This window comes from Corvus kubaryi, unplaced genomic scaffold, assembly GCF_017639235.1.
Source record: "Corvus kubaryi isolate FWS band 111438036 unplaced genomic scaffold, C.kubaryi_AGA036_p1.0 37334, whole genome shotgun sequence".
In the NCBI taxonomy this organism is placed as follows: domain Eukaryota; kingdom Metazoa; phylum Chordata; class Aves; order Passeriformes; family Corvidae; genus Corvus; species Corvus kubaryi.
Genome location: NW_024581108.1, coordinates 23,075,012 through 23,147,100, shown reverse-complemented (window position 1 = coordinate 23,147,100; position 72,089 = coordinate 23,075,012). Strand labels below are relative to the sequence as shown.

Here is a 72,089-nt window from a genome sequence, read left to right as displayed (position 1 = left end):
TGTGCATGCATGGAAAGCCAGGAGCATTGGCTCCCGACTACTGAGACTCCCATTCATCTGGGACTTCCAAGTTCCTGTCTCTGTATTATGCAACCAAGTGGAATTTTAATTGGAGACTTATCCAAATTGTCTGATAATTTTTCAAACCTTCTAGATTTCCTTCTTTTCTTTCCAAACCAGAATGAAAACAAACTCCAAAATATTAAAATAATTCCCGTGCCAGAATTCCATATCTTCATCCAAGTCTGCTTCTAAATTTGTGTCACAATAGGGTTTGGGACTGAGCTGTGTCATATTGCATCATGCTGTGGGAATGACAGCCTGACATTATTCATGCTCATCACAGTGCCTTTTATATATAAAGATGATTATAGCTCACGTCCAGGTGCTCCTGGGGAATGCACTGACCATGTGCTGTGTGCCCTAGCCAGTGCTGTGTGTTGCTTCTCTCACATTTTCACCAGATCATGGCACTTGCACCATGACTGCTCCATTACCTTTCCAATGAAACTGGCTCTCACTTAGGGAACTCAAGAGCTAGAGAAGCCAAAATATGACAAAAAGCTACTGGACCCTGCAGAAGATAGGCTGGGGAATACTTTCTGCCATCCCTGAAGTTGGAGAGGGTGACCCTGCTAGCATTAAAGAAAATTTTATGCATCTTGGCTTCCTGTTAGTGAAGAAAACCACTCTACCTGTTTAGGAGCACATTCTGGAATTTCACTTAGTGGAAATGTCCACCTCTCACATCCAGGTGAGATTTCATAAGCAGCAGGGCAGTTCATGCATCAGGCAGGCTTCAGGACACCCTTTCATTAGGATTTGTCCTGATCTGTGGTGATGATTTAATAGTTAATTGGAGCACTCCGGTTTGAAGCCTGTGCTGCAAGCAGCAGTGGGATTCAGTCCTTGCTGAGGACTTTTGCTTCTTTTCCACTACGCAAAATAACAAAAAAGACTAATCTTAAAACTGCTCTTAATGAGTATAACCAAAATATTAACAGTAGTAAACAAGAATACATTTGCTCATAACTTGTCATATCAGTGTAATAAATTAAGCCAGAAACACATTAACATTTGACAGCTTAAACAATGCAGGAAAAAATACAAACCTCACAGGGACTATGTGAAGCATGTTGGCAGTTTAACAGACATTTTGAGATGTAGATACATATATCAACCTTTCTGAATTTAGTCTTGATAACTCCTTTTCCTCTGTGTGCCAAAACACTGCTGTGTGAAGACTAATGAGTTCCAGATTTGTTTATCTTTGGTGGCTTAGGCAGATTCATGAGCCCCCTGAACCTATTTTACAGCAGCCCTGTGATACCAGTGTGCAACACCAGAGGCAGAAACGTCTCTTTTATGCTGATGGATATATAACATCTTCTAAGAAAGATATGCTTGCCCATCTGACACAAGAGATCATGTCAGATGTGTTCTGGATGATCTATATGAGTGAATTGTCCTGCCTGTTATCTTTCGTACGTGTTCTATGTTTATGTTCAGAGGTGTAATAACAAATGCTCGGAATAAATCTTGCATATGAACTAGGGATTATTATGTCTAACAGCAAGGCTTCATGTGCTACACTCATCAGATTTTTGTATGGGTGATGGTGTTTCCCAAACTTTTTCATGTTTGTATTGTGAGAGCTCACAAGTAAACATCATAGGTCAGGAAAACCTTCAGCCACCTAAGTGATACTTCCTCCTTTTGCTTTTCCCCTATTTGAGTTCGACCGACTTGTTTGGCTCTTTAGTATTTTTGGGTTTTATTAGTCAGGGATTTTTGGTGTTTCAGTGTTTGCCTTTGTTAAGACGTGGCCATAACTGGTGAAAGGAAAGGTTGGGTTAATAATTGGACTTGGCAATCTGAGAGGTCTTTTCCAACTTTAATATTTCCAAGATTACACATCTTTAATGAAACTAACATACAACATTTTGAGTAGCCTTTTGTGAAAGCAGAGCAGAGCATTTGCCTGCTGAAAGCCCAAGCTGGTGATTTCTTTGTGGACTAATCTTTGCTCAGTTCTGAAGAAAGAGGATGATTTTCACCTATCGCTGCATCAAACCCATGACTGGTTTCTATCTTTGGACAGGCCAAAGGTGGTGCAAAGGCACCGGGAACAACTTGAAGCAAAGAATGTCCCTGTAGGACAATGGTCACTATGGTGGATCTGCCCCTCCTGCTGTGGGTCTGGCCAGGGACACAAGGGACAGCCAAGGCACATGCCCAGGGATAGCTGCGGGTATCGCACACCGAGTTAAAACAACTCTGATGAACACTTCACTTTCTGCCTCCAGATTTCTTATTCATTATTAGCAGTGTAGCAGAGGATCTAATGTACCCTTACCATAGTTACGGTCCAAAAATAACGTTTTTTCCTCGAATTTGAATGTGGTGTACATGTTTAAGTAACTTTGCTGTTGATTTTTTTTCCTGTTTTAACAGATGTATTTTGACTAACTACTTCTGCAGAGCAATTCCTTCTTTAGCAGAGACTGCTCTGTGTCCTCCTCTTTCTTGTAAGTAATATTTTTTCAGCATTTTTAACTGGTGGGGCCAGATCATATGTATTAAATAAGCAGCAAGAAAAGTCAATAATGAATCCTCCATCCCCTCAATTCTGATTTGAAAATGCTAAAATCCAAATGCAGCCAGCACCACGGCAGACTTTCTGCGCAAGTATAATGGTACATAGCTGTGTCCCACGGAGGTGCAGCGCATGCAGCTGCTTGTACTGTGTGATTTTGGAAACACAAGTGAAGAAAGAGTTGTTAGGAAAACTGCCTTCTGTATAGGGAATATTTTTGGGGTTATTTGTAAGAGAAGCTTACTTGCTACTTGAATATTTAATAAGTGATACACTGCCTGGACTCTGCTTTTCTGGGAACTGGCCTTAAGCTCTTTTCAATAGCAATACTAAACCAAGGTCAGAATTTATTGCAGAGTAAAATGAGGTAACAAATGCTTTTGGGGTTTCACTGTCTGTAGATCTCTGTGTTGTTTACTGTGTGCAGCACAATCCTGTGACAGCCTAACAGAGCCTGGAGCCCCCCCGTGCTGTGCAAGGGATGAACACACGGTGAGAGACAGTTCCTGGCCTCAAACATTTACAATCTAAATAGATGTGGCAGGTGAGAAGGGGATAGTGAGGAATTTTGTCATAAATGGACATCTGATTTGGTGAGAGGGGGAACCCATTCAGCCACGGGCAAGAATTTTGCCCACTCCAGGTGGTTGCTGAGCCTCCTCTCCCAGGTCATGCTGCTCTCTCCAGCTCTACTTCATGGCTGTAAAAGCAACCATTTAAGTTTGATTTTCTGAACAGAAGAAAAATGTAAAAAGAAAAAAAAATCCATCCCACATAAGAACAGTACTCCATTTCTGTACCAGAAGCCACGACTGTTCTTGCTCCAGTAAAAGCCAGACACACTCATAACATACCTTATAACCTGTTAATTATGATTTCCTTCTCTAACATTTGGATCACACTACTAAATATTTTTAAATATCTATATATGTGTTTTTTAAGCTGCTGGGTTTGGGTTACACCTTTTCCATATGCCCAACCCACACAATCCCATCAACGCTTTCACACACCAGTCAAACACTCTATATTTGTGTGAAACTCACTGAAGGAAAAAAATTCCTATTACTACTAGTACTAATACAAATTCATTTCTCACAACTATTAGTGTTTTCCTGAATGTGGCTGAATGAATTCCCTGCAATTGAATGCCTAACTTTTTATTGTGTTGATTCAGTGAAGATTTTTGATTTATATTCATAATTACTCCAGTCCCATCACCACTCACCTTATTTTTTTTAATTTTTTTTGTGCTTGACAAAGCCCCCTCTACAAAACTTAATCACTTTCTTTTGAGCAATCCCCGAATACATTCTTACATTCGGTTGTTACCGGGAATGATGTTCTGAAAGTTGATACACATTGCAACAGCAGGTGTTAAGGCAGGCAAGTAGGGAACAAAAGCTCTTAGAGCATGAAAGAGTCTAATAATAGACAATTTGTTCACCTGGCACTGGCTGCTTAAGCATTTGAGATGAGCTCATTGTTATTTGGCCATGAGCTTTCTTGGTCGTAGGGATGAAAATATGGAAAATCCAGGTTGTGGAAACAAAGGTCTGCTAATATTAGAACGGCACTAAATGGGGCATGATAGAGCTGGAGAGGTTGCAGCGTGAGCTGCGGGGTTTAGAGCAGTGAAACACTTCCATAACTAGGAAAGCCATCAATAAAGTCACAGTTGTGTCTGTTCTTGCAATAAAATTACATGTGAAAGTGTTTTCAATAACTCTACAACTGGGCAAGCTGTTCAGAGCAGCCTTGCACTCAGAAGTGCAGTTCAAGCTCTTTCCAGGCTCATTGGAAATGTGGCTGTTAGTTAGGGAAGCTCACCCTGGCCAGCAGAGATAGGCAATGTGGTCAGAATGGAACCATCCACCCTCAGAGGCAATTCCCAGCAGCGATCCTGCCGGAGCCATGGGGCAGTCCTGGGAGCATCAGGATGCCCCACTGGAGTCCCAAGCATGAGGAATGCAGGATGTGTGTCCAGATGCAGAGCAGTGGCTGTGAGGAAGGGGATGCTGATGCCTGGGAGCACACTGAATGCCTTCCTGCAGGTTGTTGGTGTTGGGAGCATTTGGGAAGCTTTCTCTTCAAAGAGGGGAGTGCACCCACTCTGGGGGAGCCTGGAGAAGTGCAGAGATGACTCTATGCTTGACTGTGGTTCCTGCCCACTTCCCAGAAGATAAAGGGGAATCTGTGCTTCAATTAAAGGGCAGCACTGTAGCTGAGTGTCCCTAAATCACCTTTCTTTGGCATGTACCCCGTCCCTAGAAAGAGGGCCATGCATGGTCCCCCAGTACAGACAGCAAAATAAGCATCCTTTACCCAGAGGTGCATTTTTACATTCTTCTTTTCACATTCTTTTCACATGCTTCTAAACTTTAGGAAATTCTGTTAATTATAGCATACTATTAATTGTTGGTTTTGCTTTCGGAGAGAAAAAAATCCCTCAGATTTTTAAATTTTCTTTGATTTCCATGGGAAATGCCACAGGACCCTGTTCCTATTTACCTCTCTAATCCATGCAGTCAGTTGTTTGCTTGGATCCCAAGGAGATTAAAGGATGAGGAGACTGTAAATGCCACTGGATTTCTTTCCTTAGGCAGCCTGTGGAAATGAATCCTGCGTCAGCAGTCTCAACTGGTGAGCTTCCTCTTGGCTTCAGTTCTACTAAAACTTCACTTTATCTTCATGAAGTCAGGTTGACCTTCTCGTTTGGTTGTTAATCAAAAGTCTCAATTCCTCAATATCATGGGTTCAGTTTCCAGGAAACACTAATCTTACAATCTTTACAATCACTGTAGGTCAATGAGTCCCCAACACCATGCAGCGCATTGGGCTCATTTTCCAAACCATCACAGTTAGGGCACGTTTTGGGCCAAAAGCCACCTTCCTAATAAGCTTAAACTGTAGTGGATTGACAGTTGTGTTGCTGTCAAGCAGGGCTTATTTCACACCAGTGGTATTCATCAGGTATTGCAAACATTTATGGCCAAGTTAAGCTCATGCAACAAGAGGTCAACATAATCCTACACCACCCCCCAAAAAAAAAATCATAATTAGAATACTTGGATACTGATGATGCTAACAGATATTTCACAAGTAGGCAATGGTTTATAAAAATATATAAGTGCCTAATACCTCATACTTTGAATAATGAATATGCTGGAGAAGTTTGTCAACATTTAGCAATCAGTTCATGCATCCCTTGACCAGTGCAGTTGTGCAGGCACAGCTTCAGTGCCAGTGTGCAGCTCTGCTTACCCCATACATGTATCATAGAAAACTCAAGGATCAAAGAGTTATTTACTTCACATCAGTTGTTTTTGTTCTCCATTCATTTTATTTTTCCTTTGGAAATGTGAGCTGGAATTTGGCATGTAAGTGTTTAGGTATCTGAAGGGAGGCCCCAGCACTGAGCACAGATCAGACTGCTTTTCCTTGCTAAACTCCCCCCTTTGCATTCCAGCCTGACAAAGCTTTGTTGCAGTTACTCAATACATAGATAACTAAGTGCTTTAAATACTAATTAAAATATATGATGTTTAACTGTTGGCCTATGCCATTTGTTTATGATGGAAGACAGCCGGGAAGCAGGATCATCTATTATAATCATCAGCAGAGTATTTATTTTCATCTCTTCTTATCCAAGCAATAAGTATGTCCAGGCACTGACTTGGTTCTTGTAAACAGCCCTGTTTCCAACAGAATTTCTTCCTCCACCTTTCCATTGTCTTATCTTTCAATTCACCCTGAATCTACCTTAAAACAATACATTCCAAGTTCCCTCTTTTTTTATACTTGAAGCTTTCTGTTGGAATTGTTTCAGGCCAGAAAGCTTGCTGCCCTGGTCTCAGTATGCAGAAGTGTGTTCCCATTAATCAAAGGAAAAGCTGAGTAAAGGGGTACAATCCACATTGTCATTTTGGAAAATTAAAAGGCAGTATCATTATTAAAAGGCAGTTCTGCTAAATGTTTTCTGATGGGGGGAGAATTGGGACACACTCCATTGTCCAATGACTTTGCCAAAGATATGACACCAAGAGACACAATAAATGAATGTATAAATAGTAATTGTTCTGAAAGGGGTAGTCATAAATCACAGAGTGAGTTGCAGGAGGTTTCTTTCTTGGTGATACTTGAAATGTGATCTATGTTGAATTAAAAAAAAATCAGATTTTCTCTTTTGGTTGTGTTGAAATGATATAGAAACCTGAAACCCAATTTCCCTGAAGCAGAATCCTATGCAAAATATGAAGCTTTGCAGTAAACATTAGACCAAACTTTGCAAAAGGAGGGGTTTGTTGAAGAGTACAAACTAGCCATTTGTTGGAGTAAGAGGTTATTAATCATACAACACTTAGGGTTAGCAAAACTCTGGCCTTCAATCAGCAACACACTACAACAAATTGAATCACTCCAGTAAGAACAAATAAGTTGCTCTGTGAAGTTCTGCAATGGATCTCAAAAGACCTTTTCCCTTGCAAAACAGACTCGGTTGTAGTGAAAAATGATCCTTTTATTTGTTGTGATCATTTATCAGCAGAATTTGACCCATCTCATGCTGTCCCAGGGTTCATCCACTGTGCTTGTGTGGCGAGATGACCTGCAGATCACCACTTTGCTTTCTTCCCTGAAGACTATCTGTGCTAATATGTGCACAGCCCAGGAAACAGAACTGCTGAAAACTTGGGACCGGAAGAGTTTGCAGGACAGCTGAGTGATGGACCTTATCAAAAGGTCTTTCTTCCTAACACCTGGAGTCCTGCAGATGTACCCCTGCAGAATGGATCCAACTCTGGTTTAATTATCAGACCAGATACAGGATTCATAGGGCACTTTGAAGCCTGGGTCCAGAAATCCTCTAGCCACCTCCCTATCCTCTTTCAGGGGCCTCTCCATGACCAGGTTTTGGCTGTGCCTATAGCTGTGGTGTGTAGGTTGGCATCACTGGCTGCAATTCCCTGTAATAACATTGGAAAGTAGACCCTTGATAAGATTTGGAAAGAGGGACTGGCTCAATTATGCAGCTATGTGACCTTATTTTATTTGCTTTGGTTTCACAGTCTGCCTCTTGTCCTGCTGCTTGTTTGTCACACTCCCTTGTGCTCTGGTTTAGATCAAATGAGTTCTTTTTCTGTTTGTATAGCTTAGGATATAGGGACAGCCCAGGAAAAAGAGCCTGGGGCCTTGAAAAACACAAATTTTCTTGGGGAAGGACAGTTTTGGAAAGGCAGGGGGAGAAGAGGGAACTTTGTCAACAGGATAAGGGCTGATGGTTTTAACCTAAAAGAGGGTTGATATAGATTAGGTATAAGTGAGACGTATTTCACGAGGGTGGTGAGGCACTGGAACAGGTTTTCCAGAGAAGCTGTGGTTGCCCCATCCCTGAAAGCTGGTCAGGTTGGATGGGGCTTGGAGCAACCTGGTCTAGTGGAAGATGTCCCTCCCCATGTCAGGGGATTAGACTAGATGAACTCAAAACATCCCTTCCAACCCAAACTATTCTCTGAATCTGTGAGAGAGTTGGCATACATGAGGGCACCAGGGTAAAAGTGGATGTAACCAGGACTTGATGCACCTCACCAGACCTTTCATCAGGTTGCAAGGAGAATTCCAAATGTTGCTGAGCAGGACACTGGACGTCAACTGCTGGCCCAAAGAGAGGCTTTTCCAAGACTACTGTATTTTTGGTATTCCCATAAATCTGTAGTTGTCAAGTGACAGTATCTTTGCTTGTTTTAAAGTATTCTAAAAGAGCAGTGTGCCTCTTTTGCTGGGTACCTGAACCCCAGTTATACAATGCAGGCACTCGAGATGTTCAGGCAGCCCTGACATTCCTGTTCTATGGATGCACTTTCTGGTTTCATAACTCATTGTCATCAGACACAGCGACTTCCTCAGCTGCAGCCAAGAAGCTAACCTGACTCCCAGGCTGGCTGGTGCCAGGCAGAGATTTCTGGAGCTCAGTGGCAGGAGTAGAAACCATTGGTAATTTAGGAGTTAGCTGAGGATGTTTCTTTAGTATAGCCTGCAGGTCAGACATTGTCTGCTAGTAAATAGGTAATAAATAACCACTAACAGCGTCAGCTTCCTCCTATTTATTCCCTTATTCTGTATTCTGAGTCTCTTTGTTCCACAGGACAAATGACCTGGCTGGAAAGGAACAAGCTACAGCCAGGTCCCCCTGCTGACTCCTGCTTCCTGTGCAGGTCTGTGGAACGGCTGCCTCGGGCTGTCCCGATACCTGCGGGACTGCAGGTAAATCACTGCTGCCATCAGGGAACTCCCAGCCAACCTCGCTGCGTCTCGTCTCATGCATATCTGTGTGCTTGACCTGGTCCCCAGCCAGGGATCATTCTCCAGCTGGGAATTTGGCTTTCTAGCAGCAGTCTGCTCTTTTTTTATGAGAGCAAGTAGTCAGGTATGTTTGCCTTCTTCTTCATTTTTTCTCCTGTATTTCATTTGGTTTATCCACCTTGCTAAACCTGGTTAAAAGGTAACTGTCAGAAGATTGATGAAATAAATTTCATGCTGTATCTAAAGTAAGCGAAGTTTTTTCTGCCCATTATTCATCCAGCTCCTGGATTTTGGACAGATAGTTTGTATTAATAAAATATACACTAATATCAAAACATTTTTCAAGCCAAACCTATTAATTACTTTTTACATTATCTGCCTGGCTCTGCACATGAATAAATGAAAAGCAGAGAAGACAGAGACAAGACAAGATCTGTTATGTAAATCACTCTGTACATCCCGAACTATCTTCTGGGGCAGTGATAACTAATTTATGACTGGTCACCCAATAGTTATTAATAAGTTATTAAATTGACATAAAATAAATCCAGTAATACTTCTTGAATTAACAATACCTGACTCACAGCTGGAATCAGCCTATTTGGCAAAAGGAGCCAAAAATCAAGGCCAGTTTCAAGCTCCATGTTCAGAAAATTGCATTTTTCCCTGTGTGTGGGCAGATGTTGAATCCCTCCTTAACAGCTGGGAAAGTTCCATCATTACATCGCATCACTGCACAGTCCATTTCCTCACCTGAAGGGATGGAGGAGTCACTTTGTGCCCTCCACTTGTGTACCCCACAAGATATTGCAGATCCCAGTTTGCTCTGGGACATCCCAGTGACATTTTCCAGCTTCAGGATTTGACTAACTGCTTGAGCCTGACTTTGCGTACACTGAGTTTTCCAGAGGCATGAGCACAGATCTGAAAATCTCACTATCATGGATCCTTGCTAAAGACGTATGTAATTATTGAAATTAAGCTGCCAGAGGGCAGGGTTAGATAAAAGACTAGGAAGAAGTTCTTGCATGTGAGAGTGGTGGAGCCCTGGCACAGGTTGCCTGGAGAAGCTGCGGATGACCCATCCCTGGAAAAATTCAAAGCCAGGTTGGGCGGGGCTTGGAGCAACCTGGGAGAGTGGGAGGTGTCTCTGTCCACGTCAGGGGGTTGGAGCAAGATGAGCTTGGTCCCTTCCCATACAAATCGTTCTGTAATTCTATGAAAATGCATTTCCCCTTCACCAGTGAAGAACAGCTGCATGGATGTGTGCCCTCAATGTATCTTAGGTCCAGATTATTTCTCTCCATATCCTCTGCAGCCTTCATGTTTCCCCTCATTATGTTAATGGTGTCCATGTGCTGTGGACTCTGCTTGCCTCCACTTGAATTTTGCATTGAGCTTTCAATTAGAGGGATTCAAACTGACTATTCTGGCAGCACTTCCCCCTCCAGAAATCCAACTCTTTTTGCACATCAATTTTTAAAAAGGTGTTACTGATACTCAAGGAGTTGTCAGGGATCCGCTCTGCTGTGCCTAAGGGCAGGGGAAGAAACTCACCTGGAATTAGGATAAAACTGCTTCCCATAACCATAGAGTCACACGTCTGTGGGATGGCAGGGGATGGCACACTCCTGCTGGAAGACCTGTCTTTACATCCCTTAACCTGAAAACTGGGAATTTGATGAGAGAGAAAGGTAGCATAAGACTCAGTTCAAGCACAGGGAATATTTTGGTGACTTTTTTTTTTTTATATGCATGAATATTGGGTGGGTTCTCCCATTCCCAATTATGAATCACTTGAAGTTTATTAGCCCTCATGTCCTTCATTAGTCAAGGATATTTGCTTCATTTTCCACCCATTTTTCTTCTTTTTGTCACCTCAGCTTTGCTGCCGTCAAGGAAACAATGGATAGCAGAGAGGCTGCCTTACCCTTAGAACATGTCCAGGATTATTTAGCTCTGGTGCTGTTCATCTCCTGGCAATGCAGCCTGAAACTCAGCCCCTACCTACCAGTAATCCAACCCATTTTTCCTAAGCAGCCTTAACTCTTTATTTGTCAAGGGAATTACTTCTTATCTGCTTCAGTATTAGTCACACAGAAATTTCCTCCTCTGAGCCCCAGCCTGCTGTCTCAGTGGTGCGGGAAAGACATGCTCTTAATTCAGCCCTGCTTTCTCCTCAAAGGAATTATAGGATCCTGGAATGGTTTGGGTTGGAAGGGACTGTAGAGATCATTTTTTCTGAACCCTGCCATGGGCAGAAGCACCTCCCACTAGACCAGGTTACTCAAAGCCCTGTCCAACCTGTCTAAGTTCAGCTTAGGCTTTCTAACCACAGCTGTCTAAAAATGTTTGGAGCCTTTTGTTTCACTAGATATCATTTTTATTAATGCCACTGTTATTCCAAGCTGTTACTGTACAGGTTTGTATTGGGTTTTGGTGTGGTTGAGCTATTAATGTTACTGATACAGCAATATTGTAAATGCTGGTGTTATTGATAGAAATGCAGTTGCTTTGTGTTGATGTTTTTGCAGATCAAACATCATCTGACAAAAATACCCTCAGGAAGGGAAGTGTTACTCGTTTTGACACACAGGGAACCATTTGTATGGAAGATTTTGAATTCTCCATTTCAAACATACCTGAGAAATAATTTGGTAAAATTAAACCAGCTTAGAGATGGCTAAAGAGGAGCTGAAGTTGGAGGATGGTGTGGGCTCATGTCTGTGTCCTTGTGACCCTCCAGCTTTCCTGGAACCACCCTCCACCGCTTTGAATGAGTTGCAAGTGCTGCATCACAGTGTGGCGATGCAGGGCTGGACTCACTCCACTTAAAAAATCCTGACCATGGATGGCAAAAGCTGCCAACAGCACATTTTGCAGATGTCTGCTGGCTCTGGAGCCTGTCCCCAGCCCTACTGGTGTTAAACAGCCCAAACATTACCAACCCTTCCAGCATGATGTAAAAAACCATCTGTATGCAACAGCTTTGGAGGAGGCCTGATGGTATGGGATTGGGAGCTGGGTGGAAGGGGCTTGATTCTGCCACTTGATTTATTGTCTGGTCATATTAATTTGCTTTGTTGTGAGGGAGGATCATTATGTTCCCGGGGGTTTATTCCAATTGGATGGTGAATCTAGCTAATTGCCAGGGCACCTAGAGCTTGGGAATAACCTTTCACGAAAACAAAATGAAAACTTAATCTCAATGTACAAAACAACATGAAGCATCTTGAAAAAGAAGCCTCTTCAGCTATTGAGCAGGGAGGAATGGGAAAGGAATTTAGGGCAGGCTGGGATTGTGGACCCAGCAGCACAACCTGGAGCAGAGCTTTGGCCCTCAAAGCACGGGTAGGATTTGTCTCAGGGCTGTGTCCAGAGAGGATGCTCATCTCTTCCTCTGCTTCCCAAAAGGGGAGTTCAGTAATTCCCTGGCGGGGGGGGGCAGTGTAGCAGAGACAGGAGGAGCTGGAGGGACGGGATGGGGTCACTACTCAGGTCCTGCTGCCCAGCCAGCACCAGCCCAAGCCCTGTGTAACCCAGGACTGGGATGCCAGGATCCCAGATTTTGTCGTCATCTCTTTCAACCCCACTTCTGCCTGGCCTTGTTTAGCATCTCCCTTTCAACTACGTGCTCCCTGCAGGTGAGCAGTGTGGGGTGGGGAGAACTTCTGATGGCCAGGACAAGAAGGCTTTTCATTACCTGGTGCATGACTCACCTGGGGATCTGCTCATTCCCTCATTTGAAGCCCTCAGTGGCAGGACTTAGAGTTCTATTTATTTTTACTGTCATTCTCACAGGTTATAGGCAGTGCCTTTTTTCCTTCCCACGTTGCTAATGCAGTTGTTAAAGTTTTGAAGGCTGCTGGGCACATTGGAGGGATATGTCCTCGGTCTCCTAAGAAAAGATAACTTTCCTCCAGCTTTTTAGCAACGATGCCATAAATTATTACCCCGACATAGAATTTAATTGCACAGTTAAATACATCATTTACAAGGCTTTTAGCATGTCCTGCTAAATTCTCCACTTTTTCATCTAATCTCTGTAGGCCCTCGTTACATTTGCAGAGACCTGTATGGGCTTCATTCCTGTTAAACATGTCGGTAAATCACGGCAGGAAAAATCCCTGACTTATTTCCCTAGGAATTTTCTCTGCAGCCTGAGCTCCCAACCCTGTGGCTTCCTGTTCAATAGGTCACCCCAGACTCCATTTGTCATTGCTCTTTAATTACTGTGGAACCTCTAATCCAGGCCACAAATTCCTCCCTGCTCATACTTCTTTTTACTTCAGAATGCGTATCTAATAGCAACCAAGGACTTTTCCTATTTTCTCACTTGGAATCTGTTTTGGGAGCTTGGAATTGCTATCTAACTGAATCAGTAACATCTGTGACTTCGGGGCAGTTTGAGTGGGAATGGTTAGAGGGTTAGACAGATTTCCTGCATTTTAGGGCTCCTTTCCTCTGAAGAGACTGCTTTGGGACAATGCAGTTGCATTTAATGCGACTTCTTCCCTTTTTCTTCCCCTTTTTTTTTTTTGTTGTTAACCCCATCTCCCCTTCCTTTTTCTTCCTCTCCCCCAACCCTCCAAGATGTTTAGGTTTCTCAGAAGTAAAAATTATATTAAGGAACCATGCCAGCGTTTTGAAAAGTTTCGGTTTCAAACACATGAAAAGGAAAAGTCAGAAGGGATTCCTAGAACTGTACTGCAGCTTGCAGGTATGGCTTTGATTCTCCTTTTGGCAGGCTTTTGCCATTCCCTCTTTCATTGCCCTTCCAAGAAACGCTGCTGGATGCCTAAAGACCTGTGCGCTTCTTACACTTGGCAGGAGCAGATAACAGGAATTCTACAGTTTGGGCTTTGAAAGATTAAAAGCAACATTTATTCCTTACAGTACTTTCAAACTTCCTCAAGTTAATTTAAAATACTTTTTTGAGAATGTTTAACTGCTAATACTGGATTTTTTAAACTTTTTTTTTTAAAGTCTGCATACACCATACCTGTTATTTAAACCAAATAAGAGGTGGATTAAAGTCAGTGCAATTCTTTAAAGTGCATTAACTACTTTGAGCAGTTTGGAAGGGGTACCCTGTGCCTCTGTGACTGGTCTCTTTATGATATCTTTGTAAAAGTTCTGGCAAGAAACGACCACACTTTGTGAGCGAATTTCCATTTCTCAGAAACTTCTTGCTTCTGGTAACCAACCTCATTGCTAGTTGAGTACACAACACGAGTGTCCCTTCCCTGCCTGGTGGAGCAGCTGATAAATTATTCATACAACTAATGAGGATTTTGAATTTCCAGGCAAATTGTGATGGCATTTTTAAAGGCTTGCATCACTTCGGCAACATCTTCCCCACACCTGAACCCTTCAGGCACTCAGGTGTTTTAATCACCAAGGAAGAGCTTTGCCCCCTCCTCCTCCTGCAAGTGCTTTGCTCCACACAGGAATCCTGTGGCTATTTTGTCTGTTTGTCTGCATGAGGATTTTCTGTGCTAATGAACATGAGGGGAAAGGGGAATCCGAGAGGGCTGAATTAATTACCAAAAGGGATCACATAACTTGCCTTATATTAATTTAGAAATGACAAGACACAGGTGCACTTTTAGTGATGTTTCAATGGATGTTAGCATTTAAGGTCCCTTCATATTTTTTTCCTTCCTATGGATCTCACTTTAGCTGGAGCATATCAGAAAAAAATTATATCAGAGTAAGGAATCTCCTGCTGAAGCAAAGAGTTCCATGATGTGAAAGGGCTGATTATGTTTATATTACATGTTCTCCTGTGAAAGAACCGAGCCCCCCAGCTAGCAGGGGAAGAAAGGTCACTGAAACTGAAGAAACAACTGACTCAGTGTCTTAATTCTGAAGGAAATGAGCCCTTTGGAGATGAGATGGGCTTTCTGATCTACTTCAGGGCAAGGCATGCAACTATGAAAATAAGCTTTTCCTGTTATGTTGAAGAATAAAGCAGCAAATCAGAAAGACTGGGGATTGGAAGTAAAAAAATATTTACACTGATTTTGTTTTTACCTTTAAAGGCTTCACATGTGATTGGCAAAGCTGTATCATTCTCCCAGATTATCGTCCATGGCGTCCTTAAGAAGAATTTGAGAAAGAAATGTTAACAATAAATTAAATCCTTCTTGCATGTGGCTTCCAGACTTTCATGACTGGGTTAGAAAGAGCCTTCCCATTGCTGGCCAGCCTGGTGGCATTGGGTCCTGAGATTCTCATAGCTCCTTCTACACCCACCACACATGAATATTTGAATGTGGAGGAGGTGATAGAAGGACCAGTGTCTGAAAAGCCCTTCACAGGGGTTTTGGTATGTGTGTATTGCACTTCAGATGGGGACCTGAGCCTGTATTTGAGCCCAAACTCACTTTCAGTCGCCACTTTGTGGAGCTGAGCTTGCAGGGGATTTTGCTGAATGTGAGAATTAGAAATTTGCATCACTGCTGGTCCCTGTCCCAGGGAATGCCCTGGATGGGATGGCCTAGGACACTTCTTCTGTCCTGCTTGCCCTGACAGGTATGTCTCAAGAGCACAAAATCCTTCCCGTATATGTCACCACAAGGGACAGTGTGACCTGTGGGCAGCAGGAAGGAGGGGTGCTTGCACAACTATCCTGATTTCTCCTGCGGAAGTACAGATGGCAAATTGAATTTGGCTCTAAACAGCTAAAAATGGTCCTAAACTTAGCTTGTTCCCTTCCTTGGCATCATAATGGACATATCCTTTGTGGTCATGGATAAGGACAAGGAGTGTATAGCCAGTCCTTATCACAGATTGTGTTGGTGAAGGCACTGATCGCTCTTGGGGGCTGCCAAGGGTTTAGAAATGGGCTGAGGAATTGAAATCCTCATTTAAACTGCAACAGCATTGTGAAGTATAAGCTCTATAAATCTTTACAGATTACTGGTCACCTAAACAGATAGACTTGAGAGCTTTAGTGCATATGCCAGTCATCCAGTCACTCTTGGGCAAGAGTTTTGCTCTGAAAGAAATTGAATGGAGCAACTACAGGTACTCCCACCACAGCAGCATACGCAGCGCACATTGACTGCAACTCTTACAGCAAAAGTGACCATTTTGGAAAAGCAAATCACCCTGGAAGTTGATCAGAAATGCAACAGAGGATTGTTTTTAATGGCTTTTGGGGGAATATTAAGATTTATTCCTGTAAAGACTTACTCAGCGTGTTGCACAAACTCCTCTTAGTGCACTAATAAGTCAATGTGATACCAAATGCTTTGCCATTATAATTACAGCCACATGTTGTCCTTTTTACAAATAGGTCTGGCTTAATTGCATCATTTTTCAGCAGGATTTATGTGATCCTGCTTAATCTAAAATTAGTACATGCACAAATGAAGTGCAAACTATTTTCCATCACTGAACTGTGAAATGTTCTCCAGAATAGAGATATACCAACATGTTCCTAAAAAGATGCAATAAACAGTCAGGCAAATTTTGATTTGTGTGTGAGTCTGCACCTATACAATTTTGTTAAAAGTAAGGAAGAATATACTAATATATACCTTAACTACAAAATAACAAAAAGTCAGCTAAATGGTCTAAATCAAGTAGTCTTTTTTGATTATCACTAGTAAAACAAGGGATGGGGAAATCATAAATCTATCCTGATATTGCTAGCTCTCAGCATTTATTAAATACAGTAAGAGCTAATGTGTTTTATATATTACATCAATCTATCACACATAAAGATATCACATTTATAAGATGCTCTATAGGCCAAGATTGTGTTGGCCTAAATTCTAAGTTACTTTCACTAATATTCCATATTGCCTACATAACTCTGAGGGCCTAAGGATATGTATAGGGCATAGTAGGGACAAGAGTTTGGAGCACCTGAACCTAGGCCAGATATAATAATTGCCATCCCTACACACTGATTGGAAGTTTGGAACATGCATGATTTCCAAGAGTATTAGATCTTAGACTTTAAAATATAAATTCACAGCCAAATCCCAATTGGGTGCAAAAGCCTAATGCTGGAAACAGATTAAATCCTCTTTCAGCTTGTATCTCATAGGGAAAAGTTACTTTGACTTCAGCAGAGTGGTGATGTTGCCATCCAGAATGGAGATTTACTTACTGCTGTGAGGAAGTCTGCTGAATTTTAGTGGGTAAATCAGAAAGCCAAGAGAGATTCTGATATTGCTTAAGCACTAATGTAGAAGTGCTAAGCTTTGTCCTTCCTCTAAACATGGCAGCTTCTCTCTCAATTTCTTGATAGATAAGTGCAGTTTGTGAGAGCTACTCAGTTTTGTATGAAACATGGTTTGGGTAGAAAGTAAGAGAAAGGCTCTATTACTAAAAATACTCGAATATTAAAAATAGGTCTTGGTTTAAATTTTATGTTGGTGGTTTTTACTCCTTTAGAGTATTTTCCCTTGTAGGTCTCAATGGGCCAAAATTCCAAAGAGTTACTTAAAGCAGGGCACCTAATGACCTGTACAAAGTGCTTTCAGCCATGAGAAATGCCCATGGCTGTGGGTTGGAATGGGTTAACACACAAACAGTAGCTTGCAGGTCAATGCCATTTCCCTCTGCCTCATCGTGTCACCACAGTAATTCACACTCTGAAACCTTAAGGCTATAGCTGCAAACATGCTGCAAAGAGAATCTTCTGAGCTGTCTCTGAAATAAGGCTAATCCTGAATGGGCAGAGTGATCCTTGGTGCTCCTTGCCATGCAGGAGACAACTGTCAGGTTCTGTGTTTGGCTTAAAGTGAGGATTCCAGTGTGCATTATCCCAAAGATAAGACATCTGATAAACTAATAGTGGATGGCTGGATTCATAATTCCTGGCAGCCCTTTAATCTGGATCCTTGGAGATAACAACAGAGATGTGCCCAAAATAGGGCCCCTGGTCTCTCCAATGGTTCATGATTGTACTGGTGTGTGGACCAGGGCACCAACCCTGACCCTCTCCCTGCTGCCTCCTGTGCACAGTCACAGCTTCTCCTTTTCCTAAGAACATTTATTTTGTAAATTAAATGCAAATGTTCAGGCTGAGGGATTTGCTACCCTTTGTAAATCAGGAGTTGAGCATTTGCCTGGTACTTCTCATGTAGGCTTTTCCAAAAGTACTTTTATGAAAGCATTTAAGCACTAATAGTTTCACTTGATGAGAGCAAAGTGTGAGGCAGGAGTAGGATGCAGGTGTTACAATCACACTTGGAAAAATCATACATGAAAAAGGAGACACTGAGGAATTTCAGAGAACAACTTTCCTAAGGAGATGTGACATCCTCCATGGATGTGGCACCACTCTCTGTGAACCAGGCTTGACATAAAGCCCTTTCTGATGCAAAGAAGATCTGAACACTTTGGCCTCTTGTGCAGGACACATGAGTCTTGCACAGAGCAGGAAACTGTCCTTGGAGCATGGAGCTGTGTCTTCCAAAATAATGGTCCACTAAACAAAAGCAATGGAAGGAGAGTGCTCTGTCATCTGCTATGTAAGTAAAGAATTTACAAGGATCTGTGATTTTTGGTTACTGCCACAACTGAATAAACATTTTTGGTGCTGAGTGCCTGGTTTTGAACACCTTCAGGTAAACAGCTTCTGCCTTCTCTGATGTTACTGTAGAGTATTTCTCTGGAGTGTGTTCCTCAGCCTGTCTGAGTGCCAGGGGAGCTGTCTCCATCTGCTGAACGCTCCTCAGGTGATCTACTGACCTACACCCATCCAACACCTGCAACACCTGTGAGCTGCTCAGCCGTGGCCACCGGGCTGCTGAGTGACACCAAGCAAGATGTGCCCACGACAGCTTGGAGGAAACTGGGTCGCTTTTTTATAGACTTTAAAATGAAACAGGAATCAAAACTCCTTCTGATAGTGGTAAAGCTGGAAGCAATTCCAAGCCTTTCTTGAGTAGAAAGGCTGCTCTTGACTGTTACTCCCAGAAACAAGCACTGAAACGTTAGCCTGTCATCCGCTCAAAACTTCAACCACACTAAAGGAGGCACCTGGACTCAGAAGATCGAAGCTCTGCTCAGTTTTCTCAAGTTGGATATTCTGGTATTTCTGGTGCATCTTGCATATGTAGAAGCAGCAAAATTTGTCTTGGGGAACAGAGGCATCAGCATGGAGTGGGGACAGATGGTGTTCGTTACGGAGACCAAACTACGGCTCGATCTTCCCAGAGAGAGTGGGTCCTGCAAGGTAGGAAAAGTTGTTTTAAATGAGACAGTGACACAGAAAGTTGGAAAATGAATGGTTCGGGCAGGGGATTGTTCTGATGCTGAGAGGAAAGAGGTGGTTTGAGGACAGTGCCTTGGGCATGGAAAATTGGTGTGGGGGGAGCTGCTGTCAGAGGAGCTGGTGCAGAGATCGTCACCTGCTCTGAAGGTTTAATAAGTCACTTTAAACAAAAGTGCGCCGTTGGTTTCCGTGAGTTCCACGTTTTTCACAAGGAAAGTTTATCCCAACCCACCCTGCTACAGATGTCATTCTCTGAACTGAGAGTTCATAAACCTTTCAGAAAACTTCTGTTTGATTTTCAGGCTTTATTATTGTACATCAAGATGGTTTTATTTGCCGTGTTATTGTTCCTAGTATAATTGCTCTTGCAATTAGAAAAGATAATAGATTAAATGATAGCTACCTTTTCAGTTTATTGTGTTTCAGAAGATTTCCACTTACATTTTTCCTTAAAATTTTGCAATTAAGTTTTTAAAAAACCCCATAATCCAGGGGCATGTTTCTTTACCACCAACTCCTGCAGGCTGTCTGTAGGATGTCTGGTCCGAGGATGAGCTTGAAAAGGATACTTATATGCTCCTGGAATATAAATTAATCCCTAACTTCTCCAAGTCAAATTCACGATACCCTTTTTTTATCTTTTCAGAACAAGGGAAGATATCAGTTAAATTGTCACAAATAAGCCCCAAACTGTTGTGAAAGAGCATCTGATTTCCTAAATTAATCTGAAAGGTATGTTTTCAGAATTCAGAAACCTCTCCTTAACCTCGGTTCCACAAATAGCTTTATGCTGAGATGAAGTGTAGACAAACACACAATAGAACTTTCTAACCAGAACTGCTGAGGGGTGTGTGCTATATCCTCTCATAGCAACCATAGGCCCCAGCTCAGCTTTGGAGGCTGAATAGATCCTATGCAATGGTTTCCATGGTTGCACAGGGTTTCATGTACCCAATAAAATTAATATTCCAGTCCTTAATAGAATAACTTGTGGTGCAAAGGCAATTTTTTCCTCTTTATTTCCTATCTTAAATTATTGCTGTCTTAATGATTGAATAAAGTTATTCTACTAAAGCTTAAAATGTTGTTGAGATTGCCCTAGCATGAGCTCAAGCCTGCAGTACTTATGTAAGTAAAATTTCAGGTGCCTCTTGAGTCAACACTGTTGGATTTGGCTGGTAAAATAATAATGGTTTTTCCCTTTACCAGCTTCTTAGTATTTATCTTAGCAAAAAGTTTGATTGCCACTAAGAAGTTAAGAATACTGACAATGGCTGACCAGTTTTTGGAAGAAAGTAGTGTGAGTCTGAGAACTTAGAGGTGGGAACTCAGTTGTGATAATGTGATTTAAATTTTAAGGGAGTGCCTTCTTTTTTGTTTTAATACTGAGTTGGAGGTGATTATTGTCCTTGCCTTTTTTGCCACCTAGGGTTTTCCAAAGCTCACCTCTGCTGGAAGTTGTCCACCACTTCAGTTTTTATGTCCTTCAGAAAAATCTCAGCTGTTAATCAAGAGCTGTGGTAACTCTTACAGAAGATCACTTTGAAACTACACCTCAGCCAAGTACCAAAGAAAACTTCTTGACAAATATTGATGCCTTTGGGTAGCTGACTGGGACTTCCCTACACCTTAAAACCCCAATTTCTTGGGCTGTGTGAATGATTCCTTTCAAGGTGACAGTAACTTGCAGGTGCTGCCCCAGTTCTGGAACAGGCCATGGCTGAATGAGGGGTTGGCCCGTGGGGAAAACTTACAGTGGGCACCATGAAGCTCTCTGATTTACAGGAGAAAGAAATATTCCAGCAGTCCTTTTTTTGATGTTTCAAGCCTCAGTGGGATATCCAGCCCTACTCAAGGATGGGGTGTAAGTATGTAAGTATCACAGAATAAAAGATGCAGAGGTCTGAAGAGAGCTCTTCAGAAACACAACAGAAAACTCCAAGAAATGTTCCAAATGAGCGTAACTTTGATATTTATAATGGTTAGTTGCTACTGAGGTGTAATCAGTGCTGACTCCTGGCGTCTTCTCTACAACTGAAAGTCTGAGACACCACACTCTCTAAACCTTCCAGTGATTTATCTGAAGTGTTTATTATCTGGCTCACAGATGTGTATCAAAGCACGTTTTACAAAGAAGAGCTCCATGTGCAAAAAGGTTACATTTTTAGCTTGTGTAAACTGTTGTTTCCCCACCAACGGCAACAAAGTTGCCGTATGATATCCCCCAGCAGAGGATCTGCTCTCCAACCAACACTTGGTTATTGTTCTTGGCTGTGTCCATGAATATTTCAGAGTGTGCTGGAGCTGGGCTCTGAATGCCTTCATTCACAGACTGCTGTATAAATGATCAAAGGAGAGGCTTCTTGATCTTGTGTGTAATAAATCCTCTGCTTTCAGGTCTGCTGAACTGGAGACTATCATAGAAATACTTGTTCCTCAGGTACAGATCAGGAAGCTGGAGTCAAGTATTCCCCCTGTTGGACAAATGCCTCTGGAATTCCACGAGTTGCTTGGCACATCTGACAGAGCTGGCAGAAGGATCTCAGCCTCCATTTACGGTACAGTCTGCCTGCATGAAGCATGGCTTTGGAGACACTGCTCCCTGCTTTCGGTCAAGTGGTGGCAGGGGAGAAGGGGCATCTACCTGAATATCTGAAAAAATGCAAGTAGAAGGAAAAATTTGAAAACAAGCAGTATTGGGATAAGCTTAGGTTCGATTTCAAAGCGTTTGTTGTAGAAACATTCCCTAGATTTTTAATGAGGATTTGTCTTAGCTTGCAACTCATATAGCTTTGTTTTGCATCTTGAAGGTTTTTTACAAAACAGTGGTAAAACAAGAAAAACTGATGTGAAAGAGTTTAACAGATTTTGAAAGAAAAGAAAGTTGTGGCTTCCCGGCACCTGGACACCTCATATCTTTCTATGCCTTGCCATGAATAAATGACATAGGAAGGAAATAGTGGTCTATCATAACCCCTGTCCATTTTTAGCTAAAAAAGTACCTGTGATTACCCGTCTGAATTGAATTCATTTTGTTTATAAAAAGTAGAAGAGGGGTAGCTTGCTAACAGTGTTTTTTGTCTAGCTGGGACTTCATCAGAAGTACCTATGGCCACAATTACAAATTGTAATTGTGAATTTGAAAACCCTGTGGCTTTTTCCCTGTGGAGAGTGTATACCTCATTCCCAGTCAGAATTCCTGTTGTCCGGATTAAAGAGCGCAAACTGGACTTTTGGAGTTTTCCAGGGCTTATCATCCACGCCATGCCTTCCTACACTTAACTGACATAACTAATAAAAAAAAAGTGCCAAAATCTGGGAAATCCACGACTGTATTGCTCCGTGCATCTATGCTAACCTGTGTATCACCTGTCTCTGTGCAGTTGTTCAAGAGGCTAATGGAGAATCCTGCCCTTTTGAATGGGAATTTTGCCAGCTGCATTAACTGGGACAAGATTATTGACTGTCTGAGGCAAAGCTTAGAAGATAATTGTTGTGTTTAACTGTTAATTCTCTAGCATTATCCCAGTAACTTGTTGATGCATCCAAGAGTTGCTTGATGTCTATATATACACACACCCACGCGTGTACACTTGCCTGCCTTTGGGAATTCCCTAGCCCTTGCTAATATGGGTACAAAGATTCACTGGGCTTTCTTATTTGTAAACAGAACATGTTTGGACTTATGTCCTGATAAAGGGACATACTACAAACACGATGTGAAGCTGCATTTGTGTCTATGTTCATCTCAGAAGCTCAGCAGCTCATCCTTGCACACTGACGGCCATGGCTCAAGATGCTGAAGATGCAGAAATCTTGGGAAAAAGTAACATTGTACATTGCTGCAGGGATGTTTCACCCATTTGGAGAGCTGTGCACAGCCCATGACATCCTTCAGTCAGCAGGATCTCTGTGATCTGAGAATTGGTACCTGCCACCCCATGTGTCTCCTGCTGCGAGACAGGTCTATGAAGTAATGGAGCCTGGCTGTCTGCAGTCAGCACTGCTGTACTACATCCAAAGCAAGCTTGCCAGTCAGCAAATGCTGCATTAATCTTTCAGGGAGTGTTTGTTTTGCTTGTTTTGTTAGGCTGACTTTCAAGCAACTGATAATGTGCTCATGAGCAGTTCTCCTGTTGCAGCCCATTTTTCAAAAAGAAGTGTGAAGGCCGAAGCTCCCAAGGTTGGGTGGAACATGCGTTGGAAGGGTTATATACGGTCTTGCTTCAGTGTGTGAGCTCACAGTGCTTTTGAGTGCATGTTAATACATCTGTGCAGGTACCTTTGGGACAGTGGAGTTGTGCCTCTTTGAAGTTTGATGAGTGTTTTAAAAATATACGTTGGACTTGGTTCTTCTCTGTTAGTGCTAATTCTGCTTGGGGATTTATCTCACTGCAAATGAGATGTGCTTGTGTTTGCTTAGCAGTAGTCAAACCTTCTGACTGCTGAAGGAGAAACTCTGAAGGCTTCTGAGGGTTAGATAAGACAAACACTTTACTGGTCACAGAGTTTTAAGAATTGAAATGCCTGGAATTTCTGGAGGTACATGACAGTGTGCCTGGCTTGTTCCCATGTGTCCCTGCAGTGTTGCTGCTCTGTCCAGCTGCAGCACTGAAGTTACAGCTCTCACTTAAAGGCCCATCTTTCCAAGTGTTTTTGCATTTAGCTCCTCTACGCAGAAAGGAATTTAGATACACTAATAACTTTTAGGATGTGGAAAATTCAAGTCTGGAGACTCTTGTATGTGCAAAACCTTTAAATACAAGGCAGTCTCTGGACTTCTTTTTGTGGTTTTTATTTTAAGACACTCCGTGCTCTTTGATGACTTGCAAAATGAAATCTCGCAACATTTCCACAAGTGAAGAGAATTTTAGCTCCCAGAGTGAGAACAGAAGGATGCACTGTGATCTCAAGGTCTTTTAGCCTGCTTACACAGTCTGAAAGAATGTGGCTGGGCAGTGAGTCTGTTACAAAATGATGATTTTTATGGTGTTGGAATAAGACAAATCCTGTGGATATTTCACGTGCACGTACTTCTCCTACAGACTTTTGCTGAGAATCAATGTTTTACATTAAATCTATCCTACCAAGAGTACTCCAAAGGTAGTGCTACACACAACAGTATTTTTTTAAAGTGCATTTTTGATCAAAATATATACCCTCTGCTTAAATTTTAAGTGGGAATGTACTTTGAGAAGGGTTTGGGTGGAGAGAGAAGGGGAATAGTTGGCTGCTTTTCTCTTTTCTGCCTTTTAGTTTTTAGAAATTTTCCTCTTTTGCTGTTACCCCAATCTTGCATCTATTCCTGCTTACAATAAGGGGATTGAAAAGGCAGAGATGAAAAAAAAAATACATATATGTTTTTAAATCCACCAGTTGGTGAGCTGTTTGTACATATTTTCATGTTTCTTTCTGGTTTTGGATTAAGTTTCCACTCCAAAGGTGCAATTTCCTGGTTAACATATTGGTCTGGAAGGACCCAGGGCTCGTGCAGACCTGGCACACGGCAGGAAGGCTGGCTCAGGGGGGAAAGCTGTTGCTTTTCTTTGCCTGCCGCAGACACGAGAGCTGTGAGAGTTCCCTTGGTACAGGAAAGTGTTGTGGTATTACACACAACATTTGTTGGTGTGGTAAGAGGATAGATCCTCCAGGCTCAAATAAACATTATGAAACCTGCCTTCTGCAAATCAGCTGCTTAAACTGTGCAAGAGAGGGTTTGGAATCTTGGATTTTGCTATGTAGCTGTTTGTGAAGAGCAATGCAAATCCTTATCATCAGCCTTCAGTTTTTATATACATGTGTATCATAGGGCTGGGCTGTGGAGGATGGTCACGTTCTGTTACATAGGATCCACAGGACAGGGGCAAATGGCCTCCAGTTGTGCCAGGGGAGAGTTTAGACTGGATATTAACAAACATTTCTTCACTGAATGAGTGGTTAAGCATTGGAACTGGCTCCCCAGGGAAGTGGTGGAGTCACCATCCAAAAGTGGAAGTGTTGGAAAATCAAGCAGATGATTCAGGGCAATTTGTGATACGGTTTAGTTGACAAGGTGGTACTTGGTTGATGGTTAGACTTGATGACCTTGGAAGTCTTTTCCAGCCTTGGTGATTCTGTGATTCTCTGATCCTCTTCAGACTGCTGCCCATGATAACCTGAATGATGCCCAGCTCCTGGTGATGGAAGATCCCCACTGTGAGGTGTTGTGTCAGATCTGAGTTCGGCGATGAGATGCAATGCAACACTGACAGAATACAAGCACAGTTTATCTTGTTAGACCTACCCCCATAATCTGTCTAGGAAAGGTTTGACTTTTTTGCATGTGTCCCAGAAAAATTAATAGAAATTCTTCTGAAAAAAACTGTAAGATTTTCACATCTTTTGGAATTTCAGCAGTGAGTCTGCAGAGTTCAGGCTTGTTACTAAGAACAGCCCAATGTATATTTCAGGGTGAAAAAATAATCATGTCACTTCTTTGGAACGTGATCTAAAGTTCACTGAAGTGAATGAAAAGGCTCCTGTTGGTTTTGAGCGGATCCAGCCTTTACACAGGGAACAGAAGACGTGTGTCTCATCTGCTTAAATTTGAAAATGTTATTGGTAATTTGTGTTGATAGAAAGAGCACATGGTAACTTTCTTTCTGCATTTATATAACAGGAGGCAAAAGCCTCAAGTTTGAAAACATTGAGGATTCAGTTGCCTATTTCCAGCACAATGAGAGACGCAGCCAAGGATTGGGCTGTTTTAAGAATATTTGATGGAAGGTAAAGCATTAGGTGCTGGTTTCCCCTCGGACAATGGTGTCCCATCGCCATCCCACCAACAGATGACAACCTGGTGAGCAATGTCACCTTCAAGCTTGCAAAAAGGCAAGATGGTTCTTCCTGAAACACCTGTATTGATGGGTTTTTTGTGAGTTTAATTCAAGTGATTCTTATACTCTCACTAAAACAACTGAGTCAACGAGTGCTGGAGGTTATCAAGGAATCCATTGCAGATGGGCCAAGCAGGTGCTGCAGTCTGGGGAGGTGACAGTCCCTGGTACTGCTCTGTGGTGGAGTGAACAGTGCTGGGCTTGGCAGTGCTGGGCTCATGGTTGGACTTGATCTTAAAGACTTTTTCCAACTGATCTTAAAGACCTTTTCCAACTGATCTTAAAGACCTTTCAATGATCCTGTGATTCAATGATGAATGTTTGGGAGTGCAGGACTGAGTTGTCCACACGGCTGAAAATGCGTAAGTGCTATTGCTCCCCTGGTGTGATGGATGGGGTTATCTGGAGCTAAAATTAATAGAGGAGTAATAGGAGAAAAGAAAAACAGCAGATGACTGCCAAAAATGATCTGTGATGGATCTTGTATTTTCAAGATATCCCTGTGTCAATGTGCTTGCAAAACAATCTCTTCTACAGCCTTGTCTACCATCACCATTTTGAAGAAGAGGTCTTTTCATGACTCACTTAAATTCATTTTATCTGATAGTCAAGAACAGCCTAATCTTTAATGCTCAAGTAAGTATGGCTTTTTTTTTTTTTTTAAGATGACATAGCATTCAAAACATTTGAAAGCCATGCAGACATATATTGCATAGTCAGAAATTGTGCAGGAATGAGATGGCTGAAGCTGTTCATCTGTAATAACACAGTGCTTCTCTTTTACACAAATTACTTTATTAAAATCAAGAGTTGCTCTGGATTTTCACCAGTATTAAAACAGGTGAAAGCAAAAAGACCAATTGACTTTTTATTTTTCTTCTTTTCTTTCCTTTCCTTTAGGTATGATGATTCAATTTGTTCCTTGCAACACTTAAACAAATACAGAAAATTAATAGAAATGTCAAGACACTGGAAAAAAACAACACTTGAAAGAGAAATTTTATGAATTGATGAGCTGAGAGCTGAGCTGGTACCAGCAGAGTGGGATCAGTCTGGATTTCCACATTTTTCAGCCATCTTCAAGACTGTTTCCTCGTGTTACATGAGCCAGAGGGAGCCTGCAACTACACACAACTTGTCGAAGAAACTTGCACCATCACAAGGCATCAGCTCTGCTCTCCAGAGACCAAATCTCCAGACAATCAACTCGTGTGTGCTGTTAATGCTTTGTTTCTCTCACTTCTCCCGTGTATAGGAAACTGTCAAGCTGAATTACACCTTATAAGGTGATAGGGAAAAGATCTAACATTTCTTTTTCCCTTTTACAAATTTTTACAGTGTGTGGAAGCTAATTTTTGTAGCCTAAAAACCAACCAAACAAAACAAGTCCTGCTGCTTTGGACCCGACATCTTTCAGGTAAACAAGAAAAGCTTTTGACATAATTTGCAATTATTATTGTTATTACTATAACTTTTTTAAAGCTCTGCTTTCATAAAAAGGTGCTGGAAGAGGCATGAGAACAAATGATGCTTATTGGAATCTAAATTTTTAAGTTAAAATACAACAAATGAGCACAAAAGTAGAAAAAGGGCAGAAGCCTGGCATCACCTTCTCAATCCCATTTCTGACTGTTGAAAGACAGTGCAGCCTCACTGCAGAGAACAACACTCCCCATCAGTGCAGAGATTTGAGAATTTCTCTATGATTCTTGCAAGAAAGGACCAAAATCAGTGATTTTCTTAGTGTTTCACTGAAATCTGCCCAGCGAGGACTCCAGAGCTTTCCAGCATTGTGAGCCACTTTCTTTTTGATAATGGACAAGCATCATATTTCAAAGACCTGCACAAGCTCCTGGGTTCCCTGTGGCAGACAGCAAGAGCTGTGCTCACTCCTGACTCTCTGCAGAGTTAGAGCTTGGCAGTTGCTGTGCCAAAGCAGTCAAACCCCACATCTCATTTCATTCAACAAAAAATGAAAATGGTGAGCTGTACACACCGCTGGCGTTTCTGTTCCCTGCCAGCACTTTGACACATCTGGCAAGAAAGTTCACTCAATGAAGTGTTTTCTACCTTTCTATCTTTTTGTGGCATTGCTTGAAAAATCCAGGTTTGTCAATTCCTGTGCTGCGTAATAAGCCCTGCAGATTGTTCCACACATTTATTGCCTGACTTCTTCCTATAGTTTTGGAATGTAGGAGCCAGGCAAGCATTTTCTCCGCAAATGCAAATTAGTCATCAAATTTATTCCATCTGGGGTTTGTATGTGTGCATGTATTCGTTGTTAAGTGTTTTAGCAAATACTAAAATCCCAGGTAGGTTAAGGGGACCAGCAAAATTCCTGCCCGTATTAAATGAATATTTGTGGAGGGTGAATTTTGAGTCTGCTGTGTAAAGCTTACAATGCTCAAGGCTATGTTCTTCAGCTAAATAGTTAAACTCTGCCCTAAGACCAATTTGCCCACAACAGTGGGAAAGCAGAAAAGGAGAGTTACTTGTAGTGAAGAACATACAACCATAGGAAAGGATTATTTGAGAAATTATAGCAAGCTGTTGAAGTCTTGGAGTCGTTCAAGAGGCTTCACTGTTTCCAACAGCAAATTGTTTATGAAGAGAAATAAAACAACCTATTTGTATTTTTTTTTTCAAGTACCTTTAGCAACTTGTAAGATTTGTGTCAGACTCCAAGTAGAAAATTATCACCAATTATATTCCAAAGAATAGCAATAAAAGCTTGGTAAAAGGAAAGCAATGCTGAAGCTTCTTCAGTCAGCTCAGTAGTTTTAATTGCTATGTTTTTTTCTGAAGGATATTTTTAAAACTCCGAGCCCATTTTCTCTTCTTTTTAAGTACCACGTCGTCTTGTTCTTGTTTTTCTCAAAATCACATTTTAGCTGTGTGCCTCTAGCTATTAACCCTGTGGATTTCTTTTAGATAGGAGAAAGATTGATTCCAGAAATCCATGAGCCTCAAAAATCACCACAGTGGGGTAATACCCCACTTATCTCCTGCTTCTGATGGCACAGAGGAAAGCATCTCTGTCCTCTCTTGCTGAGAAGGCACAGCAGCTTCACTTCTGACTCAATGGCCTTGGATAGACAGGTACCCTTGTCCTTCTTGTCTTTTTTTGTCCGTCTCTCACACCAGGTGACAGGAATTTCTCCCAAGAAGGAGATAACATTCTTCCTAAGTTCATGCCCTGTGGACAGGCTGTGGTTTCCTAAGGACCCCATGTTATCCTTGTTATCTGATGGAGGATGGCAGTGCTGGGATGTAGAAGCATAAAGTCTTTCTGGGACAGACAGATTAGAAAGTTTTTCATCCTCCCTGGAGCTGGAGGCTAAGAGAGATGAAATAAACTGCCCCTTAGCTGCTTACTGTTTACCTCGATGGCATGGGCTGTAAATTCTCGGTGGTAGGGTGGGACGAAATACATTGTTAAGCTATTTTCTATTCACTGCTTTGATTCATGGTGGCAGGACACAAATATCTCACTTCGTACTTTGAATCTTCTTTCATCAAATTTTAGTCTTGCAAGTTGGACTCTGCTTCCCTTTCAGTACAAGGTTTTCATCAGAGTTAGACTCCAGGTAGTCCTGTTAAACCCAATACAGGCACTTGCAAAGCCTTTGGATCAGCTGACATGCAGTTCAAGCTTTTAAATCTGCAGGGCAGAACCTGGGGGAGATCCCTCCTATTCCAAAAGTACAGACACACCTGCTGAGCATCAGAGAACCCCTTCCAAGCCCAAACTGCAGGCAGGTTCACTGGTGGAATGGCTGGTCCTGATACTGTCCCCCCTGGATGCAGCAAAGGAAAACACTGCTTCATGCTCCCATGAGGAACTGAAAGTTTTTATAATTAATAAACCTCCTCTCTCCAGTTTCATTTATCTGTATGGACTTGACAAGGTGGAAGGAGTTTTGTTTGAAGGCTTTTAAAATCAGTTTGTTTATTTGAGTTCTTCCTGTAAAATTCTCCATAGCTGGTTACTACCCAGAGTTTCAAAAATTGACCCTCTGCTGTGGGATTTGGGGGGAAGTGAAGCCTATCTTGTCCATAACTGTGTAATGGTGTCTGAAAATTTAAAAAGGAGCCTTGTGATTTTGGAATGACAAATCCTAACAGGGCAGAGGGAGGGAAGTGGAGGGGAGCAGAGTTCAGGGAGGACTGTGGCATAAGCTTTGCCTTCTGTTACCTGCAGGCACATTTAAACCAGCTGCTGCTCTATTAAAGAGGGGGTTTCTTTAACATCTAAGATATATGCATAAAAATATGATATATTTATTCTGACAATTTAACTGAGTATTTAGAGATAGCACCCTCTGCTTTAGATCCTTCTCAAAGGTAGGAACAATCAGAACTTTTCTCTTGCCATTTCAGCATGTGACAACCCAGTGCTGAGGACACCTGGTTCAGCACAGCCATTCCTCCTCAGACAGGTGAGCAATTCCCAAGGTTTGACATCCTGCCCAACCAGAAGCTTTGGCCATGGGACGTGCTCTTAGGTCTATGCTGTCTCCACACCCTGATGTGGATGCCAGCCATGAAGCCACTTCTCTTGCCCACCTTCACTCGGCAGAATAAAGCTGAGGGACCAGGTCCCCACGAGAGGTGTTAACAAAACATCAGTGAAACCAGTGGTACCGGTGGTGCTAAATCCAGATCCCAGAGCAATACCTCAGGTGGGAGCAGCCAATATGATCAATTGGGACAATGGGCAATGCTGGACCTCAGCTCTTCCCTTGCCCCCCTCCCCTCATATTTATAGGTTTCTAATTTCCGCTGGATAATGAATATCGCTCTTCATTATAATTATGTTAAAAGGTACCAGCATGATGATTCAGAAACCCTTGAAGATATAGTCATATTTTCAGCAACAGATGGATTTAACACTGCAGATGGAGTGTTAAGAGTGCAGGTAATAACAAACTCAGCAATGTACTGTACTGAAATATAATTGGAAAGTATTAATCATATATTGGTTACTTCAGCTTCACTAAGTAGATGTTTAATTTTCATCAATCTTTTTACCAGATTCCCGGAAAGATTTCTGTGCAGACAGAGTGTGGCTTTAGGTGAAGTGATTGCCCAGGTTATTAATGACTGAGGCCTTGATCTTGCAAGCATGTGCCCATGGCTTACCCAGGCATGCAGAACAAAAATCATTTGTGTTAATAAGGCTGTCAGAGGGGGCCCCATTCATATGGCCCAAGCTTCTGCTGCTGACCAGTCAGTGGTAAAGCCCAGACCCTTCCCTTCATGGGGGCTGCTGGAAATCTGCCAGCAGGAACGGCTGCCTGCAGGATTTGGGGCAGAATGCAGCAATTTGAAAAGCCCCACTTAGAGAAGTGAACCATCAGTCTAAGCCTTTGCAGGACTGGGAGTTAGAATATAGACAAAACAGGGGGTTTTTGCCATTCCTTATTAGTTTCTTTAAGTATAGACCTTTTGGAGTTATCTGCATACAGAAAAACTATCAGCTTCTATCCTCATAAACCTCGTCATCTTGGTGGGGTTTTTTAAACGCACCTCTTTGTAGAGGTTGTATTTGAACTCTGGATTATTCAGGATTATTATTTTGCTCTGAGCAGACCATGCAGGACGAGAGTAATCAGCGATGCCTGGTTGCATGCCATGACTCTGATTCTTTAATTAACGCTATTTATAACTAGGATATAATTTGTAGGATCACAAAGTGGTCCCTGCTCCAGTGTGCCACCTGGGGACTCAGGAAATGGGGAGTGTGGCAGGGCACAATTCCAGCTCATGCAAAAATCTCTTTTAGACCAGGAATATAAAACAGGGCTTTGGAGACAACAGAAACATTATTCTTTTGAATATGTTTTTTGTGGATGGTTTTTGTTGTCATTCTTTTCTGTGGGTTCAGAATTGGTGAGGCTGCATCTCCACTGATTTCCTTGTGAGGTTTTCTTTCCCTGGTGGGAGTGCACAGCCATGGTGTTCCATGATGACCATGGACTGACCAGATGGACTGTTGTAAACAACAACACAAGCATTCAACACCTAAATTTTAAGTCCCATGAAATATTTTGCCCAAATGTTTTGGTCTTTTGCTGAACTATTTAGTTTTTTTAGCTATATATGAACCCTGAAAATGTAACAAAAACTAGAATTCTCTCTGGAAAATTGACTCTCACTTGATGATACAGTATCTTTATCTTGACTGATAAGGAAAAAAAGATCAGGTAATAAAATTCAACATGACTGGAAATAAAATTGAGCATGACTAGAAACCACAGGTGGGCATGTTTAACAGTGCAAAATGAGTGTGCTGTCTACTTCCTGACAGGCTGTTGTACTCCACAGAGAGACGAACAGGTACTGATCGATTGACCGTGGTAATCAAATAAAGCTCTGTGAGTATAAATGGCTCTAAATATGGTGTCTCCTTAGGGGTACCAGTCAAGATGAGTGGTTTGTAACTCAGGTCCCACACTGCTTTTGTGGGGAGGGGGGAGCTTGTCACTAGACTGTAAAGATGAGTAGTATTTTTGTTTAATATTTCACTTACACCTTGAAATAAACTCTCCCTTATCTTCCCTTCCTATGCTGTCCATATTCTGTGGGTGAGCAGAGAGCCCCAGAGCTTCAGCAGGGATTGCAGGCAGGGATGGGTGTGTGGAGAGAGGATCAGCAGGATCGCCCTGAGCATCTCCATGCAGTGGAAGCTGAAGGTGTGGCACGGAGCTGATGAATGCACTGACTCGTGGGGTGACACAAAGGACATGAGTCACAGTGCATCAATCTTCCAATCTGAACATCCTTCTCCCATGTGCAAACTGGTAGGATGGACTTTTCATCTTACTGGCAGTATTTGAACCCTCCTCTCTCTTTTTGTTTTTCCTTCCTTACTTATGAGAATTAATTGAATCAAAAATTACTTAAATTGTCAGGTGTCTCGGTTTTGATTTAAATAGCGTCTTTTAAAACTTGTTCTGCATTTGTAGCACAGAGTTGTGCTGCCTGGGAGAGGTTCAGTCTCAGTTTTCACCAGCAGGACAGGACACTTGGTACTTGTTTGTGAGAAACAGGTGGGTAAAGCACTGCATTTACACATAATAATATAACTTAATACAAATTAAGAAGCTGTCTAGGTCTGTAGAGAAGATACTGGGAGGCAAAAGATACCCTTTAATAAATCATCTCATACTTTGCTCTAAAAGGCTCAAACTCCAGCTCAAGCAAAGAGCATTGAGCAAAGGGGTGTAATTTAAATCACTGGTACCTGTGAAAGCTGGAGAGCCTCTGTTCCTTCCCCATTGTCATAAGGACTTCTCCATGTCCCTGTCCAACCTGCATCATCTCAGGATATGCTGCTTAGTCTTTCCAGTTAGAGTGATGATGTTTTTAATTTCTGATTCGTGACAGAGTGTTTCAGATGAAAATTGTAATTCAAGCAAAATCATGAACACATACTTTATGAAGGCGTTTTATTTGCTAGCTCAGACTGTGTGAAGTTTGCTGGGTGCACCAGAAAATAAAGGTAAATATCTTGTTTTTCAAAACTTGATAAATTATTGACAAAGGAAAAATGCCCTGAGTTAATCAATCTGATGTTTTTTTCATCACTTGTCCCTGGAGGATTTAGATGTAGTGGATCGTGCTTTAGTGCTGGTCTGCTCTCATCATTTGCAAGAGAGAAAATAAACATTCCTGGGTCTCAACTCTTCATCAGTGTCTGAACTTGAATGAATCAGCTATTGAGCTGAAGGAAATGAAATATAAATTGACATGAAGAAAATGTTCTCCCTGCAGCTGCAGAAGCAGCTATGGTTGTCAAAAGCTGATTTTTATCCCTTCAAAGACCAGTATTTTGGGTCACATCATCCTATTCAATAACTGGTCTTTCTATAAAAGTTTAGCCTAAAGTTACTGCTTTAATACTTTTTAAAAAAAATTATTAGCGTAAGTTCAATGAAAGATTGTCTTAATTTCAGTTGTGACTTTTGGCACCCATTTAGAACGGAAAATCAGAATGCAAACAGCTTTTTTAAAATGTTAATCCTGTTTCTTCCTTGACCATTACTACAAACACAGCATTTAGTAGTCTCACAGAGTAATTTAAAGACATAGTAAGTATTCTTTTCGTCTGAGACTTATAACTCAGGAGTTTGTGTTGCAGAAGTGCTCCTGTCTGGGAGTCAGGTGGTTGTATTTGCTCACCTTGGTTTTGCTGGGCTTGCACACACAACTTTGCAATGATACAATGCCACCACTTATGGCACAAATGTTCTAAATAAATACTAAATAGTCTGTTTTGGGGAGTGATTTCAAACCATTTAGATTTCTGGTGCTGCACTCTAGAGCCCTCTGCTGCACTGAATTACCTGGAATAAGTTCTTCCAACTCAGGTTGCCCAATTACCCTTCTTGTCTTAAGTGGTGCCATTATTTAAATGTTATATTTTTCTGGGCAATTTCTTCACTATGCAACTTTCCTGGCTTTACTTCACGCTAAAATACACAGGGGAACATGTCACATTTTCTCCCTGCTCCTCTTCTCATGCATGCTTGGAGAAATGAAAGATCATTAAGACATTTGTCTTGTAAAATGCATTCATTATACAGGGGAGGAATCTAAAAGGAACAACTTGTTTGTTGATATTCTGGAGATGTTTTTGGACATGTATTGGGAGATGTCTCCATGCACAGATCTTTGATCATTCAGTTCTCTATCACAGCAACTACTCTGCTGTAGCAAAGATATCAAATTTTTTATCAAACTTAGATCATTGCTCGAGTTACTGGCATAGAGAACAGCTCTACTTCAACATACCAATCTTTTTTTCAAGTTCAACTCCTGCTTCTCTCTTTCTCCACCTACTTTTTCCCCCCACCTCCAATGGCCTCATCTTCTGCGATGGGAAAGCATTTTCCTTGCTGGTTTGCTCTTTCTCCCAGCAGCAGTTGCTCATCTTGTAGGCAGAGTGGACTTTTTAATCACTGCAAGTGCTGTATTTCCCTTTGAATACTCCTCCTATCGCCAGCTCTTCTACTGGATGCCTCCTAATTGCTGCTAAATAGCATAAATCTACCTTGAGATCAGCTGCACTGAGCATTTCTGGAAGTTGGATCTTTCCCCCTTGGATCCTCTAAAATCTATCCCTTGAGATCCCTTTGGTTTTCTTAGAGCTATTTTTATTATTATTTTCTTGGAGATGGAATTGATTTGGGACATGACAAAAAGTCACTTTGGTACAGCACTGAGGCCTGCTGAGTTTATAGGATTGAATCTTACATGTAAACATCTTTCCTCACATAACTGATATTTCTTATTTAACTACAGTACATTTTTAAAGATGATCCCTCTCTAATACTTGGTGGCCCTCCCTAACTAAATAAGATTTTTATGATTTTTAAAGGATTTGTACACTGTCGGATGAACAGATGTAACATGCACCTGTAGTCTCTCTCCACTGGGAACTATTTTTACTGCTACTGTTTAGAACTGTTCAGAAAATTTTGAACCAACTTTGTGATGAGAGAATAGACTTTTATGTAAAAAAGCTTTAGCGAAAAGCATCTGCTTTGTATGTCTAGTTTGGTTTTATTTTTTTTTTGCTAGAACTAAAAATTGATGTATGTCTTTTGACTTGAGAATTTCTGTTCAAAATACCAACATACCGTGGAAAAGGGAGATGGAGAAGATTTATCTGAGGACTTGTCAAAATTCTGTCCAGACATGGTGATGACAACTTCTGTGTTTTAGCTACTTATCATAATTTGTTGATGTTTTAGATACTCTTGTTTGATATTTGTATTCATATGGCTGAAGTAAATGGCTTATTTGGGATTTATTCCTGATTTTGCCATAGACTCATCTTCCAAGACATTGGCCAGGTTTTTTCTGCTTTATTTTGGGAGCTGGTGGATGAGGAGTGGAGTAAGCAAGGCAACCTGGAGACCCTTTAGCCTTAACTCTGAGGGTCTCAGTGCTCATATATTCAACCAATCATGAATTTCCAGTATGAATTAAGTACTTCCTGTTGCAGAGTACTGGGCAGACATGTGGACATAGAGTCACAGAATAGTTTGGGTTAGAAGAGACCTTTAAAGTTCGTCTAGTCCAACACACCTGCAATGAGCAGGGACACCTTCCACTAGCCCAGGTTGCCCAGACCCCCATCTAACCTGGCCTTGAACACTTCCAGGGATGGGGCAGCTTCTCTGGGCAACATGTGCCAGGGTCTCACCACCCTCATTGTAAAAAACATGCAAGAATATCCAGAAAGACAAAGTCAAACCAAACCAAGCACAGAGATAAAATAACAGCATCATCAGAAGAATGGAGGGTCTGTCCTTAGAGATGATCAGGAGTTTGGCTTATTGAGCTCAGCAAAACAAAGCCTGAGATGGAGATAAGTTACCCCCAATTATCTTCAGGGAATAAACATAGGGGGTAAATAAAACCTAAATTATTTACACTAATAGGGACTATTGGCAAAAAACCCCCAAACAGATTGAATCCACCATGAGAAAATTCAAGCCAGCAACTAAAGGATGGTTTCCATCCAGTAGAGGAAAAGTATTTTGAGCAGCTCTGAGCTCTGGGTGCTCCCTTCCCTTAGCTGGGATTATTCCTCTGACACCAGTGAACCCCCCTCAAGGCATTAGTTTCTTCCAGCTCTCGAATTTTTGTGTGTCCACCTGAGTGTGATTTCCAGGCTGGTGCTCTCTGCTCCCCTCTCGGGCATGTCCTGTGCAGACACCTCTGGAGGGATGGGTGCAGTGGCTGATTGCTGTTTTGATTAAGGTCTTCATCCACCTCTACCCACCTCCTACTGCTCTCCCAGTTTGTAACCTGAATGCTGCATCCCTGCCTGTTGATAACCAGTGGCTCAAGACTCACACGGGCACCTTGTGTAACAAGATTTCACCTTCATATTTAACCTAAATTACCACCTGGATGGTGGTAATTTTTTAGTCTGTATTTAAGCCTGAATTGTTTCAGGCCAGACTGCAGTGACAGGATCTACCCTGGGTAGAACCAAAATCGTGCTGTTGGCCCACTTGTAGGACCCATCATTTAGCAGGCAGAGACTGTCACACTGTCACAAGCTGGGCTGCACAGGAGCCAGCAGCAATGCTCAGCTTCTCTGGAGATGAGTCATGCTATTTTCAAACTATCTGGTTAATCAGTAAACTGAGATCTGCTGCTTTACAGACAATAATATAATATTTGCTTTGCCTTTGTGCACTACTTTACATCTTGGATCCCTTGCCATTAGGATTCGAAGCATATAGACTGCATCTAATCCAATTTATCCTGTTCATCTTGGCAGTGCTTGCAATGCTGACAGCTTAAAGAAAACACTTAATTTGACTAAGTGTTTTCAGTTTGCTTCTCAAAATATTTGAAATCATTAAAGGCAGAGTACCCCTGCACTGCAATACACATAGTCCTGACCTACTTCAGCAAGTTAATTGCAATTTGTGTGATCCCACGGCCTCTGATTATGCTGCAGGCTGAAGTAGTTTACCTGGTTAAGAAAGGGCTTGATGTTAGAGAATAATTCTCCTGTCTTGATGCTTTTTAATCTGACTTTTAAAGAGGCTCTTGGGGCAAAAATGAGGCGTACTGGAGACTTGGTGTGACATGTTCTGTCTCCTGCCTCGATGGGCAGGGCACAGGGGGCTGAGTGCCGAGCTCCCCGTGCAGATGCTCTCCTGCTGTAAGGCTGCTCAGTCCATGTATTCAGAGCTATTTGTATTCATTGCTACCTGTCAGAGGTGAGGCACAGCGCAGGGATGTAGAGCAGCCCTGGAAGTGCCCTGGTGAGCACAGGTGATTATGAATGGTGGCTCAGTAGCACTGGAGCGTGCCAGTGCTGATGGGGTCATGGGCTGCAGCCCCTTCCTCTGCTGGTGTGCTCATAACTGAGGACTTTTCACAAACCCCTCTGTGATGGCATCTCACCCTTCCCCTGCTGCAACCCAATGGGAAGAAATATCATCAAGGCTTGCTGTCAGTGACAAACACAGATCCCAGACACCAAGCACGATGGAAGAGAAGGGAGAGGACATACAGGAGAATGGAAATGGACCAAAAGGATTTATCAGTGCAAACAGTAAGTGTTGTACTGGTGTGAGTCAGGTGAGGTTGCAAATGTCAACACAGATAATGTCGAGGCAGTGTGAGCATCAGTACAGGCTAATGAGCAGAAAATACATCCGGAGCTCCTCGGTGCTCTCACACCTTGGTCAGTTCATTCATTGTGTCTCTTCTGCCAGTACAGGTCACAACAGCTTGCTTAGCTGCTGTGTCTGAGGTTTTGGGAGATGTCAATAAGCTCCCAATAGTCTGTGTGTCTTATGATCTGTTTTGTCATTTAGATTTGTGTCTACTGTAGTTAATGAGTCAAAAATTATGAAATAGTTATCTAATCCCAATTTCCTACAAAGATTACATTTAAAAAATCCTGTTACGAATGGCTGATTTTATTGCTGAAGAGGACCAGGATTCAGTATTGTGGTTTGGTAGCACTGGAGCATCTGTCTGCAATGATGAGACAGGTGAAATTGCCAGTCATTGTAGGACAGGTGATACAATCATGCTGCCACAAGACAGAGATAGCTTGATTTGGCACATCAACACGCTATAATTTTCCTCTGTGATATGTTTTGTTTCCTTTTAAATGATTTGCTCAAGGCTTCCCTTTCAGAGATGAGTGCTGGCAAGTTGCAATACCGCAGAGAAGGGAAGGTCCAGAGCTGCAACAGGAGTAAGGAACTTGGAAAAATGCAACTGGTGTGGAAGAGCGAACAAGGTAACTGGTGACAAGGCTCTGCTCCATCTGTGCCGGCACACTCCTGAGCAGAAGCATTCCAGCAATGTGGCATTTCGTCACGTTAGTCCTTTCCTTTCCAGTTTCAATAGCTGGTTATTTGCCTGCCTTTGGTGAGGAGACAAAGCCCCTCTTTGTGCAGTCACACAACGCAGTATCTCGTGTAACAGAGAAATGAAATGCAAATTTCTCTGATAAGGGAGGAACGGGGCTTGTCTGGGGGAGAAGGAAGCACTGTCTGGCTGCAGGAGCAGAAGAAGGCAGTACGGACCACTGCCTCTGCCATTCAGTCCCAAAAAGTGGAAGAAATTACAATTTGGGGAGTCTTCCGATAACATTGACATTAAAACCTTCCACAACCCCATTTCATCTTTCATAGAAAAGGGACGAAAATTACTCTGCTGTTTGGTGCAATTCAGCAAAGCATTTTAACGTGGACTTCTTTTTAAGGTACACAAGAAGTTGCCCAACTATCTGCACAGAACAATGTACACGCTAAGGCATTATTTACATGGGGTCTGAGTAATTTTTAAAGGGCTTGGAGAAATTTAACTAAGATGATGAAAATTACTGATTAAGAAACTATTTTAAACTTTTTTTTTTAAATTCATTTTTCAAGGAAGTAGAAAATTTTGCACTAAATGTTAGTTTTTTGGGGTTTTTTTTTGTGGAGGTATGGTAAGGAGTAAATGACTAGCTAAAAATAGTAAAGTAAAAGAAAACTAATGCTGGAGCAAAGGCAAACCTTTGAAGTATCACCCAGAAATTCATTTGTTCAGTATCAGCACCCTCATTAGAGCAATACTAATGTGCATTGTGCATATGAAGAGCTATTCTGAGTCTAAATTGGTGACACAGGCAGGGGACAGTTTAACCTCTGGCATTAGCTAGAACTGGGCAGTGACAGGAGCCAGTGCAGCAGTGCTAATTAATGCACCCTGAGGGGACACAACAAGGCATTGGCCCTGTACACCTGAGACATACTTCTGTCAGCACTGCGGTGCCAATTACTGTTCTCTCATAAAAATAACCCATGTTAAAAAAATAACAAAAAGGCAAAAGTCCAAGTAATATAGATAAAACAAGATTAGCCATAAAATTATCAAGCGGACTCAGTAAAGCATCTCCCCAGTTTGTTAATACAAGGAAGGATGAGCTCTGCTGTAGCTGCTGTTACGGAAATGCAGAAGCTTTGTTGCTGGGCTGGGCAGCAGCATCTTTGCTAAGCTCATTTACCCCAGCTGGTCTGAGACCTGACAGCTCTCACATCCATCATCTTGGAGCAAACTCCACTGGAAAGAAAGGATGAACCTCTCAGGGCCACCACTGCAATGAGCATGGAGGTGCCTGGGAAAGAATCTCTGTCTACACTGATGGTGGACACAAAATAAACCTCTTTTGGACTGGACAAGAAACCAGAAATTCCTATTCTACTTCTAGTTAAACATTAGCAGTGCATTGTCCTTTGTAGGTGCTCAGTTTCAAATAATTTAGTAATAAAAATCCCCAAACACTCAGCAGTCCTCCAGCTGAAAACCACTGCACAGAAAACCAAGATGTTATGGGAGCTATGGGCAAGTTCTTGGCTTCATCAGATGGCACATTCTTGGTAACCAAGGCAAGGAAGAGGTTTGTCAACACTAGCTAGAGGCATATTAATGTGGGTTTGTCTCAGTAGGTGCTTTTGGGGTGAATGAAGAACATTAAGCATGTATCTGAAATATCTCAGCGTTTTTGAAGAAGACCTCAAGGACTTTAACTTCATGTCAAAGGCAAACCCTGAGTACAGCTTCCTAGAAAATGCTCTTCCCTCAGCTGGCTCAAGAAGATCAATCCTGGAACTGAAAGAAATATATACCCTACAATATGCTACTATTCCTTTAAAAAAAAATTATTAGAGTTTAATATGGTAATAGTGCCTGGTTGTATGGGGCACTACTTTACAACTGGCTGGATGGTAGAAGAGAGGAACCATTTGGCAAATCAGGCCAGACCAAATAGCATTCATTTGGTTAATCACCAGCTATTAAAATAGCATCAAATCATAGCAACCTATTTGCTTATAATTCAGTGCACAATTTTCTGCACAGTATATTCATAACTGCTGTACCCAAGCTAATTTTAAATGAGCCAACAAAGCCATTTTCCACCACTCTCCTGGGAAATGAATCTGTGGACTGATGGATCTTTCTGCTTCTGGGGCTAAGCCCCCACAAAATCTGAGCTGATGACATTGGTGTTTAACTTTGAAACAAGCTGATTTTGTACTTAGTCTATTTTTTAAAGCTTGGTGTGGTTTAAATCTCTTGCATTACTCCAAGATTCATCTAACTTCCATCGCCTAGAAGGTGATACCCACGATGTTCTCTCCAAATATGAATGTTCAGGCACCATTGCAGATCACTTTGTGAATTCTAGCAGAGATAGCCTTCAACAGTTCCCTGGTGGTTCCTCTCTTTGTCACCACGAATTCAGCAAATGATGAAATCTCTTTTCTTCCAACTCAGGAATATATCAGTAACTTTGATTTTGTTCTTCAAAGTGCTGACCTTTTATTTCTGAGAACTGATACCTCACTGCTGGAGTAGGAGCCCTTTACAGTTCAGGGGAGCATAACAGTAGAGTTTTGGCCTGTGCAATGATTAAATGATTTTAGTAATGAGGGAAAAAATTGATGAAGGTGTGTTAGTAACATGTACACAGTGAAGTTCTTTTATTTGTAGATACTGTGCACAGTTGTTTTTCTGTATTGCATTAAAGCTTACGAGTCTTAATGATGAGCCTCTGGGCTCAGCAAAAGCTGAGGAATGAGTGTTACCTGCCCCAAATACTTCTTTCATATAAATAAACAAATGGAGAGTTCAAAATTTCTCCTCTGGCACTGCTGGTGTCCTCCCAGTCCAGCTTCCCCACCTTCAATTTAGCTGCAGAGAAATGAGGACAAATTCTGGCTCTGAAAGCAGATCCAGTCTTGCACATATTCCCACTGTGTCCACACTGGTGTCAGTGAAATAGGTATGTGCTTACTTTTAGGGATGCAATGGGATACGGTGGGATATGATGAAACCTCAGAGCCATCTTAAGGGTAGCTGAATCCTTGGCTTGGCATTTCATTCTGCACGTCAGTTGATTGGTCATTTTATCACCAGTTATGAAGTGAAATTAGATAATCTCGCTGCCATATGGTATACAGTATTTATAGTTTAGTATGTTTTCCATATATGTGCACTAAAGCCTGCTTCAGGGATTTGTTACGGTCCTTGTGTTTACAGGATTTGGGTCTTGAGTGAAAGAAGAAATTGACAGTTGCTAATGTTTGATTTAAACTGATACTTCAGAGGCCACATGAGTGATCCCTAATTAAAATCAATTTACACTTTCTGTCCTTTGCCAGGGAGGCTGGCAGGGCTTTCCAGACCAGAGCTCATGTCCACCCAGCTCTGCTCCCTCTAGCAGCAATCAGGAAGGGGTGATCCCAGCAGACAAGGGGAGAGGCCCGTGGAAGGCTGGGGATGCTTAACCTCCACCTCAGCTCCCCTCCCAAATAACCAGGAGTATCCAGGGACTCCTCCAGCTCTCCAACACAGGGAACCTGAATCCTGAAGCATCTCTCCAAGGATTTTTGTCTGTGTAAGGTTTAACTTCAATTTCTTGCTTTCCATCAAAATGCTCCATTCCCCTTGAAATTTTGATAAATAAGGAGCTACAGGGTTAATTATGTGGGACATTAGTCATTCAATATGTGTCATTATTGTCTCAAAACAAGCCTAAATGAGCACCACAGAAGGGTCTTAGAGATCTGCATTTGGAGCTTACCCAAATAGAACAGGAGTGTATTCTCCAACCAAAACATTAGTTGCCTGGTACAGACACCAGCACTGGGGAGTTGTATGGTTTAGAGACCCCTCATACAATTTTCTGACTGCAAAACTGTGCTAAGCTCCAGAGCACTTGTGTGGGTCTCCTTGAGACCTACATCCCCCACTCGTCACCTGTCTCTGCTGCCATGCCTTGGTCATTTTAAGCTGTAATGTCAGACACAACAGAAACTGGCTGAAGCTGGACCAACAATTTTTTTAGAAGTGGTAAATAATAATAACAAACAACAAACTCTGAGAGAGGAGAAGCAACATTCAATTGCCCTGTAAGAACAGTGCGAGCACTTGAACAAAGAGGAGTTAATAAATGTTAGTCAGGTTTTTTTGGATAGGATTCTTGCAGAATATGATTTCATAATCCCCTGTCTCTAGTGAACAACAAGACCTCTGTAAACACTCAATATTCAAATAGAAAATTGTTTCTTGTAGGCTTCCATGGCACAAAATAAAAGCTCTGTAAATCTGGGCCTCCATATGTGGTTCTCAGCTGGTGTAAGTCCCTGAATGAATTACATGTGAACAGAGAAATTAATGCTACACACATGGTGGCCAAACTTGAAAGCAAAAATTGCAACTGAGAATATACTGCAGTGGATTGTGAAATATTTGAAGATAAATGGAAGCTTGAGTCCTTGTTGATGTAATGCAACACCGATGCATTTCAAGGGATACACAACTATCACAGTGAGAGACTACAATACTGAGATCACATTTGGGAGAGTAAAGGGACTCGCTCTTTAAAATCAAAGACTGAATTTAAAAAGGCAAATATTCAATAATGAAATGTAACTTTCAAGTAAAAAATGGGTAAAATGCTTCCCCCTTTTTTAAATCTGTCAAATTACTGTGGCAGTAAATGTATGTGCTATCCATGTTTTGAAATTATTGTGCTCTAAAGCCACTTTTGTTAATCAGTCAACGTTGATGATGAATTACCCAAGAGTTTTGGTACTTTTGAAACAGTTGCGATCTTTTTGTTGTTGTTTTTTTCCCCCTTCTCCTCTCAACAGAGGAGGGAAGAATGTGCATGTTACAGTGAATTCTAAATGAGGCCTGTGCCTCCCCTGTTTGCAAAAAGCCAAGGAAAGCAGTAAAAATAATAAATAAAACAAATGAAACCCTCTCTAATCCATTCATGAGCTCGAGTGTTTCAAGTAGGCCATAATATTAAGACACAGAGCTCTGAAAGAGATGGATCAGAGGAAAGGGCTATTGCTTAAACAATGCCAGCCCATTTAATTGAATTACGTATTTGTCAGCACTGTATTTTCCCATGTCCAGGATTCTTACTGTTGATTCAGGGCTTAAGGCCTAAATGGAAAGGGCAACAACTGCCATGTATTTTGGTCCTGAACAAGCCGTGTCCTTTGAAACGACAGCGCTCGACATTGGGAAGAATGCTGGAGTGCTTTGCAGCAACAGAGGCCACCAGCAAAAGAGGTAATGAAAATATGTTACCCCCATGGATTCGACCTTGCTGCACCATACCGAGGAACTTGACTGAGAATTTTTAAGCCTGATGTTATTTCTGTAGCAGTTTATTTGTATTTATCACAAGGACAACTGGGGTTGTCCTTGAACTAGAGGACAGGAACCAGAAATCACTGACTTTTTCCTTTAAATTGATTTGGCATTGTTTTTTTAAAGTATAAAATCTATAGTCAAGGACGTCAGCAAATGTTCATTGTCTTATGATCAAAATTTCAACTGTTTTCCTTGATTTGTTGCACAAAAAAAGCACTTGTGTATCCATCCCTTCCCTCCAGGGCCATTTTATGCCTCATACACCACAACAGGGCTGGAGGAAGCCACAGGGACCTGGACAGCAACAGCTCAGGCTGGAGCAGGAGATAAGGAAAACTTGCAAGTGTTAGGCCATCTGCTCTGTTCCTTTACAGAGCTGCCCACCCTGGCATTCCCCTCTGTCCCAGCCACCTTCCTACTACTGCCATATACATAAACAAACAGAAATTTGGCTGTTTTTTCTCTGTTGTAACCATACAAGCTTTTTTTCCTAATTATTTTGAAGACAAGTGCTCTGTGATCAGAAAGAGCATGATCATTCCTTTGTCCCACTCTTAGAGTCATCTGTGACAAAATTTTGGGAGCATATTCCCATAAACCAATCTGCATCTGGAGAAGAAGTGTTGCCAGGGCATCCTGACTTTGACAGAGATGACTCCAGACTTGGTCCCTCCATATAAATGTCCATATAAGAAAACACTGCTGAGTCACTTTCTAAATTTCAACCAAATACTCTGTAACTCTGAGCCATATCTGCCCAATTTACTGACCCCCAATCACATTTCTTTATAGTGAGATTACATAGCCTAGGTACCTCCTCTTCCATTGTGTTGTAGTCCAAATGACCACGAAATTCCATTTTGTTTTGAGGTTGGAACAGCTCTTTAGATTAGTACACAAGTGACACAGATTAATGGAGTTTTACTCGAAGAAATGCCATTGTGAAATACAAGTTAGCAGGCTCAGTGGAGCAATGATTGGAAGAAATTCTTTATTTATGACCCTGCATGGGTCTGGCTATCTTAGCTGATAGATCTTAAAAATCTACGGTGCTTCAAAGCACACTAGTCCCTGCTAACAAGCCCACCCATCTCTCTGCCACTCACATCTGCTTTTTCCAATGAATTTTTCCATCACTAAAAGAAGTGTCTTCATTTTACGTAAAGTTCAAGGTGAGATTATATTTCTTCCAGCTGGCTCTAGTTCTCCCAAGCTGTGTTGAGGCATGGCTTTCCCTCCTGCTGAGCACGCAATTTTAGCCACATTAATTGTAGGCAATTTTTTAAGAAGTGCTAAAATAGGTTCCATAAATAGGAATGTTATGATCCAAGGAAACGAGTCGTGCAGGTGGAAGGGTCTGCTGCTTGTGCATCTATAGCCTGGCTCTACAGAAAATGTGCAGCAAAACTCTGGAGTTCTAACCTGCCCATATACAGAGCAGTTTCATTTTGTAATTCCAGTTCCATGATGGCCATGATCACAAAATAAGGGCACAGGGCTGTGTGGTCCTGTCACCTCTGCACCAGAGTCTTCATCTGTCCCCCTAAAAGTTTGTAGGAAGAGAAGTGTCACCACCTCCAGCCACAGAGAAAGAAGTGGGATTCAAAGAGGTTAAAGATTTGTGGGAGTTGGCTTAGGAATGGTGCATTGAAATAGAAATTTCAAAGCACTGAGCTAATCACTAGCTTGTCCTTCTACAACAGAGCAAATGGGCTGCACCATAGCAGAGGAAATTTGAAGGGCTTTTTGTAAAATCAGACTGAAAATCTTTTGCCAATCTCTTGCCAACCAAATCTGATGGCAAAAATGTTTCAGTGGAATCTAAAGATTTCATTTGCCATCTCGCCTAATTATTTTATGAAACTTTTAGTTGAAATATGATTTCAAATGACACCTGAAATACTATATTTTAAACACTTCTAAAAAAAATTACTGCTTTATCCACTACTTTTTTTGTTTAAGTTTTGTGTGAATTGTAGTTATCTTGATTGAAGCATTCCTATTTTTTTTTTTTGCCTTCTTTTGTGCATCATGCAGTTCAGATGCATTTTAAACAGTTTCTGCTCATGTCTGAGCTCTGGTTCTGATGTGTGCGAAGAGCACGGCTGCTCTGAACTCGCCACATGTTAAAAGGATGAATATTAACTTTTGTTTTTTCAAAGTGACTCTTTAATTGAAAAATTAAATATTTAATGAGCTATTTCCATCCAGAAGGGAGGGAGAAAAAAAACCCAGTCCTGTGGTTCATTCCCAAGAAAAACTCATGCTGGTGTCTGGTATACCATCAGCGGTGAGCTGGCAGCAATTAGTGCTAACACAGCCTGTACACAGGACACCCTTGGGGGTGCTGGTCTGCACCCCCAGCCCTCAGCCCCTTACCTGCATCCCTTAACATACAGCCTGTGTCCAGTACTGCAGCTGGAAAACAGCTCTGGCTGTGGTTCTTTATACAAGTCCTTATTCAATGTATGAGGGTAAAATTTGGTTTTACTCACATAAAACCTCATAATCAAAACAAATGGCATTTCTAATTGAGCAAGGCCCTCTCAGTAATGAAGGGCAGCAGTGCTGCTGAGATCACTGGTTCGTGTTTCTCTCCCTGTTCAGAAGACTAAACTAATTTATTTATGAAATCAAAGCAACCCACCAGATTAGCCATCTAACTAGCTCGCTGCGCTGTTTAGATTCACTCGTTTGCTCTCTCATGACATCCAAGTGAACAAGCTATATGTCAATGAAAGCGTTGGCGCTCCATCGTACATTATAGACTACTTTGAAGTGCAAAAAAAAGATCCTGCAGTGGGGCTACCAGCAGTAATTTTTTTTAGTTTTTTTTTCCAGTGAGCATATGCTGCGAGTGGGAAAGGACCGAGTAATGTAAACGGAGGTTTCATTAGCGATGATATGTGGCAGTCCCTGGGTGAAGGCAGAGAAAGCAAATCTGGGAGCACCTGTAGACTTTGCAGCCTTGTACCCATGTGGCAGAGCATGTGCTGAGGCCAACAACGGGATCTGTTCTTCCCTCTTAGGATCCCCTCGTGCTTTCCAGTAAAGGCAGGGCAGGGTCAGGAGGTTTGGATGCAGAATGAGTCCCTTTCTGTGCATCTGGCCTCCAGAAACTAATTTTTGCAAACGAAAGGCAAACACTTGCTTCCACTGGAAGTTATAATATTTCTATCAAAAAGGCAGAGGGTCTGCTGGGAGACATTTTTGGCCAAATGTCTCCCGTGTGTACACATCATTATGTTTTAAAAGTTCGTGTTTAACTTTTTTCCATAAATCTTGATGAGCGGCCTGGTTATATTTCTTCTGACATTTTCCTTGCGGCAGATTGGAGAAGGTGTCTAGAGTGTTACAGGACTAACCATGCTGAATGCTGAAGATTTTGTCATCCCCATAGGCACATTGAGCATCTCCATCATCACCCTACACCACTTCTTGGGCTGACAGTGAATGGACTCAGCGGTGGAGATGATGGTGATGTGCCTTATTGGGGTGAGGCCCTGGCACAGGCTGCACAGAAAAGCTGTGCCTGCCCCATCCCTGGAAGAGTTCAAGGCCAGGTTGGATGGGGCTTGGAGGAACCTGGGATACTGGAAAGTGTCCCTGCCCACGGCAGAGGGTGGAATGCTATGGGCTTTAAGGTTCCTTCTCACCCAAGCCATTCTAGGATTCTATGATTCACCGCTTTTCCCCTCGCTGAAGTATCAGTGATGGCACTTTGGCTTTCCTTGCAGCCTTGTATTTAGCTGCTTTTGGTGCACTTTTGGACTGGAGCACAAGTGTGATGAGGAGCAGCTGAGGGAGCTGGCGGGGGGTGCTCAGCCTGGAGAAAAGGAGGCTCAGGAGAGACCTTCCTGACAAGAGGGGCAGCCGGGGCAGGGGAGGTCAGGCTCTGCTGCCAAATAATAAGCAATAGGACAAGTGGAAATGGCCTCAAGCTGTGCCAAGGAAAGTTTAGACTGAATATTAGGGAAAATTTCTTCATGGAAAAGGTGGTGGGATTTAAAGGCTGTGTGGATGTGGCATTTGGGGCCACGGTTTGTAGTGGCCTCGGCAGTGCTGGGGGAACAGTTGGACTCGGTGATCTTGGAGGGTTTTTCCCAAGTAAATGACTCTGTTTCCAGGGTTGTGGGGTGAGAGGCGTCCCACTTGTTTGCTGATCTAGAATACGTTTCAAAGAGTGAATGTATTCTTTCAGCGATGGCTTGACTTGTGGGAGAGTAAGGAACACCAGAAGTGTCCCCTCACGGGCCGGCCGCGCGGGGAGCGCGGGCTGCGCGGGCCGCGGGGGGCCCCTGCCGGGGGCGGCCGCTCACTGCACCCGGCCCCACAGCCGAGCCCGCTCCTTGTTCCAGGGAATTATTTCACGGAATGTTTGTTTGGTTTTAATGTAGCCTTTTCAACTCAAGACACAGTCAGTTATTTTTCCCCCCACTGTATTCAAGCACACGCTGTATGTGTTTACCTGCATGCCCTGCTAGTTAAGCCCATTCCATGAACACCTTGATCCCATGTTTTCCCATTTCCTTGCCCCAAAATGGGTTGAAAAGCCACACATGGATAGGAAGCGGCACCAGGTCTCCAGGAGCATTGTTTCAAATCTTCCTGCGGTCACTGACTATGCAGGTTACTTGTTAAATTCGGCTTGTGCCCGCCTGTGTTTTCCTGCCGCGGTGAGGGCTTGGCAAGCTGGGGCCACTGGCCAAGTGTGAAGCACTTGGATACCATGGTGACAAGGGCTGTGTTTGTGCCCAGGGAATAAGGAATTTAGGGAGAGCTCTAGCCCTGCAAAGCAGATGTGTTGAAGAACACATCATGTATGAATCTCTTTTAAGTGCCCCCAAAATTTACTGAAGATACTGCCAGTATCTCACTAGCAATCGAGGCCTCCCATGGGGACTGCTCCAAAGCGTGCCGAGCTTGGCTCACTCTCTGCTCCGTAAGTTAGCTGGGAATGACTTCCAGAGCCCTGCTGTGCTGCTTCTGCTCTTGCATTTGCAGGAAGCACAGCAAGAATAAAGCCTCCACCCAGGGCTGCTAAACAGAGTCTTAACCCCTTGGGAGGGGTCCGAACTACAAGTCAAGGTGGGAGACCACAGACGAGAAAGCCTTGGAAAGCTCAGCTGTGGGAGAGAGAAGCAGTGGGGGGGACACTGTCAGAGGAGCCTCATTTGGGTGCTACCTTGGCCTGTGGGTTGTATGGGCTTGCACGGGCATTGGCGTCACAGCAGCCACAAGAATTTCTTTCAGCAGAAGCAGCATGGGCTTTCTGAAACTGTAAAGATCACAACTGATGTCTTAAATTCCAGAGAGTTGTGGAGCTATTTTTCTTTTTTTAAGAATATGATATCTATGTTCTAAGTTTTTAGAGAATCCAGGGTTTTCATTTTAATTTTCCCCTCTTTCCTGTAGGACTGATGCTGCTGCACATGCATAATGACACAGAAAGCCTAGAGGATAGTTTTACTACGCAGCTGACAGATGGCAAGCGCACAGTCCAAGGGACACTTTACATCTACATCATGCCAGTCAACGATGAAATCTCTCATCTTTCCAGGTTAGCTATCTAAGTGACATTCGGTGCATAAAGACTTACAAAGAAAAAAGAAAGAAAGAAATGAAAGCAACTCATCTCAACACCAGCATCTCCAAGCCCACCCACAGTACAGAGGAGATCTGGCTTCCACTGCATGGGTTGTCCCTGAAAGCTGGTTCACGACAAGGCTGTGCACTCTGCTGCCTGGTACAGGACTGTGACAAGCCACACAATCCCATCCAACAAAAACCATTCATGCAGAAAAAGCTGGCTTCTGGTCTCTGAGCAAAGGCTTGTTTATATTTAAGTTAGTGGCAAAATTCTGGTTGTCTTCAATTAGGCCAGAGTTGCTCTTTTTTCACACTCTGTGTCTCTCTCCCACTTTCTTTATTCCCTTCTGTATGTTTTCTCCATTCTCTTTAATCTATTTTTAACAGTGAATCTTGTTGGGAAGAACATGGCATGGGTTTTTTTTTTTAATATTTAAGGTCCAAAGCCAGTTGAAGGCAGTGTTAATGCTCATGCTCCTTTCAAGAGAGCCAGAGTGCCATCTCTGGGAATAAAGCTTCAAAGAGGTGGAAGCTAAATGGAGAGTAATATTAATTAATTGTCTCTCTTTTCCAGCAGTGAAGTCCTTCTGACATCCTTTCACCATAAAATAGTCTATCATAATGTTTTTGAGTGGCATGGCAAGCCTAAACCCTGTCAAGAGCATTTTGTTTATTGGTCTGCTGAAGAAAGGGGAAGAAGCCTGGCCTGTGAGACTGGGATGCAGGTGATGTGGTTGCCCTTACTTCATGACAGTAACACATGTTTTGGCCTAATTTGGGTTTCTACTCTTAAAAATTCACAAGTTGAAAAATAAAATAAATCCTGTGGACTTGCTGAATCCTTGCAGAAATTCCAGATCCAGTCTGTAAAAAGAAGGATAAAATACTGGTTTTGCTTCTTGCATTACATAGACCCTTTAAAGACCTCCATGGGCTACAGGGAAAGAAGCACCAGCAAGGCTAAAACTTCACTGAATGGTGATGGTACAACATTTTGTTGACTCACAAAAACAGTTTGTAGAGCTAAAAATAATTTCTATTCTTATACCAAAAGGATATTTAGGAATTGCCACACAAACCTTTTGTCTCAAATTTGTATCCAGGTCCAACTCTTCCCACTAGTAAGGTTTGAATCCCCATTTTCAGGGCACAAGAAACCTGTTGGATCGCAAAACACCTGGTGAACTCCAGCTGTGAAGACAAGTACAAGCCTTCTTTTTGAGGCAGAAATCAGTGCACATATGAAATCCCATGTTGCTCTGCCTGGGTGCCAGGGGCCCCTTTTCTGGGTCCTTTTTGCAGGGAAAAGCAGAAAAATCCACTGTGGGTGCCTCTCTCCAGAGGGGAGCAGCAGCCCATGGCATGCGTAGAGGGACATTGATGCTTGAAACAACTTTGGCTTCTTTCCCAGAGCATCATGTGTGTATTTTGAAAAATTTCATATAAGTAGTAAACAACGTGAAGTTATAAAATGGACACGTGTCCCTCCTTCCTACCAGCATTTCCTTAGGAGCTCATGGGAGCCATCAAGCCCCTTTGCTCAGGGGGAATGCTCCCAGCCTCCCCCTTCCCTCTCCAGCCAGGTCCTCTGCTTGTGAGGCTTGGTCTGCAGCTCTGTCATCTCCTTCATCCTGTTCTTTGCCTGCTCCCTTAGTCTGATTTCCTTATGCTTCATGTCTTTACCTGCTTTCCCCCATTTCTTCCAATTTCACTCTCTGAGGTTGGTTCCTTGCTGCCATTTCTGTTTTCATGCGTGTGAAATGGCTTTCCTGGATCTGTATGTTCTCTCCTTCCTACTGTGAGCAGCCCCATGGAGACACCCCTTATTTAGTCTTTTAATTTCCATGTCATTTTCTAGTCCATCAGAGGCAAGCTTCATATCTCAAATCTTGTTTATATATTCCCAGTCCATGGATCAAATTGAGCCCTTTTGTAAGGGAAGGAAATGTGCCCGTATTACCATTTTCCACCAAGCCATGGAGCTGGAAGTGCACTCTTCTTCTGCACAAAGCCATGAATCCGACTCTTAGTGTCATCAAAACCTGTGAGGCTGAAGGGCATCATAAGAAAAAAATCACATGTGCATAACGTGGCAAAGCTTTCTGTCCCAGTCCCCCAGGAGCAGATTTGTTGAAATGTTTTTAAAAAATTCTATCTGCTCCATGCTAAGAGGAGCCTGCTCATGCTTAATAAATTGGAGAAATTGCTCACAAATACTTCATCCATATGAAAGTGCGAGCCCTGTACTGCTGCCAAGAGACGTGAGACCTGTGGTGTCGTGCCGAGTAAGTGATGGTCACACGAATTAGAAAAGCTTAGGTACAGATCCCTCGCTGCCACAGTTTTCCCCAAGATGTGAAAATATAACAGAGAAAATACTAAGCAGCATTCAGTCTTTCCAGCCAAATCTGCCTCTTTTGGACACAGTCACGGGCCGCGTACCAAGCGGTGTAGGAGAGACCAAAATAACATCTTTAAACAATCTGAGCTGCCTCTTCCACCACTTGGAAATTAGAAGTAACTAAGAAATAAGGAGCCTCAGGAGGGGCTGCTGCCTGTCACCCTGTGCTGGGTGCTGTACCAACACATCAGTGCTGTTCCTACTGCAGGTCATGCAGAGAAGCCAGTGGCCTTTCTTGCAGCACATGCATGTATTTTCATTATTTTTACCCAGATTTGTGATCCTAACTATTTTTTGCCCAGCCTCTCTCCTTAGTAAGCTGCTTTTCCCACAGTAGCCTTGAGAAATCTCTATTTCCCAGGCACTCCAACTTCCATCCTGAGAAGAAAGGGTGGAATTGGAAATGTTGCTTTGAGTTTGGACAAGAGAGTGTGTGAAGCGAGTAACTGCTGTGCAATGTGTAGACATGCTGAGCTCAAGGAAGTCTGGCTCAAATCATTAAATCCCCCTTGCTAAATGGGCAGTGACTGCTGCTGGTTTGTTTTTTCACCAGTGTCTCACTTCCTGTTTCTTTTTACTTTTTTTTTCTCCCCAGGAATATGGGTTTGGAAGCTGAAGTAGCTGACAAAAGCCATTTCCAGTACTGGGTCACAAGCAGACACCAAAGATGCTCAAGGGGATGAGCTCGACCAAACTGTCACCCTGTGCCCAGATCTTCAGCTGGAGGCAGCAGTAGCTTTAGGGATTTTATTCCTCCTTTTTCCTGGGGATGAGTGAAATCCCCAGCCAGCTCCTGCTGCAGCTGACTTGTTCTGGAAATGGTTTAGTTCATGACTTCGCTTGGTTGATAGAGTAAGCAGTGAGACCAAACACAGGTTTTTATTTGACACTTTCTCCTGTGTTGAGGTGGCTCTGGAAGGTCTCCTGGAGGATTTCTTTCTTGTTTCCTCCTTGCCTTTACTTCAAGGTGCCCATAGACACTGTCCCTATCCCACCTGGAGCAAACAATGCACCTATGGAACACCAGGGCAAGCTGGAAGCCATCCTCAGCCTCACCCTGCAGCATCCCAGCTGGGGAATAACTCAGAGAGAAGGCTTTGCCTCTTGGGCTCAGACCCTAGAAACTGCTATTTGCTGCACATCTCCCGTCACCATCCGTCTCTGTAATGACACATTTTAGCTGACTTTTATATTGGTTCACTAAGCCACCATGCTGTCTTCTTCCTTTTATAATTAAGCAACTTGAGAAATCCTTTGAGGTCAATAAATTCTGAGGAGGCTTACATAAAACAGAATATAAAGTGGAGAGCCCTGCCATCAGAAGCCAGTAAAAGTCAGTGACACCTCTGCAAATGGCATTATGTCATTGCCTAATATTAGTAAGAAACAGTAAGATTATGTTTTTTGTTCAGAGCTATAAAAAGTAATGAGTCTCACATAATCTGCTGAAAGGAAGGGGTGGAGGGAGTGCATGAGAGGGGATAAAGGTGACTGGAAAAGTGAACTTCCATTTTTTTGGGCATCCTGAGTGTATTAGTAAATCTATCTCGTTACAGCCAAATAGACTTTAATGTGCTTTGTCCTGTGAATTTAATTTATTTTGTTTTGCTTTGCTTGCTGGGAACACACACACACAAAACCTTCCAGGAGTCAGGTGGTCTTGTTTCAGTAACTACAACATAATAATCAGAAGCTGGAAAATATTACAAGGAAGCCAGAGGGGGACTCTTCATCCAAAACTGTGAGGATAGGACAACAAGTAATGGATGAAAATCTAGGTTAGATATAGGGAAGAAATTTTTCCCTCTGAGGGTGGTGAGGCACTGGGACATGTTGCCCAGCCGAGGCTGTGGCTGCCCCATCCCTGGAAGTATTCAAGGCCAGATTGGATGGGGCTTGGAGCAACCTGGTCTAGTGGAAGGTGTCCCTGCCCATGGCAGGGGATGGAATGAGACAGACTTTAATGCCCGTTCCAAACCAAACCATTCTGTGACTCTGTGACTTTGGTGTGGATGAGGATGGTGTTATGCATCCTGGGTCATGATACAGTGCTGTGAGTGTCTTGGATGCTGCTGGCCCCAGCTTGATGAAGGCCAGGGCATTATCCTCAGTCTTCACAAACAGGGTGAAATATTTACTTTCTCTCCGTAGAGATGTATGTGCCCAACCAACAGATCTGTGGAGTCATTCATTTCAGAAGAGGAAGGAAGTGACCCTCTGAGGGAGGCTTTGTGCTCCCAACCTGAATACGCAGGTGGTGTGGGAGTTAAATACGAGCTGTGAGGGCTGGGGATGCAGCAGAGCATTGCCCTGCTGCAAGCCAGCACGTTTGTGAGAAATAATCTCTAATAAGGACCAGGCTTTACAGGGACGGCCAAGCAAGGGCTGGCTTTCATCCTGCTTGGTCCTGGTGAAGGTGGAAATCTTCAGAAGAGGCTGGGAAAGAGAGCCCTGTGGACTGTGCTCAATAAATACCAGTACTAAATCTCAGACTGGGCTGAGGGTGGGGAAATATTTTAGCAGTGATATTCTGCAACCAAAGGATAGGAAGGTTTTTTTTCACACACCATAGCTGTTCACTAATGCATGCATGAACTAACTGTCCTTTCTGTCAAGCGCCTTCATTAGTATTCTTTTTCTTTCTTTACTGGCGTTAGATTGAAAGAGAGATTATACCAAAAGTTGGCTGGCTATCAGTTGGTCCAATTTTGTGTGTTTTAAAATGTGTGCTTTTTATAGGGCTAAAAATTGGTCCGGAGCCTCTGTGTAAGCAGCAGCTACTAGGGCTGGTGGGTGTTAGCTCTCTCTTTGGATCCCAAATTCATTCTCATGTGCTGTGGGATATTAATCTCCAATATGTGCAAGTTCCTCAAACACCACCACGTTTTTCTGGAGTTCATGAGTGCTCATGAGCAGGGAATAGTGCAAGAGCCATCAGTGACAGCGAGTGTCAGGATGCAAAATAATCCATATTAATGCATGGAAAACCAATAGATGGTGGCAGCCCTAGGAAGTGCTTCAGCATGGGGATTTATAAATCACAGAATTATTTAGGTTGGAAAAGGACCTCTGAGATCATCAAGTCCAAACCTTGGCTTATCACCACCTTGTCAAGTAGACCACAACACTTAGTGCCACATCTGATCTTTTCTTGAATGGTTCTGGGTTGAAAAAGATGCAGTTTTTAATGCACGAAGCAATGGCCTGCTCACTTCTGCACCCTCATGCTCTGGTGACACCATGCCCCTGTTCTGCCTGGGGTATTCCATCCTGCTCTTCTTGTATGTGTCTCAAGTGATCCATCTCTATGTATTTCCTAGAGATTGCTACTATTTCCTAACTTGCCTTCCTGGCACCTCATAATTTTTCATGCTTTGCTATGGGTAGCAAATACTAATGGTCAATAAAGGGTGAGTTCCGTAGGGCCATCAGAGCTCCTCTTGCCCTTTCCTCTTTTTCCTTTCTGAAATTTTATCCAAGAAGTGAGAACCTCTGGATTTACCCTGAATAGAAAGGTATGGGGTCACATAGCAGATGCATGTCACCCCAGCACCTCTGATAATGTCAGCAGGGGCTGCCAGCCCTCCAGAAACCCTTCCTGGGCCACAGCATACGTATGGTGCATGGCTTTATAGCCCACACACCACTGATCCAAGGCTTTCTGGAGTGAGCCAGCGCTGCACAGTTGCTCTCCACATGTGTCGCAGGTTTGGCACGTCTCCGAAGAGTTGGACCCTGCTCGTACGTGCTGCTCCGAACGCACCCGCTGCAGACAGCTGGGAAGCCCCCGCCAGCCAGATGGTCGAAAAGCTCCCTGCACCTGAATCCTTAAAAGCATTTGTTCTCCAAAAAATTGTTTGTTCTGCAAAAAGGGCTTAGCTGAGACACGGGCAGCTCTGGCTCTGTGCGGGGGGCTGGTGCGTGAAACCACACCGCGTCCCTTTGCCCATCCGCTGCAAGCGTTACCGTGTCACCTGGGGTGTGAAGCTGCTGCTTGTGGTGTCTAGACTTGTGATTACTGAAAATTAATTAAACTGAAGGAAATTAGGCTGGAAGGGGAGTAGGCTCCTGGGAGGGGAAAATGGAAGAGAAAATAGGATACTGGTGTTAACCCTTTCCAGCTACTGATACTAAATAGGAAAGGCTCGTAAATACTCTCCAGGCCACTCAAATACATGCAGACAGAGGGTTGGTGTGATTTCAGGAGCTCTGCTCCTTACACATTCAGATCCTGTGCAGGCAGTGTCCATAACCCAGGTGGGATGAGCACATCAGAAATGGACAGCCCATTCTCCCTGTGCCCATGTCTTTTAAATAAGTCACTTCATTGTTAGCCAGACCTGAAATAACTTGCAGATCAGCAGTAGGTTTGAAATGAGCTGGTGTGATAGTGGATAAGGTCAAGGGAACAGGGATGCTCGGATAGAATCCAATAATAAATCAGAGCTTTATGGGGACGGGACAGGAGGCTGGATGCGCAGCAGAGGGAGGTGTTTGCTGGTGGACTGGTCTCCTCTTGCTTTTGCATAGCCTCTTACCTGCTCTTCTGTCTCTTAAAGTCTCTCTTATATAGCTTTTCAGCACGGTATCTGAGTGCTTTGTGCCTTCCCCTTGGCACACAGCCACCGTCTGGCTAGCGAGCAAGTACAAACTGTAACACCTGGGTGTCAGCTATGAACATTAGGGTGTGCTACAATGGACCCATCTGTAGTACTTGGCACATGCCGGAGATTTTTATGTGTGGTTGGCTGAAAAGCAGGATCAGAGAGAGAGAGGAGGGAGAGCAGGGGAAGAGGGCTCCGCTGGGCACACGGAGAACATCATTTTGGCAAAGGTGCCAGTAGGTTTCCATGGGCTTGTCTGCTTCTTTGCTCAGCTCATGCATTCAATAAAAATATCCAGGTTGTTTCAAAGAAAAGGAGTAGATTTCCCGAAAGAGCAAGCATAGAAGCCTCATTCTTTGTCTCTGGAGAACAAGTCTTATGCTATAACTAGATTTAATAAGAATACATTTAGTAGTAATAGATATAATAAACCCCTGATTTAATAATACTTAGTTTTATTGTTCTTCCATGTGCATCAGGTGCTGTTGACTGACCCCCTGAGCACCACAGGGTTTCTAGCTGGGTTTGGAGGGAGAAGTACTCTGGTTTTCAGGCTGTGGCAGCTTTGACAATGTTGTGTCCTGGAGTAAATTTCATTTGGGAGAGTATGGACAAGGGCTGCCTTTTGTATTTCCACACTGATATCTTGAGCCCAAAGAGTCATGATAGTTTCCAGTTTTATTCAATGAATGGAAAAAATATGTCCCCATCTGAAAATGTCCATGTATCTCTGAGAAATCCCAGGAAAGGTAGGAAATGAATTTACAGCAGTAAAAGGAGCCGTAGCTTATTGCATCAGGTTCAACTAAGTGAAAACTGCAGTGCACTGAAAGGAGAGGAAACATTCCTTTTTCCCCTTTATGTGGCACTGATGTGTTTTAAAATGCATGGGCAAAGTTTGTAGTTTATTTCCTCCAAAGGGGCCAAGTCCTCCTGGCATTCTTATGAACAAGCTCATTAGAATAAAATCCATTATGCGCATAACTAATGACACAAATTTACAAATCTGTTGACAATTATGACCACATCCCTCATTGCATTTGCTTGTAGCTCACTGAAGTGACCAGGTGAAGGAGTTCAATCCAGAAGTTTTACAGCTCATGAGTTCCGAGTGCAGCCATGTGAGATTATTTCCCAACTGGATTACAAAGCTGTCATTAGGCAGGGCAACTCGGGAGGACCAGGGCACGAGACCGTAAACTGTCCTCGGGAGACTCGCAGTCATTTTGAAGGCAGGGTGAGCTATTCCTGGCTACAGAGAGCATTATATTTTATGTTTTCTTTTTAGCTGGGGAGGGGGAAACACATGCGCATGCACACAAACCAGGGCTATTCCAACTAGTGCCTGGCGTCCTCTGGAAATGAATAGAAATCAAATTGAGATGCTGGTATCCTCCAAGTGTTAAATATTTCCAAGTTCTTGCCAGGCAAGTATAATTTATTGAATGTAGGTTTTGTGAAATAGTGCTCCTGTCAGGGGGAGATTGGCACCAGAGAAATGAAGGCGGCTAATTCTCAGGGGGTCCTCCCTGGCAAAAACCCTCTATTGAGTCCTCATGCTACTTGTGCTCATAACTGCCGAAAAACCAGGAGTGCCATCTGCAAACTGTGATTCATAAACACTCTGTCAGTCTGCCATCTACCCTGACATCATAAAATAACAAGAAGCAGCATTGTAATAAAGAGAGGAGGTTTGCAGTCGACCAATTAAATGCATCTAATTTATTTCTGTTACAGCTGAGGCTTTATTTATTAGTAAACAGCTGCATTTGTTACACTTTTTCCCCCCCCCTTTTTTTTTTCCTCTTTAGCAGGAGTGTGCCAACTGGCACTTTTGATAATCCATTAATCCTAAATAATCATCTGGGTACTTCATGGTTGGTAGGGGGAAAAAAATAGAAAAAAAAAAGGTTATTAAATGTTAAAATGTAACCTTGCAAGGAGGCTGGAGAGCGCTTCTCTGCTGTGGGTTTGCATGAGTTAGGGTGAGCTTAAGTTTGCAGGCCAAGTCCTACACTCAATTTACACCTGCGAGTAACTGGCGTGACAGCTAGCTGAAAGGGCTATATATCCAGGAGCAGGATCTGGCCCTGGGCATATTTTTTTCTTTAGGACAGCCTGTTTGTGGTACAAGAGGAGCATTTTGCATGTTTGGTTTACTTGCCTTCTCGTTTCTCAGTGCTAACTTGATTCTCAGCAAAGCTAAAAATCTGCTAATTGGTTGTCAAAGTCTAATTAGCTGATATTACCAAAAAAAAAAAAAAAAGATAAGTTTGCGTTTTATAATTGGAGCTGACCCCCACCCCCCCTTCCCCTCCCCTTGAACCCCCTGGTGTGTGTTAATTGAGCTGCAGGACTTTTCAGTGTATTTTAATGCTCTCTCCTTTTCAGTGCCCTGGGAAGGTTTGCAGTTAATGAGACAATAATATGTATAATCAAGTAAAAATGTAGTAAAAAAATAGGTGAAACTGCATGAAATTGGGATGGTGTGTGCATGTGGGGAGAGAGGAAGAGGATCACTAGCCTCCCTAAAGCCTCATATGGTCAATAATGTCCCATAATTTTTAATTTTCCTTCCTGGGCATTTCCTTCCCCTTACAAGGGGAATGCTTTTTTGCTTGAGGATGTGTTTAGTTAAGGGAAGAAGGCTGTACTCCATGTAGTGGTCAAATGAGCATGATGAGGATACTCAAGAGGCCAAGCTAGGTGAAACATTGAGAGGAGACCTCATAGCTGTCTACAACTTCCTCATGAGGGGAAGCACAGGGGCAGGCACTGATCTTTTCTCTCTGGTGCCCAGTGACAGGACCCGAGAGCATGAAGCTGTGTCAGAGGAGGTTTAGGCTAGATACTAGGAAAAGGTTTTTCACTCACAGGGTGGTTGGGACTGGAACAGGCTCCCCAGGACAGTGGTCACAGCATCAAGCCTGCCATCACTCAAGAAACATTTAGACAATGCTCTCAGGCACATGGTGTGATCTTAGGGCTGTCCTGCATGAGGCCAGGAGTTGGATAACTATGATCCTGGTGAGTCCCTTCCAGCTCAGAATATTCTGTGATTCTATGATTGGTCTCCGCTATATTTTATTCTTTTTGCATGTGCGTCTACAGGTATAAATAGAAGATCTCCCCTGTAACCAGAAACCAAGCCCACCTTTAAGTCTATATGGACTCTCACACCTCCATCCTCTCCTGTACCATTCTTCCCATAAGATCACAGAACATTCCAGTGGGGAGTTAAACCCCATGGAGAACACCTGCCCTGCGCTCCTGCCGCGGCCATCTCTGTGGGAGCAGCGCATGCCACGCTGTGCTTTGTTTTGGTCGCTCGCTTTTAAAGCCAATCTCTTGTTTTATGTTAAAAAAACAATGTTCAAAAGAAGTGAGCACAGGTGGGTGCTCTATATATGGGTGCTCTTTTTCAATATGTATAACATTGAATTTACTTACTCAGTCATGTTTTCCTCTTTCTCCTCCTCCCATCTTCCTCCTCCACACCTGCTTTCAATCAGTCCCCTCTGCCCCGCCTGTCATCCTATCCTCTCTGCTGCTTTTACCACAAACCCACTAATGTTATATTTCAAGTCAAACTTTCAAGCCTACGACATTTAAGCAACTGAATCAAAAAAATTCGAGTGGCTTCACCAGCCTTGCAAGGCAGGGAGCCGGCGTGGCCCTGAGGAGCGTGCGGAGGATGCTGCTGACCGCTCGAGCTGCTGAGGTCACGGGGTTTCACCCTTCCTAGCAGTTGGAGTCTGGTTTTTTTCCTTTATATCTGAAAGTGCTTCTTGTTTTTTTTCCTAGAGTCTATAAAAAAATGAACATATTAAGGCCAAACGTTGCTGCTAGATGAACAACTTCAGATGTATGTGTCTTCTTGTCATGCGTCACATAGGCTTAGAGGTGTTTGATCTGACCACGATGGGTATCGGGCTGAAAAAAGAAAGAAAGAAGAAAATCAGGCTACCCAGAAGATCAAATGAGCATTTGTTTATTCTTTGGATTATTGGTATAAACCGGGAGTCTTTTTTGTTAAGTTATTTATAGCAGCCTTCCGGTACCTAAAAGGGCTACAGGAGAGCTTGAGACTAATTTTGACAAAGGCATGGAGTGACAGCATAAGGGGGAAGGGCTTCACACTGACAGAGGGCAGGGTTAGATATTAGGAAGAAATTTTCCCTGTGAGAGTGGTGAGGCCTGGGCACAGGTTGCCCAGAGAAGCTGTGGCTGTCCCATCCCTGGAAGTGTCCAAGGCGTGGTGGGACAGGGCTTGGAGCAACTTGGTCTTCTGGAAGGTGTCCCTACCCATGGCAGGGGGTTGGAACAAGATGGTCTTTGAAGTCACTTCCAACCCAAAGCATTCTAGGACTATGATTATTTTAAATAATGCCTACTTCATGTTAACCAAATTGTACTGATTGACGGCTTCAAGTTCAGGTTTGTACTTGGATCACTGTGACTTAAGAAAGGGCTGGAATGCTTCATCCTTGGGCTCACAATTAGGGACATGAGGAGCCTCATTCTTCCCCCAGTGTTAAGCAAGGGGAGTGTGCAACCTGCTGGTCAAAGGACTTATCAGGACGGTCTTCTCCATGTCATGGGGCTTGGGGCAAAAAGACTTTCAAGCTGCTATGGGAAACCTGGCCCTTTTTTCCACATGGACAAAGATAAGCTGAATCACCTGCACTTGCCTGTTTCACTGTTGCCTCTTTATTTTATTTGTTTGGATTTCTTGTAAAGAAAATGAGTCAGCATGAGCACTGCATCTGCTTGATCAGCCTGGGCTTGACTGTGAACTTCTGCAGCCCTTGAGCAGATTGTACAGCAGGTCAATGCCCTGCATCCCTGGCTGCTTCCTACAGTGTTGTCCTGGCCTTTGCCTTTCCAGGTCCTCTCTCTGCACTCCTTCTTGATCTCAGATTACTGTTGGAAACAGTCTGAAAAGGAGTCCCCATTCAGTGAGATTTCATACAAATTTAGGGTAGTTCAAAGTTGTAACCAAAAAGTAAAAAACACCCAACTTTTCCAGCACAGCACAATTTGTCTAAATGCTCCAAGACTGATGAATTATGATAATGTTGCTTCTGCTGGGGAAGGGGTTGGTTATTTTCCTTTTTGTTGCTTTCTCTCAAACACAATTACAATTTTTGCTATATGAAGGTAAGCTAGCTAATTATATTTATATTTTGAATGACTATGATGTCTTAGACTAATTTCCTCAGGTAACAGTCACTTCTTGAATGTGTAGAGTCTCAGCCACACTTTTCATTTGCCCTGCTGGTTGCATGGGAGAAGTAGTGTTAAATGAGTTAATAGCAAAGATGAGCCATCAAATGGGGGAAAAGCACGGAAATTGGTGTACATTTTGTTGTGGAAATAGAATTTTAAACCCCCCAAGCCCTGACAACCACTATAGTCAAATGTTGCTGGCAGCCTTCTCCACTTAATAAGGAACCTGTTGTTTTTAAAACTCAGTTGGCAACATAATAGACAAGAAACAGAAAAAAAGCTCCCGCGGAGTCCAAGCTAGAAATGCCACTATTGTATATTGTCATCAGCAGGTTGACTGACAGCAATGGAAACTGACTGACGTTATTCTCTTGCTCTTGCAACATCCTCTGATAAAAACTTGTCTCTGCTTCTGCCTTTGGCAGATCAACCCTTGTGCTGCCACACTGATTTAGATATGTTTTTAAAAACAAGTAGGGCTATGCTAGAAAAGGATGAAGTGGATATGATGGGGTAAATCATTGCTACTCCTCTTCTGAGAAGACCAGTTCATCTTTCCAGCAGCCTCAATTTTCTGGGGCTACTCCTTTGTACAAGTGAAAATTGCCCTGGCCCTTGGCCGATGCAGTGGAGCTCCTCATAAATAAATCTAATGGAGCCAGAACCTCTGTTGCTGAGGTTACAGCACCACTATCGGCTTAAAACACAGCGTTTGCGCTTAACGCTTAGTTCATTAACGTGTCCTGTCCATTGGCTCGTTTGGATCTATTAACATAATTGTTCTTTCTAAACAACTGGGTCATTCTCTCTGCCCCAACAGAAAATCAAAGCTGGCTTTGATATTTTGGACAAATCACACAGACAGATAAAAACACGGACTCCTCTATAAACTCACCCAGGCTGTGGTTAGATTAAAATCTTGTGATTCCATTTAGCATCAGCCTTAAAGTGAGACTCACTGTGGGGCATATTTGAAAACAAACAAGATGGGTCTGCAGCATTTCTGTTGTAAATGTCCTGTCTGCCTCTAAAACCTAAACCAAAAATATTTTTCCAGCCTATTTCGATAACGTTCTTCTCCTCACCCTAAATGGAAGGGCTCGCTTTTACCCTCTTCTCTCCTGGTCTGGGATGTAAAAAGGAATATTCCCCTTTTTAATTTCTCTCCTGTTGGTTTCCCCTTTTACTCGTTTCATTTTTTTAGGTGACATTGTTCTACTCGCCAAACCTGTAACTTTAACAGAGGGTGACAGGGTGACCTTGACGACAGATGTTCCTGTGGCAACAGATGGCACTAGCAAACCCGAGAAGCTGCTGTATGCCGTCTCCCTGCCACCTGTGCATGGTCAGATTGAGCACATCAATTATCCCGGCATGCCCATTTCCAGTTACAGTCAGTTGGATGTGGTGGCCCAGAAGGTCTCCGACGTCCACGACAATAGCCATGGGGCCGGTAAGGAGGCACTCAGGTGAGAACACCTCCCCTTTGCACACCAGTGTGCTGAAATCCCTCATCCAGGGAAGGGTTAAGTCTGCCTCTCCTTCTCCCCATATCAGTTGGTGCAATATTTAATGACTAATGTGGTTGTGGGGAAGAGGCTGCTGCAAACAGTAACACGATGTAATTTTATCATTACAGCAATTACATACTTTATTAACTGTAATACTGAAGTTGTATGGCCAAAGGCAATAGGAGTCTCACAGGCTTAGGATTGGGGTGTAACCAGGTAGGCTTTCATACCAATTAGCAAGTGAAATCAAATTATTTAAGTACATATAAAGAATTTACCACATTTCTCAAAGATGCCAGCTGTAGAAAAGGAAAAGCAAAAATTCCCCATCTGCGACTGTTGTTGCTTTCTGGGCAGTTCGTTCTCCTGAAGGGGAAAAAAAAAATAATAATTGTAACATTGTCTGAAATGATCAGGAGAACTTAATCCAGATGGTGGTGTCATTTCTAAGAAAAAGCATATGTTGGCCATTATGATACTTAAATATAATGGTTTTACATTCCTCTAGTGGGCACAAAAGGCACACAACAGAGTTGGCGGGGTTTTTTAATCTTCTGAATGGTGGCAGTGGTGGTGGAGTGGTGGGAGATTTTATCTTCCAAATGGTGTGTTTCCCAGAAGACATGGCAAATTCAATTGAGGAGAGCCTGCTGTAAAAGCCGTGCTCCTGTGGAATGTAAATTTGTGCCTTCCTTCAACCAGTAACAGTGGAGAGGTTTAATTTACTGCCCCCTTTGGATGATCATCATTTTATATATATTCTTTTGGCTTCTTTTTTCTTCTTCTTTTTTTTCTTTAACATGTTTTTCTTTCCGATTTGCTTTAAAAGTTATTTACGCTCCCTTTGCAGCAAAGTGGTCACTATAACTAATTTTATTCTTACCATGATTAACTATGAATAATTTCCTAAGAAATGAGTCAAATTAACAAGGGGAAGAAGGAATCAATAAATCATGAAAGCAGCCTATTTCTAAGTGGGGTTAAAACCACCATTATATAAATCACAGACTCTAAATGATGACCCGCTTGGATATGGGGGGGGGAAAAATGTCCATTTAAATTGCAGTGAAGGGAAAAAGGAAAGTGAGGGCCAACATCTGTGGCCCCCACCCACTGCACAAGGAGGGGGGCACAGGAGACGGAAGGAGCTCCAGGGAAGGGCCCTGGGACAAGGCGGAGATGTGGTTTCCCTGTGATGGTTGCCACAGAGCAGCTGTGGGGAGGCTGCCAAGCAGGGTTGAGAAAAGCTCTGGGTTTTGGATGTTTAGGCAGAAATGTTTAATGGCACCTTCTGCCTCCATCCCTGCTCTGTGCGGGAGCTCAGGAATGCAGGGGCTGACCCGGCCTCATGCAAAATATCTCAAATATTTTCACTTCACTTTGATATTTTATTTTTTTCATTTGTCTTCATAAGGTTAGTGACAATTTAAACTACTTGGAGACCATTCCAGAACCAAGCCCATCATGCTTCTTAGCTGGTTTATGTTACATCCTTTTAACCTTGCATTAAGGATCATACTTTGTCTGGTGTCATGTTGAGTGCAGTAATGTTAGGGCTAGATTTCAATCTTTCTTGTTCATTGAGACTTAAAAATTTGAATTTTATACAAGGACTGCCATCACTTTTTCAGAAGAGTGGCTTATCCATCTTCACACCAACATGTTAGGACATCTTTAAACTGTAGAATTTGGGCAGACTTTCCTCCTTGAGTTTTCTATGGGAAAGAAGGGGTCAAAATGCTTATTCCTTAGTAAAATGGCAAAAATAAAAAAGGAAGGGAAAAGCAATTCTGCTTGTAACCTCCCATTTGCAATTCTTTTTATGATGATCTCTCCTCCCTGAACACATTATGAAATGGCCCCAGCTCCCAGCTCACTGGGAAGGGTTACCTATTGCCTTGTGTTATGGGCTGGTTTGTCAGCTGGTTTAAATCAGGATATCTCCATTTGCTGAAATGATGTCGTAGCCATTTAAACTGTGCCTTATAAAGTTAGTTCATAAAGTTGCTGAGAGAGTCTCTTTCCTAATGTACTTTGTGGTCGTGGGAGCTCATCTTTTTTTTTGTGGCACTGGGGATTATTCCATTGATTCAAGCTGATGTGGTGTCTCAGAACCTGTTTGCCCTCTCTCTCTTTTGCCCACCTGGCTGCTGTGGGCAGGATTTGGTTCAGGCCTTTTGGCAAAGCTGTGCATGGGATCAGAGGGCCCCAAGGCACAGTGGTCGCTCCTGGCTCACAACATCCCCAATCACAGGGCTTCCACCAAAATCCAGCATGAACCAGTGAAGCCTCGTGCCCTCATCCCTCCCTCTGAGCTGCTGCTGAACCAGGAGAAGCACACAAGCCTCTTCATCCCAGTGTCCTCTGTGGTGGTCTCAGTGGGTGAATCATGTTTATCCAGTGCTTCTGCACTGGTTTTAATCTTGGTCTTGTTCTTTAATAATAAATGCTGCTGAACAGAGTAGTGCTTACAGAGCAACCAAGAACGAAGTCTGTTTTTTCTCTACAAACACAGCCCAGTGTGTGTCCCCAGGGCAGAGGGACGCGTGTGGGGAGGACTGGACCCATGTGATGGAGACAGAGTGTGTCTCCATTTCCTGCTGCGTGTGGGGGCAGAGAGCTGGGGGACATGGAGATTGGGCAGAGAGCAGAGGAGCAGAAGTGGGGGCAAGGAAAAGATTGTGAAGGGTAGAACTTGAGTGGATGGGCCAGTTGTCTCTGCAGGGTGCCATCTCTGCCTCTCTCCTTTTCACAATTCCTTCCAAAAAATGGAATTTATGGGCAGGCTGGGGACTGCCTAGCACAAGGGCCAAGTTGTGTCCGAGGAATGTACAACCTTGGCCTCTCTCAGATATGAGGGAGATGCCTGTGAAAGGGAGGATGTAGGGTGAAGCCAAAAGAGAGCACACCCGCTGGCTGCCTCCACCACAGGAGTGTACAGTGGGTCCAACAGCTCTGCAGGAAGACTGGGATTCAGGAAAAGAGATGGGGGACTTGTCTTTCAGACAAGAAGGAGTTAAAACACAAGGATTAAAAAAAAATCCTTTAAAAAAAAAACCCCACACTCACACACACTCACACACACTCACACTCTCACAAAACCCTGCACCCTAAATTAATTTCTGCTGGTAATCTATATCGGGTTAAATAACGCCTCATTATTCTGCAACACAGCTGAGGCTTCTCAAAATGTTTATCTTGTTTTGTAACTGGTACCTTCTGGCATATTCCAGTGCCAACTCTCCTAGCTCTTGCTATATTTCATTCTCACTATTTTTGGAATGGAGCTGCTGGTTCCAGGTGATTTAATAAATTGCTTTTTTTTGTGTTCCTTTTAACTTACCCATCTGCTCAACACATGCGTAACTTGCAATCTGTCGGCAGTTTGCAGAAAGACAAACTGTCAGAGCTGCATGCATTTGACAACTTTGTTCCCAATTAGATTAGTGGTAATTTTAACAGATTTCAGGGCAATCGAAAAAAGGGATGACATGTTATTAAAGCATCAATTTTGACAGACCCAAGCACATACAATTTCAGTGTAAATTATTTTAAATGCTTTAATTAAAGCTATGAAAGATTTACCCTTTTAAGTGGTAAGTGATTGCAAGACAAATATAAAGGGAAAGTGGATAACAGAGTTTCCTAAATGGTTTATGCTGCGCATGGCAGTCCACAAGTCACCACCACCATAATCTATGACTGTAATGTTGGAGGCATAGTTAATTATTCATAGCCTCATCTCTGGAGCAGACGTGATTAAGAACATGAGGAGCATTCAGAGATCCAAGCAGTACCTATGAAACCAGAGTTCAAGCCCCTCTTAGATCAGATGCTGTTAGGAAAGGGTTTAGAGGTATCTAAATGGTGGATATTGGTGAAGATAGTTGATATTTTAGTAAATACACTTTCATTTTTGCCCCAGTTCTGCTCTGGTTTAGCTGGCCAAAGCTCAGTGGTCAGGGTGATTTGAGACTTAGAGCAGTTGGGAATTTTCTATACTTGAAGACACTTTACAGGCTGTACAAGTCCTGTAAAAAAAAGAAAAGAAAAAAGAAAAAAATACATCATTTATTATTTAAATAGCATACAGCACTCTAAATTTGTCACTCCAGGAGCACTCTGCCACATGTGTAGCCCATTTAACCATTTAAATGATTTTGTGAATTATGGCCCCCTTCCAGCATCCTTTGTTCAGCCAAGGCTGACCTCGGCTTCGTGGCAAGAGAGATGGACTTGGCCCATGTTTCCCAGCCCTTGGGTCCCAGCTGGAGGATCTTTGGCCTCCCTGCAGTCACACCTTCATTGTACACTGAAACGTTGGTCTGACTTGGAGCCGAAACCTTCCAGGATGTTCGTTCCAAGGGTTTTGTTTATTTTCTGTGTGGTGTAAACCTGCCTCATTTTCAGATTGTTAAACATGAATATTGCCTTCCTGTGTAAACTGTTGGTCCCACAACCTGCACTGGAAGTTTATTTCCTTTTAAATTCAGGGTTTGTAGGGCTTCCTGTTGCTATTTAGAGTAAAAAGCAACAAGCACACTGTCCCCACTCTCCCCTGTTTCTTAAGATCAAGCTTGCATGCATCTGTTTTGGGTTTTTCTTGTTTTCTTTGGAGTTGGGTATGGCTTGGTATGACTTTCAGAAAAGTTTAAAAGTTTTTCTTTGGAAGCTGCTGACCCGAAGTGTAGTACCAAAATGCAATGGAAGTGAGAGAAGTTTCTCCAGTGAGCACTGCAAGAAGCTGGTCAGAGCATGAGATTTCTTGCTCTTTTCAGCAGTTTGGATGCTGGAATATGGAGTGGTTTGTAACTGGCACAAGAAGTCCAGCAAATAGGACAAAATCCTGGTGGAAGTGTCTCACCACCTTTGGGGCTGTTTTTAAACTTGATGCACATAGTGCCAGTCTGTTCTCTGCTTTGCAGGTCTGTGAACCAAACTTTGAAGCATTTCACAGTTGGGACAACTCCTAAATCCTCTCAAATCCCTTCCTCTAGTCCTCTTCTCAGCTGGTGTGAATCAGCAAGGCTCTGTTTAATCCAATTAACCTACTCAAATGTGCGCTGGTTTAAGATCCACCTCATGTGTCAGTCGATGAGCGCTGGCCTCTTGAGGTGTCTGAGTTTGTCATGGCAAATCACCTTCCTTCTTAAAAAGGGAAGGAGACAACACATCAGAGATCAGAGTGAAAGAACAAGATTGTCCTTGTCATCGCCCAAATCTGTGATGTTTGAAGGCCACCGAGAAGATGGGGCCAAGTGATGGGTAATGGGCAACTGGAGCAGATTGTGTCAGTGCTAATATCAGATCACTCATGCTCACACTGAACAATGGCATGGGAATCCTGCCCAGAGGTGCTTCACCTGGCACAGCCTCTCAAAAACCCTTTTGTTTATATTTTCTCCTTGCCCTGGTATAGCCATTTGCATATGAAAGAGGCTGTTGTACACTGGGGCCAATTTAATAGGATGAAACACTCCACTGGCACAAGGAATGTGGTAGGAAAATTGGAAACTTTTATTCCTTTGCTACAAAGTCAGTTGAGGTTTTCCTTACAGCAGACCAAAAAAGGAGCCAGCAGGACCTGTAATGCAGTGGTACCTGTGTACAGTGGTCTTTTGATGTAACACTAAATAGTATTGAATGACAAGAGTATGATGTTAAGACTAAGACTTAGCCTGCAGAAGATTGGATCCTGTGGTCTTCTCCTTGCTCATTAGCACTTTCCCTTCTGAAGGATCTCTAATAATTTTGGTTCAAAGCAACATATGATGGAGATTGGAGAGATCTCATCTTCCACATGGATTACAGTTGGGATAGAGGCACAAAGAGGTAGAAGTCTGCAAAATCTTCTAATTTTTAGTAAACTTACCTGAAGGCTGTGGCCAGTTAGAGTTTCTGAGATCAAGTCACTGGTGAAGGTGTTTCCTGTAAACTAAGCAGAGTCATAAAATTGCTTATTCAATCAAGTCACATAGAAAGCAGAACAAAATCCCCTGCTTGCATACATATTGAGCTTTTCTGCCTAATCTATTTTATAATGTTTTGCAATTAACAGGCCAGTGCTCATCAGCTGATAAATAATTAACAGCTGTTGTTTCTTCTAGGTCATGACGTAAAAGGCTTACATAGGACAAAAAGTAGCTGGAGTTGTTTGCCAAAACTCTGACCAAACATACATTTACCACTGAACAAAAGCAACTTTCTCTGAAAAATGGCACCTCCTCTTTAAGAGTTTGCCAAACTTACCAGGAAAAAAGTATTCACCTCCTCTTTGTGTCAGCCAGGTTTTGGAAGTCTGAAGTGAAGGCTTCTCTTTTTTACTGGCATTATTCAGACAAATCAAGAACTCAAATGTAAACACAAGTGTGTTTTTTATGAGTCACCTACATCTTGCTAATATCTATAGTTTTCCTGACATTACACACAGGATTGTTTGATCTTTGCTCAAGCTCTTTAGATCTGGGAGGAGAGAGATCTGAATGTGATGAGATGTAACCACCCCTAATGGGTTTAAACAACTGTAGCAGTCTACTTGTTATTCATCTCAAATAACTAAAAATTGACTTACTGTATATTCTGGTTACAAATGAGAGATGCAGAAAACAGATCATTTGGGAACTCCCTTGGAAGGCATCTTGCTGACTGTCTCCAGCCTGCAACTCATTTATTTCTTTACTTGTATCTGTTTTGAGTGAGGGGAAGGTCTGCGTGAGCCAGGAACACCAACAAGAGGAATACCTGCAACTGAATCCGTGCTGGAGGAGAGCTCGGTGCCTTCCTCCAGAGCTTTTCTGATTTGTTTAGTTTTATACTACATATTTATCAAGCGATTATAAGTGTTCTTGGCTGAGAGAGGGGGATGACTCCTGTTTACAGCACACGCAATCATCTATGATTAAGCAAGTTCATACCGTGCTCATGCAAAAGTTCAGTCTCCCACTTAGACAAGCTTTACACCTGCTGTAAACGTTTCCACTGCAACAAAGAAGCATGTTTCTTGTCCATGGCTTTTTATCCAATAGTTTCACATAGTTTTTCATATATCCTAACTTCAGGCCAAGGAACATCAGAAAGAAAAGGTTTAAAAACTTGAACATGTCTCCAAATTAAAATTGTGAAGCTATTGTAGACAGTTGAGGATAGCTGTGATGTATTTGTGGCAGAGAGTGTCACTGAAGAGGTTTTCTGTAACATTTTGTACTGTTTGGAGTTTCCTAAGTGTTGCAGGCTTCATGCCCAGGTATATCGGTTTGCTGTAACACAGCCAAGTGACCAAGGTGTGAAAAACTAAGGCCAGGTCAGTATCTGCCAGGATGGGATGCAGTCTCCCAGCCACCTGGGGATGGTTGGAAGTGATAATTGCTGCTATGAGAGAGCTGAATGTACTTGTGGATTCTTCTCCTTTTTTATTTTTATATAGGAGCTCAAACGTGGATGCACCGTGCTTTGGCCACCTACTCCAAATTCTCTCCTCTGCATACTGACATCTCCTGTCTACTTCAACTTCGCCTACCTGTGGTGAACCTCTCAGGATATCTTGACTCAGCATTGGAACCTCATCCTGGTATTGGCATGATTGTGTATGGTGAAAAATAGAGATGCTTGCTTTCTGTGCCTTGCCAGCACTGACACCACTTACCCCCAGCTGGATATAAATATTGAAAGAGCTGGAGATAGATATTGGCCAATTTTATGCCCCAGGGTAAAGGTACAGGCTCAGACCTTTGCTCTGGACCCATGGTGCTTCTGGCAGGTGAGATGGCAATGCCAATCTAAGTGACTGTGTATAAATACAGAGAGGATGGATGGATGGATGGATGGATGGATGGATGGATGGATGGATGGATGGAAGTGGATCATCTTCTTCTCCATGGATGCAATGAGACCTCAGGTTGGTGGCAGCAGAACCATTTCAGCTGTGTGTCTGCTGTGAGTCCAGTTTGTGCTACACTGGACCACAGGTCACAGCAAAACAAATGTTCATCTTCCCAGCTAGAGCAGTCCAACTATCCTGATCTGACATCCGAGGTTCATGTAGACATTTGTTTACTAATGTATGCAGAGGGAACTTATTTAAAAGTGGTTGTTCAAAGGAGCAAAGAAAAACTCCTTTGTTGTATTCCACTGGGACTGTTTGGTTCAAGAGGAACACAAGTTGTCTGTGATTCTTCCTCCAAGCCATGGTGCTAAAATCAGGATCATTGGTGGTTTCTGTTGACTGCTTGTGTCTTATGAATTCTGGACTAACCACTGCAGTAATATGATCACAACCTGTGTTACCAGTGGTTGGAGTGCCCTCAAAACTATCAGGAAGGCTGAACATGTAGTCAAGAATGGCTTAGACCAGAGATTACTTGAGATCCTTAGCTAGGAGTGGCCTGTGTGTGGACAAAAAATCTGTAAGGTTTTGCCTCTCATTTCTTTTTGGTAGCATCTTGGTTTTTATTCTTTCCCACCCTTTTCCTTTTGGGCTTCCCTGAAATCAGATTATGCATCATCCTAGAAGAGCAGAGCTCTGTCTTTTAGAAAAGATGGAT

At 42.7% G+C, this 72,089-nt stretch overlaps 1 long non-coding RNA gene across 2 annotated transcripts; it reads left to right on the top strand.

Annotated features, from left to right (window-relative positions):
• The first annotated feature begins 24,992 nt into the window (after positions 1-24,992).
• LOC121665920 lies at positions 24,993-36,055 on the top strand. Of its 2 annotated transcripts, XR_006016516.1 has the most exons (6): positions 24,993-27,425; positions 28,940-29,107; positions 30,389-30,447; positions 30,833-30,926; positions 32,319-32,385; positions 32,604-36,055. It is a non-coding gene; the product is annotated as an uncharacterized LOC121665920 (long non-coding RNA). The 2 variants fall into 2 exon arrangements; XR_006016515.1 differs by having other exon boundaries at positions 24,995-27,425; positions 32,319-36,055.
• The last annotated feature ends 36,034 nt before the right edge of the window (positions 36,056-72,089 follow it).